Source organism: Tamandua tetradactyla, chromosome 9, assembly GCF_023851605.1.
Source record: "Tamandua tetradactyla isolate mTamTet1 chromosome 9, mTamTet1.pri, whole genome shotgun sequence".
Taxonomy (NCBI): domain Eukaryota; kingdom Metazoa; phylum Chordata; class Mammalia; order Pilosa; family Myrmecophagidae; genus Tamandua; species Tamandua tetradactyla.
In genome coordinates, this window is record NC_135335.1 from 51,166,569 (window position 1) to 51,238,657 (window position 72,089).

The 72,089-nt window shown below is 40.5% G+C and overlaps 1 long non-coding RNA gene and 1 other non-coding gene across 2 annotated transcripts; both read left to right on the top strand.

The window, feature by feature from the left end:
* The first annotated feature begins 2,065 nt into the window (after positions 1-2,065).
* Positions 2,066-10,606, top strand: LOC143646098 (uncharacterized). Its single transcript, XR_013157277.1, has 3 exons — positions 2,066-2,443; positions 8,542-8,694; positions 10,482-10,606. It is a non-coding gene; the product is annotated as an uncharacterized LOC143646098 (long non-coding RNA).
* A 10,001-nt stretch (positions 10,607-20,607) lies between these two features.
* On the top strand, positions 20,608-20,714 carry LOC143647474 (U6 spliceosomal RNA). The gene has a single exon (XR_013158101.1). It is a non-coding gene; the product is annotated as a U6 spliceosomal RNA (small nuclear RNA).
* Positions 20,715-72,089: the final 51,375 nt, after the last annotated feature.

Here is a 72,089-nt window from a genome sequence, read left to right on the forward strand (position 1 = left end):
TTCTTTTAGTCCCCAGTGTCTTGGAGCAGATAGAAGGAAAAACCTAAACTTGTGTTACTGTACCCCATACCAAATTCTGAAATCTGTTCTATAACTAATTCTTGCAGTGTGCTTTGAAATTTATTGCTTTTTTGTATATATGTTGTTTTTCACAAGCAAAAAAAAGAAAAAAGAGAAAAAAAGAAAAAAATGCTAGAACAGATTTATAAGTGGATGAGGAGAAGATTTATAAGTGGATGAGGAGGAAGAATTGTGAGGAGCTTAACAGAAAAGGCCCAGATTGCTTTTCTAAAAAAATTATTTCTATTGGTAAAACAACATGCAAACACTAACATTCTTAATGTATGAACATTCCATCCATGGTGTACAGCAATGGCTCACAACATCATCACATAGTGTGTATCATCACCATGATCATTTTTAGAACATTTGCATCACTCCAGGAAAAGAAATAAAAAGAAAAAAGAGAAAAATTCACACTTACTGTACCCTTTACCCCTCCCTCTCATTGACCACTAGCATTTTCATCTACCCAATATATTTTAACCTTTGTTCCACCTATTATTTTTTTATTATTTTATCCATATTTTTCTCATCTGTCCATACCCTAGATAAAAGGAGCACCAGACTGTTTTTAATAGAATATTGGTAGAAATATGGACACTAAAGTTTCTTGCAATGAAGTTTTAAATAGAAGAGATGAATATGTCATTGACAACTGTGAGAAAGGTGACCCTTGTTTTAAAGTGGCAGAGAACTTAGTAAAATCGATTCCAAGCCTTGGATGGAAGGTAGAATTTGAAAGTGATGAGCTTGGATATCCAGCTAAGGAAATTTCCAAACCTAATATGGAAAATGTAGCCTGGATTCTCCTTGCAGCTTATAATTAAATGTGAAAGGAGAGCAATAACATGAGAATAGAACTCATGAGTACAGAGAAAACAGAAATTGATGATTTGGAAAACTATGAGTTTCCAGAAAACGACACCCCAGATAAGAGAGCCCCATGTAAGTATTTAATGAATCAGCCATTTCAGTGTGAGTCAGGCTTGGAGATGGAGTTATCCAGAAATGATTTATGGAAAGTACTATTGTCTGCTGGTTGGGAACCCTGTGTGATGCATATGAAACTGACAAGTTTGTTGCTGGATCTGTATAAACAGAACCACTCCCAGTCTGGACTAAAACAGACAGACTGTAGGAAAAATGACTTCAAAAGTAGAATCATGGAAGGTGAGGTCTGGAACCATGAAACCTTGTGTCAGGAGAGCGGACACACCAAAGCATGAGGAATGGATGAGTTTGTCCTAGAGTTTGCAGAGCATGGGCCTTTCTCCCCACTGTTCAGGTAGAGCACTGCTGACCCAGGACTCTCAGATACCTGAGAAACTGAGAGAAGCTTGGCTGCCCCATTGTTTAGGAAGAGTGCTACTGCCCCAGGCCTCAGAGAGAGTAGAACACATTCCCTGGTGATTTGGGAAAGCTTGGCCATGACCTTACTATCTGGAGAGGGGTTGAGTCTATGCCTTGGAGATGGCAGAGAGTCTGGGTGCTGCTCTAATGCTTGAAGAGGGAGAACATGGCCATCTCCCCAATGGTTGGAGATTTGGGGGTCCTCGCCCAATGACTGGAGAGAACAGTGCTGCCACATAAGCCCATGGAGAGGGTGGGACTGCCACTCTCTAAAGTTCTGAGGATAAAACATCTTTCTAGAAATGACTTTCAGACCTGGAAATCTAATGAACTATGCCCTGCAGGTTTTCAAAACTGTTTGAGCCTGGTGACCCATGTTTTCCTTCCAATTCCTCCCAGTGGAAATCCTATCCTATGACTATCCTCTTTTGTATATTGGAAGCAGTACTTATTCTAAGTTTTGCAGCTTCATAGTCAGAGGAGAACTTTGCCTTAAGACAGATCATGCCTGTAACTGGTTTTGATGAGACTTTGTACCTAACATTGCTACTGAAAAGTTATAAGGCTTTTGTGATGGAATAAATGTATTTTGCATATGGAAAAAACATGATTTTTTTGAGGGTTCAGAGGGTGATGTGTGCTCATTTGAAGCTATTATGCACCCAAGAAAAGGCCATGTTCTCTTAATCTATTCATATGGGTGCAGATCTATTGGGGGTGGGACCTTTTGAGTAGGTTGTTTTCATGGAGATGTGACCCGCCCAATTCAAGGTGTGTCTTAATACTTTACTGGAGTTCTTTATCAGGATAAAAGAAAAATACCCAGGGAGCTCAGAGAAGGAAATACCCAGAGAAGTTTGGAAACGGCTCAGAGAAAAAGACCTGGGAGAAGAAAGTAAGTCTACAGAAACTGAGAGGGCTAGAATCTGGAAGCAGTGAAACCCAGGAAAGAAGGATCAGTAGATTCCAGCCACATGCTTTCCCATGTGTCAGAAGAACCCCAGATGCCAGTGGCTTTTCTCCAGAGAAGGTATTGTTCTATTGATGCATTAATGGGATGTTTTCATGGCCTTACCAACTATAAATTTGTAAACTAATAAATCCCATTGTAAAAGCCAGCCCATTTCTGGTATACTGCATTTGGTAGCTTTAGCAAACCTAAACAGGCATTTAACAAATTGTGTTATACTGAATATCAGAACCCATGAGATATTCAGGGACACAAAGTCAGCATGGTCAAAGAAGTCTGGGAAAGGCAAAACATCTTATTTCTCTTTTAGAGATTCATAGTTCTGGCTGATACTGGAGTTGAGAATCCCTGTAGTAAATAAGCCCATTTAATATTGTTTGGCTTTCCATTTCTTAAACTCATTTGACAATGGAACACTTTCTAGTGTAAGATATTAGAACAAAGTGCTGTGTTTTTAGAGCATACTTTTGGTAATATGTGTTATTTTAAATGCACTGAATGGCTGGGACTGTGTTCATCTCAGTCATTCATAGTTTGGCAAGTGTCTAATTATAGAAATTATTGCAAAAAATGATCTCTAAAATTGTAATTCCTCATGTGGAATTTCTTCAATATTAAATCTCTTACTGTCTCCATCAAATGATTCCTAAAGAGTAATATGCAATAGTTCCAATTCAGTTTTCATTAATAAGCATTTAAACTATATGACTATAAGCTTCCGTTATATTTGCACAAAAATTAATGGTCAAACATAGTATGAAAGAATTTACCCAGCCAAGTTTGAATTGGAACACAGCTTAGATTTAATCAAGACATGCCACTCTTTGGATCTCAGCCCATTTTGTGCAAATGAACATTTCATTAGTCTATGAGAAGAATGGCTGAAACTTGGACTCACCACAAAAGCAGAAGAAAAATTATAGATTGTGTTATATGAAGATCAATGATGGTTTGGATTCAACTCAGAAATGTTCAAAAATTTTATCATGATTTAAAAAATGAAATTTTATGTGATAGTATATGTGGGATGTCTAAAATTCATTCAGTAAACTTGGAATCTTAACATTGTCAACCTTCAATAGTATTCCAAGAAATTGCATTAAATTCACCAAAGGGAGTTTGTAAGTTTAGTTATATTTGTTTTTTAAAAATAGACGCTGTAAATTCCCTCTTTCTCTTGCTATGCTAGGTTGAACTCTATACCCCATGTGCTGGTTTGAAGGGAAGTATGCCCCCTAAGAAAAGCCATGTTTTGATATAAATCCCATTTCTTAAAGGTAGAATACTCCTTATTCAATACTGCATATTTGAAACTGTAATGAGATCATCTCCCTAGGTGATGTGATTTAGTCAAGAATGGTTGTTTAACTGAATTAGGGGATGACACGTCTCCACCCATTTGAGTGGGTCTTGATTGGTTTATTGGAGTCCTATAAAAGAGGAAACATTTTGGAGATTCAGAGAGACTCAGAGAGAGCAGAGAATGCTGCAGCACCACGAAGCAGAGAGTCCACCAGCCAGCAACCTTTGGAGATGAAGAAGGAAAACACCTCCCGGGGAGCTTCATGAAACAGGAAGCCAGGAGACAAAGCTAGCAGATGACACCGTATTCGCCATGTGCCCTTCCAGCAGAGAGAAAAACCCTGACTGTGTTCGCCATGTGCCTTCTCACTTGAGAGAGAAACCCTGAACTTCATCGGCCTTCTTGAACCAAGGTATCTTTCCCTAGATGCCTTTGATTGGACATTTCTTTAGACTTGTTTTAATTGGGACATTTTCTCGGCTTTAGAACTGTAAACTAGCAACTCATTAAATTCCCCTTTTTAAAAGCCATTCCGTTTTTGGTATATTGCATTCTGGCAGCTAGAAAACTAGAACACCCCACAAAAGGCATGTTCTTACTCTTAACCTGTGTTCCTTAAGTGTGAACTCATCCTGAAACAAGACATTTTGAAGGTGTTATTATGAGTTTAGGTATGACCAGCTGAATCAGGGTGGGTCCTAATCCCTATTACTGGAGGCCTTATAAAGAGAAGAAAACAGAAGCCAGGAGTCAGGGAAGCCATAGAAGGAGCTAGAGCCAAAGTCAGTGGAAACGGGAAGACCCCATGTTAAGGAGGCAGAGATCCCAGGTAAGGAACCACGAGGATTGTGGCAAACTAGTACCAGAAAGCTAAAAACTTCAGGGACAAAATACGGCCTTGCAGATGCCTTCGTTTTGGACTTTTTCTAGCCTCCAAAGTTGTGAATTAATAAATGTTTATTGTTTAGGTCAACACATTTCTGTGGCATTTTTCATTGCCACCTAGCACACAGACACTTTCTTTCTTTCTTTAAATAGTTATGGTGTTCTGTAACTTGAAACTATAGAAAGCGAAGAAAATTTTCAAGTGCAAGACTTTGGGGCCCGTGACAGTGACCAGCCCCAGAATTATATTATCAATCTTATCACCTACTTTCAATTCCCAGTTCTTCCATCTATCAAAGCAGTTTGAAAATGCAAGACCTGGATTTTCCCCTGCAATCACAGGTTACAGATTTCATCTTGTGTAGAAACATTCTCTTTCTCATCTCAAAAACAGGGGTAGAAATTGGTGTGGCAAGATGGGGAAATTTTATAAAACTCTGTGTAGGCTATCACGTGATTAGATAAATTAGATTAAATAAATTAGAACTAAGATGCAATAGTTGAGAACTGAGATGGTAGTCTAACTCTTAAAGTGTTATTGATCTCTTAAAGAAGAACATATAAATTCAAAGACAAAGTTTTGTTGCATTAAGTGTAGTAGAGCTGTGGGCATAAGGCATCCTTCTCAAAGACCAGAAAAAACTTGCTCTGCATCCACCAAGTCAACCCATCTGAGGAAGAGCATCTGAAAAGAAGATGAAAATGCAGGTGGCCACTCTCAAAAGCTAAATATTTTGACTTTCTAACCACTTCCATTATCAAGTTCATAGCTAGTACAGGAAATACCAAAGCTGCTTTTATACTGCCACATTCAGGTTCCAAGTTTTAAACCTCTTTCAACTCAATCAACATATTTTTACAGCAGATTTTTCTGAAACCTGCAGGTCACGCATTGATTGTCTTCTCAATCTAAATGGCTTTATGACTATAGCCTTGGAAAATTGCATTACTTCAGCTGGGTAGTCAAAATCAGTACCAAAATAACATGCTCATTCCTTTGGAAAAGCTTATAGGCAAACTGCTTTCTATACACACATGTCTCAAGGAAAGCTTCTTTAATTCTAATGTTTAAAATTAAGGGCTTATTGGGATTATTTTTCCTATTCCCTGAGACTTCCCTGATAAGTTGGCTGATCTTGACAATGCTTGTATTGAGTACATCCACTCCCTACATGCATGCTCGTGTGTCAAGCTCCTTTCTGGAGGGCTGAGCAAGACCAACGAGAGGTTTCTAGAAGTCATCAGGATGCCTAATGGTTGGGATCTGACATGCAAAAATAAGCTGTCCCTGCTAGTGGAAATCTTTGTGCTTCTGGAACACACTGAAATTCATGAGATGAAAGGCCCAGAGCATTTGGAAATTTTGAAGGCAAAATTGTTGAATGCAAAAAATCAAAATAAAATTGACCATTTTTTTTCTGATTTTAGTGCAAAAGCTAAAACACCAATTTGATGGCTGCTGTTGCTGCTTTGTGGATATACTGCCTTAGGGTTATAAGCCATCCATGTGGTTAAGAAAGCTGTTATTTTCCTGTTGGTTTAAAGCTGGAGTCCTTTGTGTCTGTTCTAAAACATCTTCTTTACAGTGAGCTTGTGTTGACAGCTCTTTGTGTGTTTGAGCTTTTCTATTCATTTGAAATCTGAGGTTAAAGTAGTCAAATGAAGCAAGACTCTAAGCGGAAACTTCTCAAGAGAAATATATTCTTTACTCCACAAAACAATAATACCTTTTCTTTCTATTTTGTTGAAACTTGATGTTTTGGGACATTTTCCATCTTTGAATCAATCAACTGAGGCTAAAACTGTCCTTATAACCCAGAGGAGTAGAAGCAACCACGTTGTTTTTAAAAATTAAGAAATAGCAGTTCTTGTTTAATATTATGTATTATGAATTCATGTCATTTGGCATTATCATAATGTAAACTCAGATCATCAAAGAGGCCCATAGCCCTGCCGGCAGGAGGACACCAGTGGTCCATCGTGATGCTTTCTGGCTGGTCCATCAGGGTCTGCAGAAATGACAACAGCATCTCAAGGGCCTTTGCAAACCCAGGGGTAGCCCTCAATGCGCTCTTCAGGCTGGACACATAGTATGTGCTTAATACACATTTACTTGATGTTTTGGTATAATCCCACTGTGCATTTAGTCTCTCATGATGCATATTAATCTCTAAGATGTTTTTGTCTAAGTATACTTGACAAAAATACACAAGGAAATCCATTGAGTTCTTCAATATTAAGTGAAAGTTTTCTTTTCACGACCAAAGTGTTTTGTTGGTGATCAATCAGACTGAAATATGTTGCCCCATCTCCTCTCTTTGGATGTTCTACTGGTGACCTTTCCAGGTGCCCACAAAGGCAGACCCCATCTTCCTCCCAGGGCACCCTGCTTTCTCTTTATTCTGTGCCCCATATGATTCCATGTGTCTGTCTAAATCCCCATTGGAGTTGACCCTGGCAGGATCCACGGTCTGCCAGAGGCATAGCTGTGCATCCGTGTGGGTGAACAGGAGCTCCCTGTCAGACACTGGAAGAGCTGGGAGCCCCTCCCTGCCCCCACCCGTCAACTGAGCATGTGAATCGGCGTCCAGCCCAGGCCCCACCCAGGCTGGAATCACGCTTGCCTCTCCTTTGAGAGGCTCTGGGGACTCTCCCACCCGTCCGTGTCCATCAGATGTGCTGATGGGCATGAATGGGGGGTAGGGGAGAGTCCTTTGCTTGCTTGCACCTGTCAGCTTAGCTGATGGGCAGGAAAAGGTGGGGGAGGCTCTTCTCCCGTGCTGTCAACCCAGCTGACAGACAAGTGTAAGTGGGCAAGGCCCCTGGCCTCTCCAACGCAGAAGGGGGAGTTGTTGCCTGATTGGGAAATGGATGGGGGGTTGCGCCTGCTTGCAGAGTGAGGAGCTGTAAGCGCTGGAGACAGAAGGTCTACGTTGACTACAGAGAAAGGCAAAGCCAGTGTGTGGTGTGTATGTGTGTGTGCATGTCTGTGCATGCATATGTGCAAACCTTCCCTTTTTAATGTGAAAACATGACCCCGTACGTGTAGATGGTGTACTCATTGTGCCCTAATGGTCATGTTCTAGAGATTGGGGCCACAGCGAGCTTTTGTCCAAAGGAGTGTGCGAGGAATGAGACTCTCGATAAATATTCTTTTAGAAATGAAGATGGGAGGCAAAGCAATATGTGTTAATTTTGAGCTTTACATTTGTAAGAAAGATATTCTGATATATTTTTCATATTTGCATTCAGTAGTGGTAAGCTTGTCACTTACAGAAAAAGAAAACGTGTGCGTGATGAGAAATGTTATGTAATATTCACTTAGGCTCTTTTACAATTTTGATATGTTGACATCTCCAAGTGGCTTAAGCTATGGACACATTTTCATGGAAGCTATGCCCCAGGAAGGCTCTTCCAGAAACAAGTCTCCCAGAAAAGGTTGGAGGTAGAGCCAAGTCACCAAGGGAGATGGAAAATGGTCATGTGGAATTGCATAGACCTTTTCATGACTTATTATCTGGCCATGTCTACACATCTTACAAAAATCATACAAAATGTTTTAGTGATTCATTAGGTAAATGAAACACTATTTTTCATAGAAACTGAATAAAATCTGCCATTTGGAAGAATGTTGGAATTTATTCCAATCCAACTTTATGTCTATGAAATAAAGAATGCAATGCTTATTTTCACATTTCTGAGCAATCATGTGTCTACAAATCAAGAACAACTTGTCAAAAAAGTATTGCTTAAGATGAGATGTTATTGTTCTGAAATAAATTTAAATGAAAGATTAATTGTTTAAAGAGGTGTGATAACTCTAACAGTTTCCTTGTCATGTTTGGTAAAGTAAAGGCAATCAAAAAGATCATAAATTCTCACAAATTTATGTGGAACAATCTAACAAGTAGCCAATTAGTTGAAGACAAAATCAATCTATAACTCAACATTACCACTCTTTTCATCAAAGAATGACGCTGAAAATATCGGAAGACTCAAGCATGGATGAATAATAGAGGCATCCTGTTTATCATGGAATATACTGCTGTTCCTCAATTCACACCTCCTGGTACCATCATATTCACTCATTCATGAATATGGCATCTAACTAGACTTTTGGAAGGTAAAGAATTTGTTATGCTTTGTAGCTTCTTATTTTCCATTTTGATGCATTCAGTTGCTTTTTGTTTGTTTGTTTGCTTGTTTGCCTCATCAGCACAGATGCTATCTTTGTCTATAAATGTGCTACTGGCATAGGAACATCAATTGTTGTGCTTCATTATCAACTAGGGTAAAAGTCAGATAAAGAAAATCTCTCAGCTGACCCAGGAAGAGAGGTCTTTATTAATGTGTGGTTGTCTTTGCATTAAGGAAACGTAAAGCCAGTGTCCATTCCTGGGGGACGTGCTCATGTTGCAAGGCTGCCATTGTCCTTTCCTTCGGAGCTGCATTAATGCTTTCTCACATCTTTTACTTTTGCCTCAAGTATAGAACCCAGAAAAATGTAAGGAAGAGGCATTTTGTACATGCAAGTTCCTTGGTCATTTTCCTTCTATTTCTCTGTATTGGTCATTTTGTACATAGAGTAGGATATCTAGTTTGGCAAGCCAATTCAGAAAAAAATTGAAGAAGAGAATATCTAGGGGAAGAAATTACAAATGGCCATACTAAGGTCTGGTGTTAGGATCATATGAATAATAGTTGAAGGAAATAGAAGTAATGAAATGGAAGGCAGAATACTTAGATTTTGAATTTTTCCATATGAAAAAGAGAGGTTAGATTCTAGTAGAGGCCTGAAGGAGTGTTAACCAATAGGTCAAAGTTACAAGGAAGAAGTTGCAGGCTAAATTTAAACAACAGTCTCTTAACTAGAGCTCTTTAGCCACACAATATTCAAGAGTAGTGGAAGAAATATCTTTCAGGGATATTGGGGAAAAAATTGTTCCATTGAGCAGTGGGAGTTTGAAGTAAAGGAACCAGACTGTTTCCTGTAAGGTTGTATGATTCAATCACAAAGCTTTTCAGATACTGTGGGTCAGGATGGAGTCAGAATTTCCCTGTTCATTATAGATTGAGTTTTTTCAGGATGAACATCATGAAGGTTTGTTTTAAAACATAATAGAATAGATTTATCAAGTTTCCCCATATTAAGTCACAAGTTGATTACATATTCAGCTTTGGTGGCTATATATCATCGTGAAGTCAACCAGCTAATATGAAAGAAAAATGAAATGGGATTTAAAATGGTAAATTTTGACTGCCTGATAAAAACAATCCCCAAAGATTCAATAATTCATCTCTTTGAGTTATTTATCTCTCTCAAAAGGTTTCTGGAATCATTTTTTACTGTTTTGCTTGATTAAGCCTTTGATCTCTACCATGGAGAGCATTTCGTCCTCAGCCAGTGCACGCACTATGTTACTAAATGAATGGTGAGGTAATAAACGAGTTGAGGTTAAGCCGTTAAAACTGTAAAGCTTTGTGAGCAAGCTGGAAGCGGTGGGTTTTATACTGATCATGATTTTGAGATATTTATATATTCATAAAGCTCTTAAGTGGCTAATTTGTGCAAGCAAACTGGGCACTGGTGTAACACTGTTTTGCAAGGATCAAATCTGAATTATGTGTGTTAAGTACTTATTTGAATTTCTTCAGAGCTAGCAATTGCAGGTGCTCTTATTTGGAGATGAAAACAGCAGCAATGCTAAAGTTTTTCTACTATCTAGGAAAAACTCTGGGGACCACATATACTTCAAATAATTCGGGAAGTTCAGAACATTAATCTCCAACTATGAAGCAAGAATTTACATATATTTGCAAGGACTGAATTACATGCCAATAGTTTTGTTTTGTGAACAGTTTGTGGGAAATCTGAACTAAAGTTATAGCAGTTTCTTGTTTTGTTTCCAGCACTCTTCATGCATTCGGAATCCTCATCTAAAATGTCGTAAGGTGATGTGGGAAGACTTGTTAGAGAAGGGTGAATGCCTGTACAGAGATCCTTCTGAATAAGCTGGAATCTGAATTATAAACCAACCTCCTCAAAACCAGTGTTTTTTTTCTTAAATGTATACAATATGATGATGTGTCATTTCCAAGTAGAGGAAGTTTCCTTTAATGAAAAGATTGGAAAAGTACATGATTATATTTGACTATTTAAGTAGTAGGTCCCCTAATGTCTGAAGCGTCTGTGTGATTGTTCATTTCACCCTGCAAAACGTGACTAGAAGGTGGTCAGAGAACCTAAGAACAGAGGAGCAGTGAGGGGCAGCAGCTCCAGGCTGGACCTGAAGTCATAAAGTTCGGAAGTAGTACAATATGCATAAGCACTGGGGTTGCTATTTCTAGGGTTCACTTCCTCCCTCCTACACTCCTTTCTCCCATCCCTTCCTTCCTTTCACTGTATTCCTTTACAGCTCAAACAATTCCATATGAAATTTATATAGGGAACCCTCACATTTGTTTATAACAATAAACATTACAATACATTTTTGTAATGAATTATAATAAATTATTCTTGGAAAAAGAGGAGTTTGGGGTTGATTGTACCACCTTAGGGAATGGGGAAGGGAAGTTAAATTGGTTTCTCCGGTTCCTTCTAGAGCCTTCAGTGTGCTGAAATGCATCAGTGGCCTCCACAAGCGATGGTGGCATGCTGGGCTTCCTGAGCTCACTTATCTGTGAAATCCTTTCCTCACGGAATGCCTATTAATATCTCTGAATGCAGTGTGGAAAACTCTGGTTTACTTTATTAATTTGCTTACCAAACCCTTTCTCCATGGATAAGGCACCAACAAACACTTGGTCAGGTCTGTGTTTATAGAAAATTCAGAACCACTGAAGACAAATTGGAGACATTTCATCCATGCAATATTTTACTTCCTTGATTCTAAAATTGTCCCCAAGTGTTCTGTATTCTGTGAAATGTCTCTAGGAAAAAAGTCTTTAATGATCCAGTGAGGACTGCAAAATCCATTTGCTCTTCCCACCACCCACTTCATGACATAGAGATTACAAACACAAATAAATGAACAAAAAATTCTGAAAAGAATTACAGTAAAAAATAAATAGTTACACAACAAGAACAAAATCCAAACACAACAACAATCCTATATCAGTATCTTTAACTGAGATGCCCAGAAACTTACTTGACATTAAATTGTTTTTTGAGGTTAATAGAGAATGACATCCCCGTGAGCCTGTTTTCCGGAACATACTCTGGTAAGCTCTGCCCTATTTAAACTTTCTACTTAAAATCATTCTAGCTCTGGTCCTTCCAGTGCTTGGGAGAGCTTCGTGCAGGGGCGAGGGAGAGGAGTGCTAATTCGTGACACTCCTTGAACTCTTTATGAAAATAAAACAAAGCCTGAGATAACATTTACAACTGAGCTGCTTTGTGCTCTGCTCTAATCCTTTGTTTTTCTCCCCTTTCTCAGGGGCTTGGACCATGTTCAGACACAACCCGTTGCTAACTGAATTCAGTGCTCTCTGTTGCACACTTCACATTGTACACAGGAAGACATCTGATATGCATGTGGCTATTTCTAGGGTGAAGCTCTTCTCTTTTACAACATAAATAAATCCTATCATGGCATATTGCAACAAATTGACACTGTCAGATAAGTAACAGCATTGCCATGGATATGTCTGACTTTATTACATATTCATACATTAAAAAGTGGAGTAAAAGAGGAAAAATAATTTGTAGTTGCAAAGCATGTTAAAATGTCCTAGATACAGTCTCACAAATTATTTCACCGGAAACCAATGCACAATGACTCCTTGTTTTTGTATGTTTGTACAGAGTAGATAATAAACAAACTAGAGGATTTTCCTCAACAGGAGGCTTTTCTTTACAGCACTGTCTGGCAGAGTCCACATCTTTTTTCCAGCCCTGGGGTCAAGCCTCCGGCGCGTTTTAATAGGATGTTGCGATAATTCCAGATATTAGTGTACACTATTCATGGCTTGATTAAGTTCATTAGAGGTTGATAGTTTGTTATATCTGGTCAGATCATTAGAATTATCTTTTATGACATCAAAATTATTGTTCATATTATCATCATTATCAGTATTAATAAAAGTATGGTAATAGGGCAATCATTTAAAGTTTATTAATGTAAAACATTTTTAATTAATAACAATTAAAAATAGAAATAAGCAGCTTTCATTAATTTATTTTCAAAATCAAAGCAATATCCTCCATTCATTTAACTTGTGCTCCCAGAAAAGATTGATGATGATCAAAAAGCTTAACAAAAACAAAAGCAATTGTAGTGCAAGCTGAGCGCCTTCTAAGTGCTAGGAGGTTTGCATGTGTCATCCCTAACGCAGAGAAGTTCTACAGGATTTGACAGGTGAGGAAACTGAGGCTTAGAGAAGTGAGCAGCTCTGAGGGTGAAGCCGGTGTCCTGGTCACCACCAATATTTTCTGTTACACAGTACTGCCCCAAAGAGTGTCTCCCGAATGTCAATGTGCAATCGGCACCTGAGAGTCAAAACAAATTGTAAAAACTCGCATGATCACAGAACTAAAGAAACTGCAGCAAAATCATAATGGCTAAAAACTTAGAATTCAACTTACTTTATTTTATGTTTATTAAGTTACGTTAGAAATCCTCAGTTACTCCTATTTGAATTGTGCACAAACGTTTCGGAGGGATGTAGGTTCAATGTGACCACAATGACATTGATGGGTTTTGCTAAGAAATCTTAGGGTAAAAGCTCAATCGACAAAGACCAGCAGTTCAGAATTGCTTCCGGTGATCCTGTCGCATGTGCCCTGCCCGACAGGCAACGTGCCGCCTGCCCAGGGACAGTCTTCAGCACCAGCAGAAAGCCCGTGCGTGCAGCTGTTCTGAAAGCACCTGCCTGAAAGCGTTTCTTCTGCTCCAACTCTGGCGACGTGTGCTGCCAGGGCCCCTGGCCATGCATGGGTCAAAGCCGGGTTGGGTGACCTCCCACAGGGGATGTGAAGAGGCCTGACCAAAGGGTATATCCATTGTCCCTGCTGTTCCAGCCCTTCAAAACCTACTGGACTCGCATTTCCATGATGCTTTTTCTTGTTGGGTTATATTTATTAATTTAAAAAGTTGGTAAATGCCCACAATTACTAAACAGTGCAGAATGGTCACTTTTAAAAGGTGAGAGTGTTTCCTCATTCTCTGCCCGTCACTCTGCTTCAGCAGTTACTCACATCACAGGCTCATGGTGGCCACCCTGGCCTTGGGGTGCCGGGAGGTCATATGAAGCCCACTGCGGGCAGAGAGAGGGTTGTGCTGGTGGCACCTGCTTTTTACAGAAATAAGGTCATACCAGATGCATTGTCTGCAGTTCGCGTCTCACTCGCTGCGTCGTGGACATTTCTCACATCAAAAGCTACGCAACTCGTCCTTATGAGTAGCTGTATGGATGGATGCAATTTATTCACGAATTATCCTATTAAAGATGTTGCCATTATTTCCCATTTAATTTTGCCTCCACACACTACACGATATCCTTTTTTGTATATTTCTAAGCACCGCCATGCCACTGGTTATTTCACTTTATAGGTCTTACCTATGAAGATGGGGTTGAAATATGATGTCACTGATGGATTAGCTTGCATTGCTCCAGCAGTGGGGTTCAATATCCTCATATGTTGACTGTCCATTTGGATTTTCCTGTCTATGAATTGACTCTCCTTTAAATCTGACTTGTTTATTCTTCTTATCAATTTATAGGCTATTGGTGATATTGTTTGTATGTGTAGCAGATATTTTTCTAGTACATTGATTGTCTTTCGCTTTGTTTTATTTTTTGCCATTCTTTTTTAAGGTAGGCAAATAGGTCCCTCTTTTCACTTATGGCTCTTGGTTTTTGCAAAACACAAATATCTCCCATGAATTCTCAAATTTCTGTGTCACTGTTTTGTATTTTAATCTAGCTTATGTTCTTTATGTGTGATAAGTAGGAGTTTAGCTTTGCTTTCTTCCAGAAGGATATTAATTTTGCCAACACCATTTCTTAAGTACCCATACCCTCTTCTGAATTAAAATATCCCTCTGTCATACATTGATTCTCTGTACACTTAATTTCTATGTAGACTTCTTTTATATTCTCATGTCAACACCATGCTTTTTCATGTTAGTGGCCTCATATGCATTTCAAAATATGTTAAGGCAAGTGCCTGCTCACTCTTCTGATGTTTAAAATTCTATTGTCTATTCTAAAATGTTTACTTTCCATACTGTATCAGTCAGGGTAGCTGAGGCTAAAAGGTAACAGTTAATCTTAAAGTTTTAAAGCTTAACTCAACACAGGTGTGTCTTTTGCCCTTGCAAACTCTCAAGACTGGGTGGGCTAGAGCAGAGGTTAATACAAGTGGGGCTTAAAGGGCAGCTTCAGAGTTTGTCTTTGTAGAAAGAATGGGCCCTAAGGTGCAGTCCATCGGTCAGGAAAAGCCATGTGGCTCCAACCTAAGACTAGCACAGGCTGGGGAATGTATGTGAGAACATAGAATTTTGATGAGCAGTACTAAATTTGCCTCATGCGTGGCCTTTTGAGCCATTTTACATACTTCAAAATCAAGCTTACTGCTTATTAAAATTCCATCATATGTGTTCATTGTTTAAGAAGGTTTAGTGTTTTTATGATTTTAAGTTTCCCACCCAGGAGAGTATTTGAATCTGAACAAATATCAGACTTGTTTTTGGTCCTTCGATCATGATTTATATTATAGAATTTTATCTTCCTTTTCAAGGTGTTCCCCAAGTACTTTTTTTTTTTTTTAGCAATTATAGGTTTAAGGAAAAATAATGCAGATATATAGAGAGTACATACACCTCTCCCTCCCTCCCCACACCATTGTCTCCATTATTAATATTTTACATTAGTTTGGTGTCTTTGTTACAATTGATGAAACAGTATTTTTATAATTATACTATTGACTGTAGTCCATAGTTTACATTAAGGTTTACTCATTGAGTTGTATAGTTCTATGCTTGTTTGTTTTTTATTCTGTTTACATATATGCAACCTAAAATTTTCCATTGTATCCACTTTCAATTTCACATTTCTATAGTGCTAATTACATTCACAATGTTGTGTCACCATCACCCCCTATGTACTGGATAATCTCTTGCATTTGGAAAAGAAATCATTTGCTTTCACTTCCATTTCTAACTAACTATCGAAAGCATAGAGAAAAATCCTTGTTTTGTATATTTAGCTTATATCCAGCCACCTTAACAAATTTTAGTATAAATTCTAGTAATTGTTATTACTTTCTGGTGTTTTTTTCTAGGTGAACAACAGTATATATATATACAGAATTAATGTGTTTCTTATTCTTTAAAGTTTAAGCTAATCATTTGATGTTTCTCTTGTTATCTAGATTTTCTAAAACAATTTTGTGTAATAGTGGTGGTCCTTACCTTTTAAAGACATCTCACAGGCACCCAGAGAAGAAAACCTCAGCCTCATCTCTTTCTTGCATTCTCCTTTAAACCTTATATGTTTTTTATCATAAAGTTTTGGTCATTCTATATCCTTGTTATTTCCCCAACCCTTCTTCTGTTCTTTATTTTCACTGCCATAGCCTTAGATCGTGGTTTCCACGTTTTATCCAGATTATTACAGTACTTTTCTCATTGGCATCTCTGACTCTAATTTAGTGTGACTTGAGAGTCATTTTTCCCTATAGAAATTTGATAATGACCATCCCCTTATTAAAACATTTAATGGTTCCCCAATTCCTACAGGGTGAATACCACGTTTCCAGCATTCATCTTCACTCACTGCCCTTCATAATCCAATATGTGTCTACTTTTCTGGCCTGTCTACACTCTGAGCTTTATCAGCATTCCCTTCCCTATTTATGGACATACTTCCTCTCACAACCTACTTATTTTTCCTGTGAAAAAATAGAAAGAAGAACAGAGTTTTCTCCTCATGTCATTACTGTTTTTCTCCATTCGGATCATTGGAATGACTTGGGAGTGTATAGAATGTCAACACATTTGACAACCACTGGGGGATGCTTTTATGAAATACTGAATTACTTGGCATATAGAGTGATGGTTCTACAAGTATGGAAACTTTGAAGCAACTGCTGATCTGAAAGGGGTCAAGGATATGGTATATTCTGGCATAAGAATATTGTGGAGTTTGTGACAGAATAGTAATTTAATCTTTGCAAACTATTTTTTAGAGGAGATGATACATCCTTTGTATTGATAGCAAATTCAATCCTGGGCAAACCCAGGATGAAACATCAAATTAATTTCCAAAATAAGCAATAAACTTCGAAGTATATTTTTCAAATGTAGTTGAAAAACAACAAAACAGTGATTTGTTTTTTAAAAGATATGAAGATTTGGTTACTCAAGGATAATGAAAATATACGAGAAACAGGTGTTAGCTGCACCCAGATGTGGAGGTCACATTTCCTGTTTTTTTCTTTTCTATAAATCAGAGCAAAGTGGCTTAAATGCATGAAGAACAAAACATAAGTGCATTTCTCTTTGTGCAATGAATTGTAATGCAGTTTTAAATTATATTTTAAGTTTACTCTAATCCTGAAATTATAAATATAGTTTAGATTCTGCACATTTTAGGAAAAAATGCATTTTAAACAATTTTCTTAACCATGTTTTTGTCTTTCAGCTATTAGATAATGGCTTTTTTTGTGCTGGCAGAAATCTTAGAAAGCATCAGGTACCAACCTTTAATTTTATAGATAAGTAAAGTAATAATAAAAAGAAGAAAGCAAGGAGATTTCTGGTGTCGACTGTAACATACAAAGAGCTTGTAAGTCATAACTCCCATTCTCACAGTAAGAAAAAAAATTCCAATTTCAAAAATTAAAAAGCACTGCAATTTCGAAGATACAGCAAAGAATTGAGGACAGAGGGAAAACGACCACCCTAAAATCTGGAGACAGGAGAATCCCAAGAGCACAGACAAACTCTATCAACCGGGGCAGTAGTCACTTGAGCCAGTACCTGGTAGGAGCACTTCAGTGATAGTTCTGATGAATTCTGGAGTCTGCATGCAGAATAGCGTTAGAGTTGAGAAACTGGGGGCCTTCTCTCAGGGGAACACCTACACTTGCAAGACTTTAACTCCAGCAGTGCCACCACTTCCCACAGTGAATGCTCAATAAAATTCCCCTCATGCTTCAAGAATGAGGAAAGAAAAATGACCACTTGGAGTACACCCCAAGAGTGTCGTCCATGACACAGGCCTGTGCTCCAGTGGAAACACTTCCAAGGAGCCTTATCTGACCTAGGACTAGGGCAGGTAGGTAACTTCAGCCTCCTGGGGACCTAACAAAATATAGGGGAGGAAAGCATGTCTAAGAAAGCATATCTACAGAAAACAGCAGAAACTGAAGCCTACTAAGAAGGTGAGATGTGATGGTATTGTTATACAAAATTTCCCCTGCCCAAAACTTTACCATCATTTCAACAGGGCTCTAGTAGAGTAACAGTGAATTACAACTGAAAGACTCTGTTTATGAAAGAACTCTTAGGGAAACTCAAAAAACAAGAAAGAGGAAAAGCGAAACAAGATAACTAGAAAAAACTATAGCCTTACATCCGGAGGAAAAATTAAACTAAGCTCAATGCCTAGACAGATTAACGCAAAACCTCTCACTAATTGCGTGATTATTTTAGTTCTTATTGTCACATGCATCATGACTGCTGTAGATAAAATACAACAAGGCAAGACAAATCTCAGTCTTGACAAGACAAGCAGCAGAATCACACTCTCTGATATGATGCAAATTTTGAGACCATTAGGTAGGGAATTTAAAATAACAATAATTCATATGGTAAGGGCTGTAACGAAAAAAGTATACAACACATAAGAACAAGTGGGTAATGTAATTATGGAAAATCTAATAAAATAAATGGAATTGCTAGAAATCAGCAACATTGTAACAGAATTGAAGCATGCCACCCTGCTAGGCATGCCAAGGAAAGAATCAATGGGCTTGAAGCTACGTCAATGGGATTTTCCCAAACTAAAATGTTAAGGGGAAAAGTAACGAATAAAATAGAGCTCAATATCCAAGAACTGTGGAGAAATTACAAAATATGCACACATGTACAATGGCAATATCAGGAGGAGAAGAAATAAAGAATCTTAACAAATATTTTAATTAATAACAGCTGAGATTCTGCCGAAATTAATGACAGAAATCAAAACATAGATCCAGGGACCTCAAAAAACACCAAGTGGAATAAATACCCCAACCCCAGGTATTTCACATTCAAATCAGAGGAAACCAAAAATAAAGAGGAAACCTTGAAAGAAGTCAGAGGAAAAGATGCCAACAGAGGAACGAAGATAATGGTTGCATTAGATTCTCATCAGATCACGCAAACTTGAAGGTGTGTAGTGAAATATTTAAAAAATTGAAAGAAAGGGCCTCTGCCAACCTGGAACTCTGTATCCAGAGAAATTATCCTTCACAATTGAAGGAGAAATAAAGTTTATCTTGGACATACAACATCTGACCAAATTTGTTGCCTGTAGATCTGCTTTGTAAGAAACATGAAAAGAATTTTTTCAGAGAGAAGGACATTGCTATAAGTCAGGAGCTCAGATCAACATAAAGAAAGGAAAGGCCTCATGGAAGGAATGAATGTAGGCAAAATAAAATGTTTTCTTTTTCTTTTTTTTAACTTGGTACACTTTAAACATAAAATTTAAAAGCATGGTAAATAATTAAATTTGTGAATTTATCAAAATACTGAACATATGTTCTACAGAATTGTCAGCAAAATAAAAACAAAACATGAAGAAGAAACAATCATAAAAATGACAGTGAAATCTTTAAACTTTTTAAAAGACAGTGTAGTCGCAGAAAACAAAATGGGTCAATGGGGTTATTATTGAGAATGAGAGTCAAATCTGGTAGCTTCTGGCTAGCAAGAGCATTCTAATCTTCACAGTGGGGAAAGAATGGTGGGGATGTGGTTATGACCCAAGTCCGTCTACCCTCTCTGCGCTTTCTCTTTGCAAGATGCCTCTGGCCTCATTGGTTGGCTCTGAGGGAACATTGCAGACACCTTCTTGATTTCTGGAAGTCACTGGCGGTGCTGCTGTAGAGGAAGGACCATGCCACCGTCCACTCCTTCATGGACAGGGGCTTCTGAGCAGAGGCGCTGGGTCACCTTCAGGGCAGGATCATATTCCACTTCTGCAGAACATCTTGGAACCAAAACTTTTAAAAATTAATTTTGCAGTTTCATTACCCCAACTTAAATGGTGACAAGTTTCAAGTCTATAGAAGAGTTGAAAGAATAATAGAATGAAAACCCACACATATCTATGTACTCACTCCTTTGCTCCACCATGCTGTGTGCACACAATGATTCCAGAATTCCAGTTCTCAACCTGTTCTGTACAGGGTATCTGGGGAGTTCTTTTTGGCCTGAGGATATCTCTTACCAAGGATGTAAGTCTTATGGGTATGAATTATTTTTGCAATAGAAATTTTTTGGTTGAGTGTTATTTTTTTCTTCCTCTTAAGGATTATGGAGATAAATAGAATGCTTTCTGAAAGAGTGGACCTGTGTCCCATTCAAAATTTCAATGCATTTAATGGGTATTTCCCAAGCTAAGTGATTCAGATTTCAGTTTTTTTTAAAAGTAACAGTAATTCACCAACAAAAATACTGGTATTTCAGTTTTCAAAATATTTTTCTTATTCTTAATTGGGCTAAAAGATGGCTGTTTGTTCAAAGTAATAACAGGCACAATGTATTGGGTGACTATACAATATAAATAAATGAAAACATGACAGCTATATTAAAAGGGATGAAAAGGATGAATTGGAAGTATTCTCTTATAACGTATCTGCACTACTGTGAAGTGTTATTTCCATATAGTGTTAGGCATAGTACATAGCAACCATTTAAAAAATTAAAAGAAAAAGTATAACTTAAATGTTGAGAGGAGGAATTGCAATTAGGAAACTAGAGAAAGAAGAATAACGTAAGCCTAAAGTAAGAAGGATAATTAATAATAATAAAATTAGAGCATAGTGCTCGCTTCAGCAGCACATATATGAAAATTGGAATGAAAAAGAAAAGATTAGCATGGCCTCTGTACAAGGATAACACACAAATTCACAAAGCACTCTGGATTAGTTAGGGTTCTGTAGAGAAATAGAATCAACAGGAAATATTTGTAAATATAAAATTTATAAAAGTGTCTCACATAACCATGGGAGTGTAGAGTCCAAAATCTGCAGGGCAGGCTGTGAAGCTGATGATTTTGATGGAGGGTCTGGACGAACTCCACAGGAGAGGCTTGCCGGCCAAAGCAGGAAGAGAGCCTGTCTCTTCTGAATCCTCCTTAAAAGCCTTCCGGTGATTAGATTAAGCATCGCTCATTAAAGAAGACATTTCCCTTGGCTGATTACAAATGGAATCATCTGTGGATGCAGTTGACGTGATCATGATATAATTCTATGAAATCTCTTCATAGCAACAGACAGGCCAGTGCTTGCCCAACCAAACAGATGCCACCACCTGGTCAAGTTGACATATGAACCTGACCATGACACATTCCATATTTTTTAAAATAAAAAAAGAAAAAAAATTAGAGCATAAATCAATGAAATTGAAAACAGGAAGCTGGTAGAGAAAATTGAGGAAATCAGAAGCTGATTCTTTGTAAATATCAATAAAATTGATAAATCTCTAGCCAGTCTAAGTTGAAAAAAGAGAGAAAGTAGATTCTACTAATGTCGGAAAGGAAAGTCATTGTCAGCACTAGTGATTGCATGGACAATAAAAGGATTTTGATAAGTTAATGCTCACAAATTTGAAAACTTGGGTGGAATGGACAATGATGGTTTGGAACTGTTTGTGCCTGTAGAAAATCATGTTCCTAAAGCTCATCTATTTCTGTGGGTATAAACCTATTTTAAATGGGACTTTTTTATTAAGTTACTTCAGTTACGGTGTTGTCAGAGGTGGGTCTTAATCTTCTTACTGGAGTCCTTCATAAGATAATTAAATTGAGGCAAAGAGAGAGAAAGCCACAGAAGCAAAAAGCTGAAAGCAATGAAACCAGGAAGAAAAGGGAGAGACCAATAGACACTGCCACGTGCCTTGCCATGTGGAGAGGAGCCCAGGATTCCTGGCAACCAGTCTTCAGGAAGAAAGCATTGTTTTGATGATGCCTAGATTTGGACATTTTCATGGCTTCAAAACTGTAAGCCTTTAAACTAATAAACCCCCATAGTTAAAGCCCACACATTTTATGGTATCTGCTTTCAGCAGCAAAGCAAACTAAAGCATGGACCAATTCCTTAAAAGATACAAACTATCAAAACTCACTCAAGGAGAAACAGATAATCTGATCTTTATTAAATAAATAATCTATCAAAACAGAAAGCATCAGGCCTACATTTTTTCAATGATGAATTCTGCCAAGGATCAGAAGAAGAAATGATACCAATTCTTTACAATGTCTTCTAAAAAATAGATGCAGAAGGAACACTGTTTAACTAATTTATAAGGATAGCATTGCTCTGATACCAAAATCAAATAAAGAAAAGACATCACAAGAAAGGAAAATTATGAACGAATATCTCTCAGAAACATTGATGTAAAAATCCTCAGTATATTATTGGCAGATTGTATATGCCATGCATAAAAAGAATTATGTGCTAAGATCAAGCAAGATTTATTCCAGTCATTCAAGGCATGTTCAACATTGAAATTCAATTAATAAAATCCATCACATTAATAGAAGAAAACAAATAGATGACTATCTGAAAAAATGGATAAAAAGTATTTGACAAAATCCAACACCCATTCATGATCAAACTCTCAGTACACCAGGAATAGAGAGGAATTTCTCCAACCTGGGAACAAATATCTACAAAAATCTTATAGCTAAATACATATTTAATGATAAGAAAGTAAATTCTTTGCCATTAAGACCAGGAACAAGGCAGGAATGCTCCCTCACTATTCCTATTCAACATCATACCAGAATTACTAGCTAATGCAATGAGACAATATAAGGAAATGAAATGTTTACAGATTCAGAAACAGGAAAGGAAAATATCTTCATTTGCAGGCAGCATGGCTGTTTTTGTAGAAAACAAATCAAAGAATCAACAACAACAGAACACTACTTGAAGTAATAAGTGATTATAGCAAGCTTGCAGGATTTAAGATTAATATAAGAGAGTAAATTCCTTTTCTGTATGTTAACAATGAACAGTTGGAGTTATAAATAGAAAACACAATGCTGTTTACCAGGAGAATAAAAAGAGATACTTAGACATACACTTAACAAAATATAGAAGGATCTATATGAGAAAATTACAAAACTCTGGTTATAGAAATCAATGAGGATCTAAATGAATTAGTATTCCCCAAATTTACAAACAGGAAGGTTCAATACTTTTAAGATGTGAATTCTTCCCAATGTGAGCTATGGATTCAATGCAATCTCCAGCAAGATATTTTGTGGACAAGGACAAACTGATTCTAAAGTGTACGGAAAGGCAAAAGAAACAGATTATCCAACATAATGTTAAGAAAGAACAAAGTCAGCAGACTGACACTATCCAATGCAAGACTTTTTGGATAAAGCTACAGTAATCAAGAAAGCATGGCACTAGCAAATAGAGAGACAATTAAATCAATGGAACAGAAGAGAGCTTAGAAATAGACTCATACACTTTCTCTATTTTCTGCTCAATTTTTTTTTGCATATCTAAACTGTTCCAAAATGAGATTCTATTAATAATATTTTTAAAAATAAGAGGACAGTTCTCACATACTAGATTTCCTTAAATCCCTTTGAATAATCCTCACACAGTGACTGACAGCCTAAGTCTCCTGTATTTTACGTGTTAATAGTGAAGGACTCTTTCAACTAGTTGACAAATGCATTAGGGATCTCCAGAGAACAAAAACAAGAGACATGCATATCTATGTCAATATCAATATCTATATATATATACAGTTGCATTTTAGTTTTCGAGGGCAGCTATAAAAATTATCACAAACTGGTTGGCTGAAACAACAGGAATTCATTGGCTCACAATTTGGGGCTGTGAAATCCAAAATCAAGGCCTCGGCAGGCCATATCATTTCCCAGGTCTGTAGACTTTTGGCATCCATGACCCAGACTCTGCCTCCGTCTCATGACACTTTGTCTTCTCTGTCTCCTTCTGTGGCTTGTGTTTTCACGTCCAAGTTTCCTTTGCTTGGAAGGACTCCAGCCACACCAGGTTAAGACCCACCCTGTTTCGTCTTGAAGATCCTATTTACAAATGACTTCACACGCACAGGACTGAAATTAGGAATTGAACGTGTCTCTGGGGGGACAGGACTCCATCTATCGCAATCTATGTTTGTGTGTATGTCTAGCCATAGTCATTTCTATATCCATATCTATGTCATTACTTGTATCTGTACCTGTATCCATAGCCATACCTGTACCCATCCCCATACTGGTACCTGAATCTGTACTTACTACTTTATATCTGTGTCTGCATCTGCATCTACATCTGTATCCATCCTTCTGTCTACTTATCCATCCATCCACCTATTTATCTATTATAAGGAATTGACACACATGTTTGTGAAGACAAGTTGATTTCCATCTGGAAGGCTGGAGGCTGGTAAAAGCGATGCATAAGTTTTGAGTCTGAATATCTCAGGGGGAGTAGGCAGGGTGTAAACTCATGGGGGGAGAGAAAGGTGAAATCTTTAGGCAAATTCCTTCCTCTTTCTGGAACCATCTGTTCTTTCCTTCAACTAACTGGATGAGGCCTGCCCATGTCAGGAAGTGTCATCTCTTTACGCAAAGTCAACTGACTGCAGGTGCTGACCCCATTTATGAAATCCCGCTAGAGATATCTTGGCAGGCCTTTTGCCAAACAACTGGATGCCATGGCTTAGTAAAGTTGATGCATAAAATTAGTTATCATAGTAGTATGGAGCTAACAAATACAGTTCCTCCCCAGTCATGATTCACCCTATCCAAAGTAAGAAGTCCTGTGGTTCTTACTCTTCTCCATGCACAGATGTAATGTGTGCCTCCAAGGTGGGTGGCAGGTGGTTTTTATCTTCCACTAGCTTACATTACATCAAAACTTTCCCAATCAATAAAAGATTTCATGACATTCTGGGAAAAAATGAGGATTCAATTATGCTTCATTTATTTCCTTTTAGCCCACTGAAGTATTACCTAGTACACTATTGTAATACATTCCTAAATGAAAAACTGAGCAGACCTGGCTCATTATTGATCATTTAAACTTGGTTTCTGCTTGCACAGTCTAACCACAGAGATTAAAAAATTAGTGAACTGTAAACAGAGAAATTCATTTTACAAGGTCAGCTGTCCTAAAACCTAACTTTTCTATTACTGAATTTCTCCTCTCCCTATTTTTTTGTGAGATGATGAATGTTGATTAATACATTTCAATATTCTAATTTTAAACAGACTTTTCTCCCCACTGAGATAAATATGTATGTGTATCATGTACCTATGATAACATTTTTTAACTACAAATTTTATTGTGATATATTCACATACCATATAATCCATCCAAAGTATACGAAGTCTCACAGTATCAACATATTTAATGTATATTTTATAGAGATCTTTTAATAGGAAGTGTTTTTTATCCAAATTTTCTAAACAAAAGTTTAGAAAATTCAACCCCAAACGTTTTGGAAATGAAATTAATGTATGATTGTTCAGCCTGGTAAGCAGTACGAAAGCAAACTTTGTCCCTTTCATTTTCTACAGAACCTTAGATCCGTCCCTGGCACTTCTTAGCTGCTCAACAAACATTTAGAAATGAATGGATGCTGCCCAAATTTCTTATCCTTATTCTCCTACAGGAAAGTTTTAATTATTTATAAATTAGTATAGTCTGTCAATATAGTGTCATTTTAGATGCTGTCTTTCAAGGATTTAACAATGAAGCCTATTTTTAACTTTGCGTTTAATCAGCTTGGTGTCAAAGAAGAGCAGTGAAATTGTAATTAATGTAAGGAGTTGTTGTTTAAAACAATTGCTGCAATTAGATTTTTATGTATACATTGAATTTTAGCTTTTCCTTGAGTTTATATTCTTAGTGTATCTCACAGATTGTAATAATTCTTTTATCTTTGAAGCCTTTTGGAGTTCTGGAAGACTATTTTGAGGACGTTGGTGGTAGGAGACAACAGAAAGAAATGGATGTGAGTTGTTTTTCTCATTGTCTCTGGCCCTTGGGTGTGGATTTATCATCCCTTGGTTTCTGCTCTGCACTCCCAGGACTCACTGCTCACCTCGGCCTCCTTCTCCTAGGCCGTGTCCAGGGCACGGAGGGGCAGCGTGTGGCTTACACCAGCCAGCTCTCTCCGCTGTTGGGGTCCCAAGCTAGCTTTTACAGGGTACCAATCAAATGACCCCTTCCCAATGCAGTACAAGTTTCTGACCAAGCAGCCGGGCTGGCCCCCTGGACACAGGCACGTGGCTCAGTACCAACCCTGAGTCAACCCAAGCACGGAGGGAGCCGACTGCCTGCGGGTCCCCAAGCCCATCAGCACACAGGCTTCATTTCAGCTTTGCGCACTGCACTCAAACTTAAGGGGTGGCAACAACTCAGTAATCAAGATTAATAACATTTTAATGCAATATTTTTAAAAGGCACACTTTTCAAACAGAATTCATGATAAGCAAAATATCAGGATGAACAAAATATTTACATAAAGACCAGATCCACAGAAAAATCATGCCTCTGGTGGCCATCTAGCAATGAAGTGCCATATACATTTACTGGAAATGCTAAATGTATTGACCAAGGTCAGCGTGAGGGGCAGGTCTCCCGGCTAAGTGTGATGCCCCCTTCAGAGAAGGGTGAGAGGCAGAGGGTCACACCCATGCTGGCAGGTCTTCTGGGGAGCTCAGCCTTGCAGATCCAAATCGGGCAATCAGGCGACGTGAAGAAGGCATTCCTGTCATCTCCTAGGAAGGGCCAGAGGTGGAAAGCCAGATGGAGGAGTAGCCAGAGGTTCTCTTCAGGGAACACCTTTCACCCAGATGCATATGGCTTTTTTCCTAAGCATGTTTGTCATCACATCCCTGCCCTGTTCATCAGTTTCTCCGCAGGTTCCTGGGACCTGTACATGTCCCCTAAATTCACAGACTTCATGGATTCTTTTCCCTGTGACTTTGATAAATCCCTCTTCCAGTAGAGTAGTTTACTCTCTGATAAAAATTTTCCCTTCTATTACCTCTCATCTTGGGTGTAATGTACTTAAAGTAATGCAGATATTATTTTTGTGCCAATGGTCACACTTCATTGTGGTGGTTTGTGTGTCTCTACCAGGATGTTAAGCTTGAGGGCAAGACAGCATGCATTTTTGTTTGTTTTCTATTTTTATTTTAATTTTATGTTTTTGTTTGATTTTCTTCCCCATGTGTTCTATTTCCGCAGCATCTCCTAGCATACTGTCCAGGCAGAGCAAGTCCTCAATATTTGTTAGCAGAACATATGGATTAGTTTAGCTATTTCAGCTACAATTTGAGGCAAGAAAGTAGGACTCAAGTTAGTTCTCTTTTTTGTTCTTTTTTCTACAATCTTCTGGCCTTCTTTCCCAGAACTTATAGCAGATTAAAACAAATATACAGAAGAACTGGTTGAATGAACCAGGTTAGAATGCACCAAATAGACCTCAGTACCCAAAATATGGAGCCAATAAGTAAGTGTGGGCCTTGAGCTCCCACAGCTCCTGATTCACTAGGAAGTGTGCAAATACATTAAAACCACAAAAGATGATAGCAAACTATTGAGGACGGCTGAGGCTTGAGCCGCGTGGCCTGGAGAGTGTATGTGCTGCTCTTAGTAAAACGGAGCTTAGCCTTTGCTGCTTTGGGTGACATCTTTAAAAGCTGCCAAGTTAGCCCCTACAACACTCTGCTTTCGGCATTGCATCCACTGCATTCGAGTGCAGGAGAAACTTTCTGCCCTTTGAAGTGAGCAATGGCCCGTCTTGTGCTCGTGGAAGGCAGGGCATTATTTGGAATGAAAGTCACTTTTGTAACCAGAATCAGAGGTGCAAACCCTCCCTGCACTGCCTGGCCGCAGTGAGCCCGGTGACCTCTTCTCCCAGGGACTGGCCCAGGGACACCGTTGGGAAGGCTGGGTTTGAAATCACCTGGGCTTTTTGGGGACTGGGGGAAGTTACTGCATTTTCCTGAGTGTCAGTTTCCTCCTTTGTGGAATGGGGACATGATGGGACAGTTTCTGTGGGTCGAGAACTAGGGGTGGCTTGGCTGGGAAATTCAGACCTGGGTCTTGCTAGAGGCTGTCCTCTGGATGTGCACGGCGGCCCTGCCCATCGAAGGCTTGGCTTGGGCAGCAGGATCTGCTGCCATCACAGCTAATGGCAGGACGTCTCAGTTCCTTGCCACGTGGACCTCTCCAGGGAGTTGCTTGGGCTTCCTCACGACATGGACGCTGCTTTCCACCAGCAAATGATCCTTATACCCAAGGGCTGAAGAGAGTGAGTCGGACAAGGTGAGGTGAGGATATTCGTGAACTGGAGGTGGGTAAAGTGATGGATGCTCGCTGCTGTGCACTGGGAGGTCAAGTGGGTTGTGGTGGGATGTGGCTAAAGGTGGTCTGTGTCTTCTCCCAAGCTGGTTACCCCTAAATACTCCATTTTGTGCCACAAAACAGTCTAGGATTTTTACTTATTCATTGCTTGTCTTCCCCCACTGCAAATAAGCTCCAAGGAGGGTGAGGGGATGCAGGGCTGGGGACACTGTCTCTAAAGCTGTTCGGATACCAGGACCTAGGAGGTCGAGGAGGGGGTCAAGTGGGTGTGAGGAATGTAGGACTAGCTACTGTCCATGGCCACATCCAGGTCAGTGCAACATCCCAGGTGAGTATGGAGCCCTGGGGAGACCCGGGGAGCATTTTCCAGATCTCTGCAACCATGGAGCACAGCAATCTCCACCCACTGATGCTCAGATAAGAAAGCAAAGGACAGAGGTGTCCAGGCACAGGTGTCTTACCTTGCTCTTTAGGACAAGGTACCCCCAAATAGTGTCGCTTCCTGGGGGTCTCTTATGAAAGCTGCACAAAAATCTATGCCTTTAGCACAATTTGTAGTTGTTTCTCTCCCTGCCTTTATTCTCCTTGCTGAATGAGTGCTACATCTACTGTCTAGAGGAGAATTTACCTGAGTAATTTCACATATTCCTGACCCAGGATGCAAGGATGCTCCTTTCACTGGGAAATGTAGTAAACACTTTCATCTAATCCATAGAGAACTTACCTGCTTTTCTCATTCCTCCTTTTCTCCTCCTCTCCCTTCTCTTCCTCCCCTCCCTCCTTTCTTTTCTCCCTCCCTTCCTACATCCCTTTATCATCCCTTCCTTTACAGATATTTACTAAGTACCTACTGGGAGCCCAGCTTTGTGTGAATACTTTGCGCTGCTGTCATATTCCAATATTCACCTTCTTAAGTATTTTATGTCCTTCAGGAAGTGAGTTTGATTATTCCTTGACCAAATGTCCCTAAACACCATTGTGGTGGCTTGGAGGTGTTGTGTACCCCAGGGAAACATGTTCTTACAACGAATCCATTCCTGTGAGTACGAGCCTATTGTAAGCAGGATTTTTTGATGAGGTGACTTCAGTTAAGGTGTGGCCCACCTCAGTGGGGATGGATCCTAATCCTACTATGGGGTCCTTTATAAGCAGAGTGAAATTCAGGGAGAGAAAGAGAAAGCCACAGAGGAAGGAGCCAGAGATGTAATCATTGGAATGTGGAAGAAAAGACACTGACCAAGGAGAGGCTGCCATGTGCTTTGCCATGAGACAGAGAAGCCAAAACCAGAATCTCAGACAGCCAGTCCTAGAATATCAGTCTGCAAGAGAACGCGGTATCATCATCAGCGCCAAGAAACACTTTGATTTGAACTTTCTTTAACCTCAATGCCATGAGCAAATAAACTCCCGTGGTTTAACCAGACCCATTTCATGGTATTTGGGTGAGCAGTCCAGGAAACTGAAGCATTCAGTCACTTTTCATGTGGTCATAGACCACAGAGTCCAAATGGTACAAACTGTGGCCATAAAGGTGAAAGAAGGTAAACCTGTTAGCTTGGACAGTCACTTCCAACACATACTCCCACACCTATGGTCTACGATATGTGACAGCAGAAGCATTAGCACCCTAAAAGCCTGAGCAGGAGATGGGTGTCTTCTCCATATTCCAGGAGCCCTTGGGATGCCAGGAAAAATAGTCATTGCTACTGATTGACTGAACCCAATGGACCCATTTTTTGGTTGTTTATATTTTAAATCATTTGGAAAATAATTTAACAATCAAGGGATATTGTAAACAAGTTTATGAAAAATTTTAAGGAGAATTTTAAATAGCAAATCCCCAATTTTATTTCATGTTTTCCAGGCTTGTAAGTACATAATAATGAAATAGGTGATGTCCTCTGAATGCAACTGCCTGCTCTTAAAGAAGCTATGGAGACCCAGAATATAACATTCTTGGTAAAAACTGACTCCAAATTTCAAATATTTCTGATATTTTCTTGTATATCATTAGTCCTACTTCTTTTTTCACACACCCTCTCAAAGTGCAATACCTAAAGAAATTTTTGAAAATTTTGTCTGTTAATCATGTTCTTGAAGAAAGGGCAGCCATCTCCTTTATTCCACAAATGTAAAGTGTTTTCATTTTTAGTTTTATAATCACTAATTAAAAGAACAAATCCAATAATTTTGTTTATTTTCACATCATCTATTTCTTTACAATCACTTTATATGCACACCTACTTTCAGTATCTGTCCTTTTACAGACTATATTGAATAGATTTTTGGTACACAAACATCATCAAAGATGAAAGGATACTTTCAGGTGTTCACTTGGCAAGATGAGATGACCCAAGTTCTTGCCCAAATGAATTGTGTAATGGAATCTGTGGTAGATTGGATCATGTTCTCTCACCCAATGAAAAAAGACATAATATTGATTCGTGTCCTGTGGGTGTGAACCCATTTGTAAATAAGGCCCTTTGAAGATATATTCTCGGTTAAGGAATAGGCTCATTTGTGAAGATCTTCTAAGATCCTTCCTATACAGGTGTGGCCACCTGAATCAAGATGGGTTTTAGTCTATATTATTGGAAGCCTCATAAAAATTCAGAAATCAAAGGGAACCATGGGGTCACCAAGGACACCACCAGGTGACAGAGGCAGGCATGCAAGTCAGGGAACCCCGTTTCGGCAAGAAGAGCCAGACTACGACTTAGCAGGAAAGCATGGCGTTGCTGGCACCTTGGTGATGGACTTGTAACCTCTGAAACCATGAGCTAATAAATTCTTGTTACTTCAACCTGTTGCCTGGTATTCATCATCAGCTCTGGCAAACTGAGACAGAGTTCTCCCTGATAGATGCCTAACTGTATGAGAATGCCTTGGTTCTTTTTGGTCCTTAGAAATATGTTGCTCACTCAAGGATTCTTGAATGTGAAAATGCCCATCTAGGATATTGTCATTTACATATGCATCCTCCAAGGTTTCAACTTCTACCATCGCCATTAAATTCCATTAATCTTTTGATTTGTCTAGTGAGTGTGAAAGCTCCTCCTCTATCATTTTGTTCCTTCTTCGTCATTATGGGCAGAAAATTAAGAACTCTGAATTCTTGAGAATGTTCAATGAAAGTTAAAAGCAGACTAGGAAGAGGTCACAAATCACTTTCACATCCAATACTTTGGGCAACTCACAAAAGAAAACTGAAGGATGATAAAATAATTTATTTAATGATTTTTCAAACTTCTGGGTGATTAAATCATTTTATAATCACCTGGAAGATCCTACAATGAAACTTAGATTTTATAAAAGAGTCCAGTGCACCGAAGTGATAATTGTAAGACAGAAAGAATTTTATTTTAGTAAAAAATGTTAACTAATTATCTTATAATATTATTATAAAACAACCATCTTTTTTAAAGAAATATTTTTTGAGAAATCTTCACACACATACACAGTGTAAAATCAATTGCTCACAATATCATCACATAGTTGTGTATTTATCATGATAATTTTTAGAACATTTGCATCACTTCAGAAAAAGAAAAAAGAAAAACCTCATACATCCCATACACCTTATCCCTCCCTCTCATTGTCCACTAGTACTTCAATCTATCCACTTTTTAAATCCTTATGTTTCCCTATTATTTATTTATTTATCCTTATTTTTTTACTCATTTGTCCATACCCTGGTAAAAAGAACCTCAGACACAAGATTTTGACAATCACATGGTCACACTGTAAAAGCTATATCTTCATACAGTCATCTTCAAGAATCAAGGTTGCTGGAACACAGCTCAACAGTTTCAGGTACTTCCCTCCAGCCACTCCAATGCACCATAAACCAAAAAGGGACAGCTATATAATGCATAAGAATAACCCCCAGGATAACCTCTCAACTCTGTTAGAAATCTCTCAGCCACTGAAATTTTATTTTGTTTCATTTCTCTCTCCCTTCTTTTGATCAAGAAACCTTTCTCAATTCCATGATGCTGGGTCCCAGTGAATCCCAGGAGTTCTGTCCCACAAATTCCAGGGAGACTCACATCCCTGGGAGTCAGGTCCCACATAGGAGGAGGGGATGGCACTGAGTTCACCTGCTGAGTTGGCTTAAAGAGAAAGGCCACATCTAAGCAACAAAAGAGGTTCTCTGGGGGTGACACTTAGGCGCAATTATCAGTAGTCTTAACCTCTTCTTTGCAGGAATAATTCCCATAAGGGCAAACCCCAAAATCAAGGGCTTAGCCTATGGAATTTGTTGTCCCCACTGCTTGCAATAGTATGACAAATTTCCCAGATAAGGAAGTTTAATATTTCCTCCTGTCTTCCCAGTCCCCCAAGGGTACTTTTCAAACACATTTTTGTTTCCTGCCCACATTACTCTGGGATATATCAGGGCATCACACTAACCTATGCACACCAACAAGATCTCATGCCCAATAAGATTCCATGTACTTAAGGTATTCAAATAAACTAACCATACAAGTTAAATTAGATAATGTGCTATCTACAATATAAATTTTGCACCAAATAAAAGTCTATCCCTTTGGTCTCACACAGAAGTTGAAGGTTTAAAATATGGACCATATCATCCTTTACCCTGCATTCTGATTTACGTTTATTATACTGCACTAGTCTTTTAAAATAAGTATATTTTCCTCTGTGTTTTTTGGTAAATGCTTAAATTAAAAAAGTCATGAAATATCAATTCCTAAAAAAGTTGGAACTCAAGAAAACCTCAAAAAAAAAAATTGTGTCCACTGGCCCTTGATGGCACTTGGAGGTTAGAAGTCTCACTTCCTGACAGGTTGCTTTCATTAGCACAATTGAGAGGTGAATGTGAATTTTAACACATGAAAATTTGTGAAATTCTTACACAAGAAGACCAGCACTCTACCATAAACTACAAAGGAACACTCTGAATGAAAAGCACCTTCAGCATCCTTTGCTCATCATGAGTGCAGCATGAGAAGTGCCATCTTACAGGCCTCCATGGACCGAGGTTTTTCTGTGCCCAAGGGTTTTCCTGAACTATTATCTTGTTAATGGTTTTTTATCTCAAAAACCATTCTCTCCAGAAGTGGAGAGGCCAAACATCTAACCTCTTAGGAATAATTTGTTCTCATTTTCCACACTATTTAAACAAAAATAGATTTTTGGCTTAAAGTTATCATAGATCACTTGCTTTGTTGATTGTTGAAACAAAGGCTACAAATCTGAAAACAAAACTAGATTCTAGGACTTAAAGCATCCTTCATTCAAATTTCTAAATAAGTGAAGCAAGAAAAACAAAAGACATTTTGTTGATGAGAAATCCTGGCTTTGGTATACCATCGAGCCCCAGCAGGGATGTATAAGTGAAATTTAGCCTGGCAGCCAGAATGCTCTGGGGCATGGTGCCAGACAGCATGGCACCTGCCCTTACAGCACGGGGCGGTGGGGGGGCCCAGGCTGTGAAAAGAAAGGAAGTGAAGAGAAGATTCTTTCCAGCTGTAGCAAAATACTTATAGTCTTATAGGTCTAGTACCTGTACACCAGACTGCAGGTGCATACGCTTGATCTAGGATGGCAGAGGCTCACATCGCATTATAGAAAAATGGTTTAGGGCAAGAAAATGGAGAGTTTGACCTAAATGTGCCAAAGAGATATCTGGATGGTTCTCCCATTGCCTATCATTCAGCTTTAAATTCTACCTTACCCCTTGTGGAGGGGATGCCTCTGAGCTGCTACTGGAAGCAGAAGAGACAGTTAATTGTGCCAGAATTGTTTTTATGAAGCAAAGAGGGAAGAAAAACCATGAGCTACTATGATGCCTTTTTAACACAGTTAAAATGAGCTTCTTTCAAATATTCATGTTTGCCCACATAATTTCAGGCACTAAGATTTGTCTTGCCAAATGTAGCACCTTTGGAAATTAGTATTCCTGGAACAGATGACTTTAGTATCCATGAATCAGATTTTCTGGCAATGTAATGCTATTGAGCGATAAGTGTCATTATTCTTTAGGGCAAGATGCAAAGAAAAATGAGATCCCATCCATGGCTGCATTTCAAACACACTTGTGCTAATTATCCATGATGGGGGTCTCCTGTGCATGCAGATTACCCCAAACATCCCTGGATAAGATTTACACTAGAATAAACATCTGCTTTTTGTAAAATAAAATTGTGCTAACATTTCGGGCAATTAAAAGATGAAACATGTATGGCTTATTTAAATGACAAGGAGGACTTCTTTTTTTTTCTTTAGAGTTTTGAATATAAAAATATGTTCCTTCAAAATGCAGAAGGGAAAAATCTGTTTGGAATATCATTCTGAAATGGAGTTCTCATGTTGAAAATGACACCTGCGTCATAATGTCCTGGAACATCTTAGCAGCACGTGCGTGTCCCCACGATTGCCATGAATGAAAAGCTCCCTCCAAAAGGGGCAGCTTGGGACAATGTGCAGTGATTCAACTTCAAAATGGGAAAGAATGCAGATGTGGGTTTATGTATGTCATTTCTTCTGATAAGCATAGAACAATTTTATTTTGTTTTCATTAAAATGAAAAGGTCATTCATAAACACCTATCATTAATGCTCTTGATATCATAAACATTGTTTGAACAGTGAGGATGACGAATTTCAATTAAAACAGAAGGAATAGTGATTAGACCAACATGGTGATGGAAGGCATCCCCTAGAAATGTCTTCCTTCAGAATCAACAAATAAAGGGACACATCCCACTTTTTTGAAGGCTTAGAGGAGGACAGAGGCTGGAGAAGGATTCCACAAATGCTGACCTGAAAAAAAAAGAAAAAATAGTCTCCAAGATGAGGTAGGAGATTTCCGTCCTGGACTTGCCAGATGGACCCCTCAGTTTTACTGGGAGCCTCCCAGAGGCAGCATGGCCGGTCCCTCCTGCCGCAGATGCACACCACAGAGGCACGCCCACCCGTGAGTTAGGGCCCCACACAGCCAGTTATGGACACCCAAATCCACAGAGACCCAGGGCGGAACACAAGCTGCTGAAGACTGACATATATGAAGAGAGGCCCCTGGGAAACACACACACACACACACACACAAACACACACACACACACACACACACACAGAAGAGAGATCATGGAAGAGCTGCTGGCAAGGGGTGGGCACACTCAATCCAGTTTCTGCTCGCTGGACTCCCTAAATGCAATAAGCACCTTTCAGGATTGACCACATTTGCCTCCCCAGGGTTAGTATTTTTACAGGGAAGAAACCCGAGGCAGAAAAGACTCACGGAAAAAAAGTGGGGTTAAACTGATCTGCTCTGTAACGGGATGGGCCCCAGAACTGAATGTAAATAAAAGGGGGCCCTGAGAGAGGGAGAGAATTTAAACAAATGATAGGAGCTGGGGTGAAAATTCTGCACAAAAGCAGGGCTGCAGAGGCAGTGGAGATTTAAAGACGCAGTGCTTCCCCAGGGCTGCAGAGGATGGTTAGCTGACACTCTGCATCTGCAGGGAAAGCTCAGCTTTGGGGAACTGTGAGAGTAAATTCTGGGGTCCTTCCTGACTCCTCCATAGGGCACTTTGAAGCCCATGTGCACCTTCTTCAAGGGTCCCTGGCCCTGTTTTGACTTAGAAAGACTGAATTGGGGTGACACTTCTCCCGGAACCTGATCTCTAGGTAAAAGCAGCATTAACAATGGAAGGAGTATACAAAACTATAGACTCCGGCAGTCTTGGAAAAATCCTGCCAACTTCAGATACCTGGAAGAGGGAGGTTTGTCCCCTGAGGATATCAATAAACTCCTGTAAACAGGGGATCTCCAAAACACTTAAAAAAGCAAAAGCCCAGGACAAGACAGAGGGCCAGTAAGAAATAAACACAAAAAAACCCCTGAATTTCCTTTGGGCAGACCTTTCTGATAGGAGGGATGAAGCTCAAGAAAATCTGTCTTATCACTAGCTGATTACGAAACCAAAAAACAGTCATCCCAGGGGATACCATTCAGGGTCAACATTTAAAAAAAATACAATGTACATACAGTGTGCAACAAAAGAGTATGAGAAAAATGTAGAAACAGGAAATGATGGCCCATCAAAAAGGAGAGGATAAAAATCCAGAGAACACCAAGAAAGAAGATAAGAATATGGATATAAAGAACAAATTCTTCTTAAAAATGATCTTAAAAATGTTTCAGGAAAAGAAGAAAAGTACAGAGAAAGAACTATAGGATATCTAGAAAACAATGAATGAACACTGTGAGAGTATAAATACAGAGATAGAAATGTTTAAAGGAACCAAAGAGAACTACTGGAGTTGAAGACCACAATAACTGCAATAAAAAATGCCCAAGAGGGTTACAAGAACAAATTGGAGCTGGTAGAAGAAAGAATCAGTGAACTTGAAGACAAGACACTTGAAATGAGTCAGGCTGAGGAAGAAAAAGCAGAAAGAAATATTAAAATTAAAAAAAAAAAAAACTAAGACAGGGATACTGTGATGGTGAAGTTTTGGTGTCAACATGGCCACATGACTATGTCCAATTTTCTGGTCAGGCAAACACTGGCCTGACCATTGCTGCAAGGATATTGTGTGGCTGGTGTATGAAATCGTCAGTCAGTTGATCGCATCTGTGACCGAATATGTCTATGATACACTAAGACGTCTCCCCCAAAATGAAATAATCCAACCAGCTGAAGGGTTTTAAGGAGGAAGAGAGACTCTTTCACTGATTCTTCAGCCAGTGAGCCTCTCCGTTGAAGTTTGTCCAGACCATTTGCAGGAGCTCCCTGTTTCACAGCCTGCCGTATAGATTTTGGAATCCTCCATTCCCAAGGTTGCATGAGACTCCTTTATAAATCTCATATTTACAGATCTCTCCTGTTGGTTCTGTTTCTCTAGAGAACCCTGACTAACATAGCTTGGTACCAGGAGAGATTCTTGAGAAATGGAATCTTAAAAATGGACTTTTACAATTGGTTTTCTACTCTGAGTAGATTCAGATGCATGAATGACTCTGTTTCCAATAATCAAAGTGGTACTGACAGTCCATGAGGTGAGTTGGCAAAACAGATACTGAATATATTACCTGCCATTAGATTCTGCCAATTGTATGCTTTCACAAAGCAAGGCTTTGGGTGAGTCTGTTTTTAACACCTTTATGGAGTTTTGTGGAATTATGAGGTATAAAGATGTTGGCTGGTACTTGTTAGATACTCTGGATGCAGTGATGAAGGAAAGGGATGAGCTTAAGGCTTCAAATTTGTACTTCAAGTACTGTATTAATGACATAAAATTTTCCATGTGTGCTGCGAAAGAAAATCTTATTTCTTGTGGTCACAGACCCGAGATCTCTGAAAAACAGACACAAAGCTTCATTGTGTGAGTAGCAGATTTACAGCATAAACTAAAATCTTGACCTTGCAGGGTGTCTGCTGTTACAGTAAGGGCTTTGATTGGAAAGAAATGGGATCCTGAAACATGGGATGGTGATACATTGTGTGATAATGATGGTGATGAGGCGCTGGGATCACTATAACCTACTGAGGCTTTAGTAGACAGAACTGTAATAGATTACCCTGAAGAAAGAGCTACCTGACCTCCAGACTGTCTTGAGAAAACAGCTTCCCAGCCTCCAGTATCTCCAGAGGAATCTGCCATCCAACTTCCACCTCACGAGATTAACCCTTCAGTGCCTACTCAAACCCTGTAACCACCTCCCCTGGGGAACAGCCCTCACGCCTCTGTCTGGAGCAACTAATCCTGTTACACCACATGAAACTGCAGCAGCAAGCCCTGAGGTAATTGGCTTGAAAGACTTTTCTATTTCTTTTCAAGACCTATCCCCACCACTCCTCTTTCCTTCAAGACCTATAACTAGACAAAAATCCCAACAGGTCCCAAAAAGTGAGACGCAAAATGTGGCCCTTGAGGCGGTATGCTGTTCTCCAAAAGAACTGCATGAGTTTTCCAATCCATATAGACAGAAATCAGGAGCGTGTGTGTGGGAAAGGATATTGAGAGTGTGTAATGATGGTGGAAGGAACATAAAGTTGGATCAAGCTGAATTTATTCCTATGGGACCACTAAGCAGAGATTCTGCATTCGATGTTATAGCTCAAGGGGTTAGAAAGCATTAACATTTTGTTTGGATGGTTGGCTGAAACATGCATCAAAAGGAGGCCAACATTAACTGAGGTCAACATGTCAGAACCGCCCTGGTATAATGTAGATGAGGGGATCCAGTGGCTTATAAAGATGGGAATGTTAGAGTGGATTTATCATGAAAGGCCTGCTCATGCCACACAGGAATGTCCAGAGGACACACCTTTCACCAAAACCTTGAGAAATAAATTAGCAAGACTAGCTCCATGTTCCCTGAAGAGTACTGTATTAGCCCTTCTCTGTAGGATGGATTTTACCATGGGAACTGCTGTCACTGAGCTGGAATCCTTAAACTCATTGGGGATGATTGGATCCTGAGTTGGCAGAAGCCGTGTGATAACAGTTAATCACCACAGACTAGGTGGACATGGTCACACGAACGGGCAGCAGACTCAAAGTAGCAGTCAAAATAATCGGACTTGCAGAGACATGTGGCATTGGCTAGTAGATCATGGGGTACCTAGAAGTACAATAGATGTGCAGTCTAGTACATTCTTGATTGAGCTGCATAAGCAGAAGAATTCTAGTTTAAGTGAACAGAAGTCTAACTTGAATTACAAAAGCAGAGAGTCACAGCCCTTAATCAAGACTTGAGCCAGTTTACGGACTCAGAATCCCTTGAACGAGAGGGACACTGCCCCAAATTTACACTGTTAACCTTCCTCCCAGCTTTCCCCAAGGACACAGATGGCCTTTTACCAGCATGTACACTGGGATAAAGGAAATGTTCAGATATTTCAGGGATTATTGAACACTGGCTTAGAAGTGACATTAATTCCAGGAAACTCAAAATGTCCCTCTGGTCCACCAGTCAGAGTAGGGGCTTATGAAGTTCAGGAATTTCAGTTCAGGTCCATCTCACGGGGGATCCAGTGGGTCCCAGGACCCTTTCTGTGATCATTTCCCAGTTCTAGAATGCATAATAGGAACTGACATACTTAGCAACTGGTAGAATCCTTACATTGGTTCTCTGACTCGTGGAGTGAGTGCTATTATAGTAGGAAAGGCCAAGTGGAAGCCACTAAAACTGCCCCTACCTAGCAAAACAATGAATCAGAGGTAATATTGGATTCCTGGAGGGATTGCAGAGATTAGTGCCACTCTTAAGGACTTGAAGGATGCAGGGGTGGTGATTCCCACTACATCCCCATTCAACTCTCCTATTTGGCCTGTACAGAAAACAGATGGGTCTTGGAGGATGACAGTGGTCAATGTAAATTTAACGTGGTGGTCAGACTCCAACTGCAGCTGCTGTTCAAGATATGGTATCATTGTTTGAGTAAAATCAACACACACACACACATACATATATATATCAGGACGTGTTTAAAGGAGGGAATGTATATGTACTGAAATACATATATATATCAGTGATTTTAATTATGTTCACAATGTTCTATTCCCATCACCATGACCCATTACCAGAACATCTCCACAATTCCAAACAGGAGCCCTGTACGTTTTAAGTCTAACTTCCATTTCCTATCTCCACCCCATACTCTGGTAATCTATATGCTAGTTTCTGACTCTACTAGTTCATTTATTCTAATTTTTTCAAATCAGTGAGATCATACAATACTTATCCTTTTGTGTCTCCTTATTTCAGTCAACATGATGTCTTCAAGGTTCATCCATGTTGCCCCACATATCAAGAGTTCATTCCTTTTTGTTATTATTTTTAATATGCTGTTTTAGTTTTTAGGACTTTGTTACTTTTTGTGGCTGAATAATATTCCACTGTGCGTATATTCCACATTTTATTTATCCAGTTATTGGTTGATGTGCACTTGAGTTGTTTCCATCTTTTGGCAACTGTAAATAAGACTGCTATGCATGTCACTGTGCAAGTTTCTGTCCAAGACTCTGCTTTCAATTCTTTTGGGTATATATCTAGTAGCAGGATTGCTAAGTCATATGGTATCTCTGTACTTAGCCTTTTGAGGAAATGCAAAACTGTTTCCACAGCAATTGTGCCATTTTACATTGCCATCAGGAATAAATGAGTGTTCCTATTTCACTGCATCCTCTCCAACACTTGTAATATTATGTTTTTTTTTAAATAGGACCCATTTTAATGGGTGTGAAATGGGATCTTATTGTGGCTTTGATTTGCAATTCCCTGATGCTTAATTATGTTAATGATCTTTTCATGTGTTTTCTGACTATTTATATATCTTCTCTGAAGAAATGTCTGTTTAAATATTTTCCCATTTTTTAAATTGGGTTGTTTGTCTTTTTATTATTAGTTGCTTTTTGTATAAATATAAGAAGTCATTGCCTAACATAATGTTCTAAAGATGCTTATCTACATTTTCTTCTAGGGGTCTGAAAGTTCTAGGTATTATATTTGGACCTTTTATCCATTTTGAGATAATTTTTGTAATGGTGTGAGGTAGAGTTCCTCTTTTCTTTTTCTTTTTTCTTTTTTAATAGAAATCCAGTTTTCCCAGCACCACTATTTGAAAAGATTTTTCTTTCCCATTGGAGTGGTCTTTGCCACCTTGTCAAATATCAGTTGGTCATAACCGGAAAGGTTGATTTCTGAGTGCTCAATTCAATTTCGTTGGATTATATGTCTGTTCTTGTGCTGGGAACATGCAGTTTTGATTGTTGTGATTTTATAATAAGTTTTAATATTGAGAAGTGTGAAGCTTCCAGTTTCATTCTGTTTTTCAAGATGGATTTAGCAATTTTGGATGTCTTGCCCTTCCATATGAATTCAATGATTGGCTTTTCCAGTTCTGCAAAGAAAGTTGTTGGAATTTTTATTGGGATTGTATTGAATCTATAAACTTCCTTGAGAAGGATTGACATAGTAATGATACTTAGTTCTCTGATCCATGAATATGGAATATGCTTCCATTTATTTAGGTTTTCTTTAATTTTTTTAGCAAAATTTTGTAGTTTTCTGTTTATGGGTCCTTTATATCGTTGGTTGGACTTATTTCTAGTTCTTTGATTCTTTTAGTCGCTACTGTGAATGGATTTTTTTCTTGATTTCTTTTTGCGATTGTTTATTGCTTGTATATGAAAGCGCTACTGATTTTTGGATGTTGATCTAGAAACCCACCACTTCGCTGAGTTCATTTATTAGCTCCAGGAGCTGTGCTGTGGATTTTCTGTATTTAGAATTACTCAATCTGCAAATAGGAAGTTTTACTTCTTACTTCCCACTTTGGGTACCTTTATTTCTCTTTCTTGCCTGATTATTCTGACTAGAACATCCAATAAAATTCTGAATAACAGTAGTGATCATGGGAATCCTTTTCTTGTTCCTGATATTAGAGGAAATGCCTTCAGTTTCTCACCATTAAGTACAATGTTACCTGTGTTTTTTTCATTATATGCCTTTTATTACGTATGAAAAAGCTTACTTCTATTCCTAGTGTTTTAAATGTCTTTATCAAGAAAAAGTGCTATATTTTGTCAAAAGTCTTTTCTCTGTTGATTTTCTCTGTTGATTGATCATGTGATTTTTTTCCTTCATTATGTTAACGTGGTATATCACATTAATTGGTTTTCCTATGTTGAACCCGCCTTGCATACTAGGGATAAATTTCACTTGATCGTGGTATATAATTCTTAAATTATGCTACAGGATTTGGTTTGTCAGTATTTTTATTGAGGATTTTTTTTGTCTATATTCATAAGGGTTATTGGTCTATAAATTTTATTTTCTTGTTTTATCTTTTCCTGGCTTTGGTATGAAGGTGATGTTGGTCTTGAAGAATGAATTAGAGAAGGTTCTTTCCTCTTCAAGTTTTTGGAATTGTTGTTAAGTCTTCTTGGAATATCTGGTATAATTCCCCTGTGGAGCCTTGGCTTTTCTTTGTTGGGAGGTCTTTGATTACTGAGTCATTCTCTTTCCTAGCAATTGATTTGTTGCAATCTTCTATTTCTTCTTCAGTCAGTGTAAATAGCTTGTATTGCCAATAACTTTTCCATTTTACCAAGGATATCTAATTTACTGTCATACATTTGTTTGTAGTATATACTTATAGTCCTGTTTATTTCAGTGGGGTGGATAGTATTGCCCCCCTTTCACTTTCTGATTTCTGTTGTCTCTCCCTTTTTTTTTCCTTTGTCAGTTTACCTAAAGATTTGTCAATTTTGTTGATCTCTTCAAAGAACCAACTTTTAATTTTATTGATTCTTTCTATTGTTTTTCTTGTTTTGTTTGGTTTTTGTTTCATTTAGGTGCACTCAGATCTTTGTTATGTCCTTTTTGTTTGCTTTGGGTTTAGTTTGCTCTTCTTTTTCTAGTTTTTTCAGTTTTAAGGTTAGTTCTCTGATTTGAGTCTTTCTTATTTTTTTAACTTAAGTATTTAGAGCTAGAAATTTTCCTCTCAGCACTGCTTTTAATTCATCATATATGTTTTGGTACATGTAATTTTCATTTTCTTTCAAGATTCATCCTGATTTTGCTTTTAATCCATTGCTTGTTTCAAAGTATTTTGTTTAATTTCCACATACTTGTGGATTTTCCCTTTCTCTTTCTGTTATGGATTTCTAGCTTCATTCCTTTGTGTTCAGAATATATACATAGTATGGTTTCAGTATTTTTTTACTTATTGAGGCTTGATTTATGATCTAATGTATGGTCTATCATAGAAAATGATCCATATGCAACTTGTAAATAATGTGTATTCTGTTTTCCTTAGGTGCAGTGTGCTATATATGTCTTTTAGGTCTGGTTGGATTAGTTGTATCATTCAAGTCCTCTTACTTTCTTATTGATCTTCTGACAAAAATTCTATACATTATTGAGAGTATATGTTAAAGTCTTCTATTTATGTAGAACCATCAACTTCTATGTTCAAATCTATCACTATTTGTTCAGTACATTTTGGGGCTCTGCTGTTAGGCTCATATATATTTATAATTGTTACCTCTTCCTGCTGAATTGTCCCCTTTATCAGTATGTAATTATCATCATTGTTCCTTTGAATTATTTTTGATGTGAGTCTAATTTATCTGATATTAGTATAGACACTCCAGCTCTCTTTTGCTTACTATTTGCATAGTATATATCTGCTTCCATCTTTTCACTGTCAAGCTACATATATCTTCACCTTTAGGATGAGTCTCTTGCAGACAGTATAGTTAGGTCATGCTTTTTATCCATTTTTCCAACCTCTGCCTTTTGACTGGAGAGTTTAATCCATTTATATTTATAGTCGCCACTGATAATACTGGTCTCCTTTCTGTCATTTTGCTCTTTAGTCTTTGTAAATCTCATAGCTTCCTGAATATTTGCTTTTATATTTATTTGCTTACTTTTGTTGTACCATATTGAGTGCCTTCTCATCTTTATCTTGATATATTTTTCATCTATTTTCCTGCTTGTTACCACAGGACTAAAATTTAATATACTAAATACATAATAGTCATATTTGATTTTGTGCCAACTTAGCTTCAATAGCATGCACATATACTTTTTCAATACCCCTCTAACCCCTACCATTTTTTGTACCTGTTATCACATATATTTGAACATTGTATATAAAATAGATTTTATATACATTGTATATGAAAATTGACTTATTTTTACTTCTTATGCATTTGCCTTTTAGCACCTGTAGGAAGTTAAAAGCAGACTTATATGCTGTTTTGGTTTGCTAAAGCTGCTAGAATGCAATACAACAGAAATGGATTGGTTTTTATAAAGGGGATTTATTAAGTTACAAGTTACAATTCTAAGGCTGTGAAAATGTCCAAATTAAGGCACCAAGAAGAAGATACCTTCTCAGAGGAAACGTAGCCGGTATCTGGAACACCTCTGTCAGCTAGGAAGGCACCTGACTGGTGTCAGATGGTCTTTGCAACCAGTTCATTCCTTTCAGTTTCTGATTCCAGGGGCTTTCACTCTAAGCATCTGTGGGACCTCATTGAGCTTCTCCTAGGCAAACTCTGGATTTCGTCTCTTAGCTTAGCATCTCCACATGCTCGTGTCTTTGTTTCTTTTCTCTGTTCTCTGTATTGGCTCTGAGCTCTACATTCTGCCTATTAGTCTCTTCATATAGGGCTTCAGTAAAAGGATTAAAACCCATCTTGAATAGACAGGGTCACATTTCCATCTTATCAAAAACTCCCACCTACAATTGGGTGGGCCACTTAACCATGGTAACAACCTAATCAAAAGGTCTCACCAAAGCAATAGGTCTACCTCCACAAGATTGGATCAGGATTAAAAGAACTTATCTTTTCTGGTATACATAACAGTTCCAAACCACCACATATACCAAATAATAACATTGGTGATTACAATTACTTAAATGGTTACTTTTACTGAAAATTCTTATTTCTTTATGCTGCCTTGAACCACTAGTTCAAATGAAAGTGTCCTTTCATTTCAGTCTGAGGAACTCCCTTTAGCATTCCTTGTAGGGCATATCTAGTGGTGATGAGGTCCCTCAACTTTGTTTATCTGAGAATGTCTCAATCTATTCCTCATCTTTGGGACTCTAACTGGATATAAAACTCTTGGATGGCTGTTGTTGTTGTTTTTTACACTTTAAGTATTTAAACCCACTGTCTTCTTGCCTCCATGGTTTCTGAGGAGATACTGGTACTCAGTCTTATTGGGACTTCCTTCAACTGATTGGATTATCTCATTGTGGGAGATGTGCCTTAGTTGATTGCAGATGTAATCATTCCTTAAGTTTCTGGGCCATTGGTAGTCCAATATTCTAGGCACGATTGCTCTACAACCCCCCATTTTCTCTAATAAAGAGTGAAAGTTCACCAGAGGTATACAACAGCAGGCTTGAACAGACAGAAGAAGAATCAGCAAACCAGAAAACAGGACAATCAAAATCCTACATTCAGAAGAACAGGTAAAGAAAATAATATTAAAAATTGGGCAGGGTCTCAGGGATTTGAGTGACAGCATGAAGCATCCAAACAGACACATCATGGGTATCCCAGAAGTAGAAGAGAATGGGAAAAGGGCAGAAAGAATATTTGAGGAAATAATAGCCAAAAATTTCCTAACTCTTATGAAAGATATAAATATACATACCCAAGAAGATGGGGGAAAAAATGATACATGCAAATAGAGCTAGAGTAGTTCTACCAATATCAGACAAAACAGACTTTAAACCAAAGCTATTACCAAAAGACAAAGAATGACACTAAAATTTAATAAAAGGGTCAATCCACAAAGAAAAATTGAATCATAAATATTTAGGTATCTAACATCATACCCCAAAATACATGAGGCAAACGCTGAAAATACTGAAGGAAGAAATAGATATCTTTATAATAGTTGGAGACTTCAGTACAACACCTCATTAAATAGATAGAACGTCTAATTGGAGGATCTGTAAGGAAACAGAGAACTTAGATAATAAGATAAACGAACAAGACCTAGCAGACATATACAGAACATTGCACCACCAAACAGCAAGATATATATTCTTCTCAGGTACACGTGGGTCATTCCCCAGGATAGACCACATGCTAGGTTGCAAAACAAGACTCAAATTTAAAAAGATTGGAATTATACAAAGCATAATATGCTATGGAATGTTGCTTGCAAGTATAAATTATTGAAGATTTTTGCATTTATATTCATAAGAGAAATTGGTCTACTATTTTCTTTTCTTGTAGTATCTTTAGCTGGTTTTGGTATGAGGGTGATGTTGGCCTAGCAGAATGAGTTAGGTAGTGTTCCTTCCTGTTCAATTTGCTTGGAAAAGCTTAGCAAGATTGGTATTAATTCTCTTTGAAATGATTGGTTAAATTCACTTATGAAGCCATCTAGTCCTAGGCTTTTCTTTGTTAGGAGGTTTTTGATGACCGAGTCGATCTCTTTACTTGTAATTGGTCTGTTAAGATCTTCTGTTTCTTTAGGCATCAGGGTTGGTTGTTCATGTGTTTCTAGGAATTTTTCCATTTAATTTAGGCTGTCTAATTTGTTGACATACAGTTCATATTATCCTTCTGTGATCGCTTTTATTTCTGTGGGATCAGTAGTAATAACCATACCCCCTATGGTTTCTTTTTTTTTCTCTCTTTTTTTTCTTTTTTCTCTTTTCTTTCTTTTCTCTTTGTCAGTCTAGCCAAGGGCTTGTCAAATTTGTTTGCTTTTTCAAAGGATCTACTTCAGGTTTTGTTAGTGTTCTCTGACTTTTTTTAAAATTCTCAAATTCATTTATGTCTACTCTAATTTTTGTTAATTTTTCCGTCCTACCCAGTTTGGGTTTAGTTTGCTGTTGTAATTTTTCTAGTTCCTGTAAGTGTGCTTTTAGGTCTTTGATTTTAGCTCTTTATTCTTGTTTGTTTGGATGCATGGTCCTGGAATCGAACCCAGGTCTCCTGCATGGAAAGCAAGTATTCTACCAGTGAACCAACTGTGCACTCCCTCTTTAGTCTGTTTTGAGGGAGATGCAAGGTCCGGGAATCGAACCCAGATCCTCCGCATGGAAGGCGAGTGTTCTACTACTGAACTACCTGTGCATCTCCTCTTTAGTATTTTTAATGTGAGCATTTATGGTCACGCATTTTCCTCTTAGCATTGCCTTTGCAGCGCCCCGCAGTTGTTTTTTTTTCCCATGGGCAGGCACCAGGAAAAGAATCCAGGTCTCCACGTGGCAGGCACCGTGGCTTACCCCCCATGCGTTTTTCAGATGTTGTTTTCTTGGTTTCGTTAATCTCAAGATATTTATTGATTTCCCCTGTAATTTCTACTGTGATCCGCTGACTATTATTTAACTTCCATATATTTGTAGGTTTTCCAGTTATCTGTCTGTTATTGATTTCCAACTTCATTCCATTTTAATCAGAGAAGATACTTTTATGATATCACTGATATAGGATAATTATGATAAGCAAACACATAGAGTTGGAATCTGAAATATAGATTCCCAGGAGCTGCGCTGGGTGTAGGGAATGGGGACTGAATGCCTAATTTGTACATAATTTATATTTTGGCTGATTGTTAAGTTTTAGAAATGGCTGGTGATGATGGTAGCATGACATTGTGAGTACAATTAAGGCACTGAATTATACATGTGAATGAAGTCAAAAGGATAAATCTCAGATCATATATACATTACTAGAATAAATATTAAAAGGTAAAACATAGGATTGTATTACATTGAACACTATTGTACACATTGGATTATGGTTAATAGTACAGTTATAAAACCATTCTTTCATGAATTATAATAAATATACCATCTTAATGCAAGGTGTTAACAATAAGGTGGTATATGGGAAAATATACTCTAATGTAAACTATAGACAATAGTTAATAGTACAATTACAATATTATTTTATCAATTGTAACAAAGGTACTACACTAATGCAAAGTGTTAACGCTTTCAGTTCTTGCAAAGTGTTACTAATAGGGGCTGGGGTATGTGGAAATGCTGTATTTTTTACATGATTTTTTCTGTAAAACTTACAACTTATCTAATTAAAATTTTGTTTTAAAAATGTCCTATCAGAGGAATAAAAAGGACATTATTGGAACATATGGAATAATTGTAATAGAGACTATAAGCTTTGTATCAATGTTAAATTTCTTGAACTAGACAAGTGCAGGTAAGATGGTTACACAAATGAATATTGTTGGTCCTAGGAAATGTATGTACATGGGCAGTATTAAATGTTCAAGAGGCCTTGTATATACAACCTGCATGCAACAATAAAATGGATTGATAAATAGAGAGGTAGGCAGGCAGGCAGACAGGTGAATTGATGGATGGATAGATAAAATGATGTGGCAAATATGGCAAAATATTAATTTTAATAATTTTAATATTTTATAAAATAAAATATTAATGTCTGGACGGCATGCAGGTGTGTTGGAGTTCTCTGGATGAGGTTTGTGTTATTTTGTAACTATACTGTAAATTTGAAAATATTTCAATATATAAATTTTTTTAATGATAAAAAGATATACCCATTCAACGCTTTCAGTTCTTGCTATTTTTAATTGTTTGAGGTAGACCACATACACACAAAAAACCTTGATGAAAACAAACCTATATAAATAAGTAATTTGTAGATGGTGCAATGAAACAATAAGTAGGTATCAAATAGCTGTGCTAATGTTTCATATTTTCTTAAATTTGATGATTATGCTTAATTTCAGTAGAACAATAAACGAAAATTTTCAGATTCAAAATTATGCTCGTGTGTTTACTTTATAAAATAAAGTTTGTTTGTACATCTCTGTGTTTCTCTCTCCCATTCTGTATATAGTTATAAATATATCCAAAAACTTGTATCTGTATCATCTATGCCTATATTAACATCTATATCTGTATCAATAAATACATCTATAAAACCCGTATCTATACCATCTATTTATCATATCCATTTCCATATTTCCATATCTCCATCTTTATCTAAACATCTATATCGTTCCCTTTGACTAAGCTGATAAAATTTTCCAGTAGCTGGTCAGAAGTATTTAGTCACCAGAAGTTTGTGTCTTTTTGTCCATGGCAGTCAAAAAAATCAAAATACATGTGTGTGTGCCTTTTCCAAGGTTTCAGAAGAGTTGAAGCAGGTTCGTAATGGAAATCGCTGTTTGCTCAGATAAAGCAAATAACTTTGGGGCTTCTCAGCGCCTGGATGGGGCCTGGTGTGACTATCCACAGATGAAAGGAAACGGGAACTGCTAGCTGAATGTCTCAAGCCTGATGCTATGTAAATAAGTTATCAGTTTTCTAACAGGTCATGTATTATGTTTGATAACAACTCATGTATGATGACCTCCGCCTGCTTTGCGTTTAGGCGCCCTAGGAGCTGAGGCTCTCTGAAGCCTAGCGTGGTTGCTGGACAACGCACCGTAGTCGTGTAGTAGTTGTCGTTTTCTCGTTGTTGAACTTTCACCACCACCCACGCACTCAGAAAGCTCCTCCATTAAATCAACAAAGCACCCTGAGTCTTTGACCTCATTTATTTGCACGGGCTGTACCTGAGCAGCTCACCTACATAAGAATTATAGAATCAGCTTGTTGAGTTGATTGACCCAAAAGGGGCACAGGAGTGAGTGGGTCTGTGCCAGGGAGGTTCCTTTCCTGTGAAGTTTAACCTCATGATCGAACAGCCATAGCTTCTCAGAAGACTTATTTTGTTCAATACTATGTAGTATTAATTATCTATTTTTATACACCAAATTACCCCAAAACTTACCAGCTTAAAACAGCAAACACTTTTGTTTCCTTGCAGCTTCTGTGGCTCGGGACTGTGGGTATGACAGCTGGTCATTGGCCAGGGGTGTCCCAGGAGGATCCCAGAGAACAGTGGCCTCAGGACCTGACTGGGCCTGAGAAACTGGGGGTGGATGGCTGGAGGCTTCACGCCTCAGCACATGGGCCTCCCCAGACCATGCCTTCTTCCCTCCACGCTGCTGGGGTTATCTGGTCCACCTCAGAGGGTGGGTGCCCGTCCGGGGCCACGTGGAGGTATTGCCACAGTGGCTGCCCATTTCCAGGGGGTCTGGGTCTGCAGGGACGAGGAGTGGGGGGAAGACACAGGCATCCACTTTGTCCTGGCCTCACATCACAAAGGCCTCTGCTCCCCTACGTGCCTCTCCAAGTCCGCCCCTTTCGCCCTCCCCTGCTCAGCCTCCTGGACACCGACTGTCTCTGGGTGCAAACTCACCCTTGGGTCTTTTGTGTTGAGTCCATAGGGAAGCTAAATATGATACCTCAAGGTCAGTGCCTTCATCTCCAGCCCCTCTCCAATGTGTCCCTGGACCTAAGGTCATAGCTTCAGCCACATGGTCTATTGCCTACGCCTACCGTGCCTCCTCTCCATGCTTTGGCCCAGATACTGGCCAGTGTCCACCCCACCCTTCACCCCTATCCCATCAGCTCTCCCTGCCTTCCTCCATCCCTCCTTCAGCCTAGGGGGGCAGCCAGTGCCTCTCCCCACCCTTCACCTCACCCCACCGACTGTCACTGCCTCTAGCTGAGGGCACTGCATGCGCCCTTGGAGTTTTCCAGCCTGTTGCTTCTGACTTTATAAGTCACAGTATAACTGCACAATCCTCACACTACCCAGCATAAAAGTTCCCTGACCATTAGAAACTCATTGCTTTGAAATTAGACGATCATTGAAGTGTTAGGCATATGTGCATGAGTATAAGTAAGCTAGCCACACAAGTAAATTATGATCCAAACCAATCTACTTTTGAGAGAGATGGCAATGATGTCTGGATGAGCGGGATAAATGGACAACTTTTGACAAAGTGGAGTGAGGCTACTCTATCTGCAAGCATAGGTTTTTTTCTTTATTAGGGAAGTTGTGGGTTTAAAGAATATTCATGCATAAAATACAGGATTCCCATACACTACCCTACCACCAACTCCTTGCATTATATTGGAAGATCTGCTGCAGTTGATGGTAGTACATTTTTATAATTGTACTATCAATTCAAGTCTGTGGTTTAACTTAGGGTTCATGGTTTGTTTAGTGTAGCTTCACAGATTTTTTTAAAAAAATTATTCTGTTAGCATATATAAAATAAAATATTTCCGATTTTAATCACATCCAGATATATATGTCAGTGCTGCTCATTGTGTTGCAATGCTGTGTCATTGCCACCATCCATTACCAAAACTTCTCCATAATTACAAATAGGAACCTTGTACATTTTAACCCTTAGCTTCCCATTCCTTACCCTCACCTCATCCTCTATATTTCTGATTCTGACCCTATGTGTTCTTTTATTCTAATGGTTTCAAGTTTATGAGATCATAAACCATCTATCCTGTTGTGTCTCCCTCATGTCACTTAGTATGATATCTTCATGGTTCTCTGTATTGTTACATGTATCAGAACTTCATTCTTTTCACAGCTGAATGATGTTTCATAGCATGTATAGACCACATTTTATTTATCATTCACCCGTTAAGGGACACTTGGGTTACTTCCATCTTTTGGCAATTGTGAATAATGCCACTATGAGCATCACTGTGCTCATATCTGTTCGAGTTCTTTCCATTCTTTCACCCTCAACCTACTTGTATCTTTGACTTTAAATGAGTTTCTTGCAGAAGACATATCTGTGTCATGCTTTTGTATGCATTCTACTACTCTCTGCCCTTTGACCAGAGAGTTTAATCCATTTACATTTAAAGTCACTACAAATATTTTGGTTTGCCAAAGCTGCTAGAATGCAATATACTATAAATGAATTGGCTTTTACAAAGGGAGATTATTAGGTTACAAATGTACTGTTCTATTGCCATGAACATGTCCAAATGAAGGCATGAACAAAAGGGCAACTTCCCTAAAGAAAATTTAGGGAATTTTCTTTAAAATTCATGGGAAGGCACATGCTGACATCTGTTGGTCCTTCTCTCCTGCTTTCTGGTTCCAGACAGCTGCTAATCTTCTGTCATCTCCTGGGACATTTTGCTTCTGCATTTCCAAATGTTTGTGTGTCAGCTTTCTTCAAAATATCTCCCTCTTAAAGGACTCCAGTGAATGAATTAAGCCCCAGTATGAATAAGCTGGTTCACATCTCCATGAAAACAGCCTAATCTAAGGGTCCCACCCAACAATAAGTCTGCACCTACAAGATTGGATTAGAAGAACATGGCTTTTCTGGGGCACATGACAATTTCAAACCAGCACAACTTCCTTCTGGCATTTTGCTATTTAGCCTTTGTAAGTCTAATAACTTTTTTGTCCAGAATTTTTATTAATGCCTACTTTTCTATTTATTTGATTTTGTGTTGTATCATATTGAGTGCCTTCTCACTTTTGTATGGATATATTTTTTACTTCTTTTCCTTGGGGCTGCCATCCTAAATATATAACAATCATATTTGATTTCATACCAACTTAATTTTAATAAGATGCATTATACTTTTCTTATACCCTTTGTTCCCCCACCATTTTTGTACTTGTTACCACATATATCTTTGTAAATTTTGTGTCTAAACCCGTAGATTTATTATTATTTTTATGCATTTGCATTTTAGCACTTATAAGAAGAAAGAAGTGGAGTTACAAACCAAACAATTCATTAAATAATATCTGCACTTACAGTTATCCAAAGGTTACCTTTACCACAGGTCTTTAGTCCTATTGCCACTTTGAACCATTGGTATCGTTTCTTTGCAGTCTGAAGAACTCCCTTTAGCACTGATTGTAGGGCAGGTAGAGTGGTGATGAACTCTCTCAGCTTTGGCTTAACTGAGAATGTCTTAATCCCTCCCTCATCTCTGAAAGAGTCTTGCAGATATAAAACCCTGGCCTGTCATTTTTTTTTCCTTCAATACTTTAAATTTTTCAACCCACTACTGTCTTCTTGCCTCTATGGTTTCTAATGAAGAATGGGCACTCAATACAATTTGACTCCCGTGTACATAATGTTTTGCTTTTCTCTTGCAGCTTTCAGAGCTCTCTCCTTTTCTTTTGCATTAGATAGTATGATATATGTAGTGGGATGTATTTTTCTTCATGTTTATCACGTTTAGTGTTTTTTGAACTTCTTGAACGTGTATATTCACATCTTCTGCTAAGTTTGAGAAGTTCTCTTTCAATATTTCTTAAGACTATTCCTTCTACTCCTTTCTTCTCTTTCTGGAACTCCCATAATGTATGTATCAGTATGGATGATGTACCATAGTTTTTCAGGCTATTCTCACTTTTAACATTTACTTTTTCTTTCTACTCCTCACTCTGACTCATTTCAAGTTTCTTGTCTTCAAGTTCACTAATTGTTTCTTCATCCAGGTCCATTCTGCTCTTGAGACTTTCCTGGGAATTTTTCATTTGTTATTGTGGTCTTCAACTCTAGCAGCTCTGCTGTTTCCTTTTTATAATTTCTATTTCTATATTGCTCATTCTTTGTTTTCCTGATATCTTATAGTTCTTTACCTATATTTTCCTTCAAATCCTTGAGAATTTTTAATTTTTTAAATGTTTTGTTTGGTATATCCACATTCTCATCTCCTTCATTGTGATTTCTGGGTTTTTATCTTCTTTTCTTAGATGGGCCATGATTTCCTGTTTCTTTGTTTTCTACTCTTTTTTTGCACCTATACATTTTAATATTTTAAAATGTGAACCCTGGGATTTTTTCCTTATGATGTCTGTTTCTTGTTTTTGTAACAAGCTGGTGTTAAGACAGAGATTTTCTTGAGCTTCAATCCTCGTACTAGGAACATCTGCCCCAGGCAAATGCACTGTGCAGGGATTTTCCTGACTTTCTGGACCTCTGGACTTGGCCTGGGATTTTGCTTCTTTGTTGTTTTAGAGTTCACCTATTTAGAGGAATTTGTTTTCTTCTTGTTTTCCTAGGAAACTGACTTCCCGTCTCTTGAGTGTTTGATGCTGACAAACCTTTACCTTTGTCTATCTCTGTAGTTTCTTACACAACTCTTCTTGTCTCATGATGCTCTTGCCTGGAGGGCAAATTATGGGAGGAGAGGAATGCCAGTGAGGGCTTCCCTGTGTCAGCCTTTCCCAACCAAAACAGGGCCAGAGACCCACGAAAGGTATGCAGACTGGATCCAAAGTGCCCTGATTAGGGCACCAAGGACTCCTCCAATGGCTCTGCAGAGCTGAGCTTTCTTGGCCTGTGCAACAAATGTTGCCTTCAGGTGTCTGTCACCCACTCTCCTGAGGAAACACTGTGTCCTCAAGTCGCCAGAACCACTACTCCATTCCATGGTGGTTGAAGCAATGACTGCACCATTGTGTGTTGGGGGGGGTGGTCTGAAGCAATGACCACCCTCAGAGCTGGCCCCAGTGATCCAAACTCATGGAACAAAAGCCATGCTCGGTTATCCATCAGGTGGACCCCCGACAGAAGACAGACAGAAGGGAGACTGCGTGTTTGCCTCTTTGAAAGGTTCTATCACATTCACATCAACAGAAATGCAGTGTGATTTTGCTTGTCTTCTCAGCCATTCTGCTTCTACAGGAGCCAAGTGAGTAGGCCATTAAAACAGAACTGCACTGGTGAGGTTGGTCCTTCTACGTGGTTGGGAACAGGTGGCACCCAGCGAGCACATGGGGCTGTACTCGTGGGCCTGGAGGAGGCTCACCTCTCCCCAGGGATGGACATGTGGGGTGATGCTTTACCAGCTGGTCCTTGGGGGTGTTCACTTTCTTTCTGAAAGAGCACTGTCTTTCACCTGGCTTTATGTTTGTTAACTTTTGATTCTAAAGCTGAAAAAAGGGTTCACACATTCAGTGTCTTTTGTTCAATTGGTTTCAATTAACCCGTAAATTGCAGCTATTTCCCTTTCCTGTGGCAGAGCTTACCCTCAACACAAAAATACACCAAATACTTTTTGTATAAATCCTCACTTGTCGCTTTGATATCATGAATATTATAAAATATTATAAAAAGCAAATACGTAGCATTTTTGAAAGTACATTGTTCTCATGGGCTGTTACTGGGGTGTAAATGTGGAATCGTGGAGAGTGATGTATTTCACACAGTAAACAAAAGGTAATGATGCTACTCCACCATTTCAGATCGACCAGAAAGTGCAAGAGTTCATCTTCAAACTTCAGTTACAAAATGCACACTTTAAATAAAAGATTCACTTTTTTGAATTCTGGAAATACAAACAGGTAAAAATTGTTTATTTCAGGTCTAGAAAACCCTTAGCGACAAATGAATAAACTCATGCTCTTGCAGCAATTTTTGTTCAACCTTACAAACCTTGAATGGAAATAACCAATTTTGCTTTTGCTTAAAAAAAAAGAAGTGCACACCCATCTAGGTGTGGCCTTATGTGTTTGGGACTAAAGCTCTCACAAGCCTTTCAGGTCAATGCTTCCCAAAGCCATGAGGGAGCAGCACGGCCAGGGGCCGAGCTCACCTTCCACCTGTGGTGTGCCCAAAGGACAACCAGGGGCAGTGGTCCCTTTACTCACAGCATTTCACATTTTTTCACAGTCACTCCAGGCCTGGTGCTGATGGAATTTGCACCAAGTCTTAGTGATTGGTGCTGCATGTGGCAGTGGCACCCAGGAATGTGCACTGCTGTGGAGACCAGGCGGAGCAGCACCTCAGCAGGAGCTCCGGCCTGATGCTAGAGCAGGTCCATGCCCATTCTAGGGTGGGCACCTGGCCACTGCAGCAGATACTGGAGGGTTGTGTGGGAAGGGGATGGTTGAGGTCACGTTCCAGGGAGACTGAACACTGAGCATCTGGCTTCTTTAGTGGAGGGCTCTATGTTCCTGCCAAGCCTTGGAAGGCAGATCAAATTTAAAATTAAGAGGTCAAAGATTGAGATGTGTCCATGACAGCAGCTGTGATCACATCGAGGCCACTGTTCCCTCCCATCGTCTAGTGGCCATTGCATTCTTCCTGGGGAACATGTGCCTTACATATTTCCTTGGTCCTTGCAGCAAGATGTAGATGGTTTGGGGCCCCCATTCCACCTCCCAGATGGATGTTGGCTTCTCTGGAGGAAGGAGTTGGTTGGTTTGAAACCTCAGCAGAAAGAAAAAAGAAAACACCGCCACCAAACACACACACATATTTACACACACATGGATACACACATGCACACACATGGACACACATCATACTCACACACATACACATACATGCACACCCACAGGAAATCAAGACCTTGGGTGTTGAATTGAGCTACTGGTTGTCAAGCCCCGCCCACCAGGCTGCCTGTTCAGCATGGTGGTCCACAACCTGGCTGACTCAGAATCCCCTAGGGACGGACAGACAGAATCTTGGATGTGGGCGAAGGATTTTCCATCCCATAAAGCCTTGTAAGTGATCCTGGAATCCATCACCTTTTAGCACCTCTGATACAGTGGAATGTTTTTTTAAATAACCACAAGTTCAAGGAAAACCTAAAAATGTGTTAACTGAACTTAGCATGGTCACAGCAATAAAAATAAGCCTTTGCAATTTGTGCCAGAAATTAGAGATTGACAGTGAAATAAAGAACAATCTCATCAGTGTCCGTCATTTCTTTGGAAAGGACTTGGAATCTGAATGAGGAAGCAAATGGACATGGAACATCTTTACCAAATGCTGTGGGGCACAGCAGCTGGATCTCTTGGTTCTAAGATATGCCCACAGCAGTGGTACAGAGGAGACCTCTAAATGGGCCCTGCACCAGCTTCTTGGCACCCTCCTAGCCCCCTCCATAGTCACTGTGCTGATCTATTGCTAAATGCTGTGAGACCCCTGCAGCCTTCATACCCAATGGTGGGTTCCGCTGTGCAGGGACAGCTCACTGCAGCTGCCCCCAGCTCTGCATCGATAGGCCAGGCAATAGTGCAGACGATGATGGTTCCTCCTCTGCTCCCTCCACACTGCTCCCATCCCAGGCAAAGCGAGAGAGAGCAGAGTCCGGGATGAGGAGCTTCAGGATCTCCAGTGTCCTCAGAATGGACCTTCCCCTGTTGTGGAGCTAAGGACGCAGAGAACCCTGTGCTTTGTGGTGGCCAATGCGGCCTCGTCCAGAAGTCCCAGAGAGGAGCTGTAGGGGGGACAGAGGGCCCTTCCTTTGGGTCACCAGGGTGTTAACCACACACTTTATATCAAACTGGAGGCCTGCAAGAATGTAAGAGAAAGTGTAAGTGGAGCCTTGGGCCCTCCTTCCAAACTTACAGCCTGTGAATGCTCCTTGAGGACTCTGAGAATTCATCCACTTCCCTCTCTTTCATGGAGAAAGCCCTGAAACAGCAACTTGCAGGACTGACTGCCCAGTTGCTGTGTCCCTTTCCTTGGGTGTCATTGTTCAGGGGTGCTTGCCTGGGCAAGGTAAGAGGGGCCCTTGTCAGAGCATCAGCAGCACAACTTTCACTTCTGCCAAGTATCCCTGGCCTGTCTTGTTTTGTCTCAGGGGGTTTAAGAAAGAGAGGAGCTGAGCAGTTGAGTAGGACCCAAAATCATGGGTGCACCTCAGGCTGTTTTCTTAGCTACTGTGGCAGACAAGAGTGGACCTGAAGGAAACTTGACCCCCAAGAGCTCCTGCTCAACCACAGTCCTTCTCAGTATGGATGGGATGAGGATGGCCTTCATCCTGGTTTTCCCAGAACTGAAGAGTTTCCAAGCACACGGAACATGGAATTTCAGTGCTAGGACCATGACAATTTTGGACAAACCAGGGCAGTCAGTCATCCTAATTGAGACCCTTCTTACTCACATGTCATCACAGGCGAAGCCTGGGTCTCATCCTATTCTGTCCTTCTTCAGGGAGTTGTTACTCTCTCTGACTTGCTCCGTCCATGCCCGATTTTCTGATATTCTTCGCTAGTTGGTTGTAAGCACCCAATTCCTTTCTACAGAGATTTCTCAGCTGTTCCTGGGATTTCTTTGCCATTCTATTACGTACCATGATTTTGCTTTCTTCATGTTTCTTTCTTTTTTTGTATGCTCTATGCTCTATGGCAGGGTCACATTTCATTATTTTTCCATGTAAGTATCCCTTTATTGCAGCACCATTTGCTGGATTTTTGCTTATTTGTATGTTTTTTGTTTGTTCATTTTGCTTGTTTGTTTTGTTTTGGAGGAAGTGCATGGAACAAGAATCAAACCCAGGTCTCCCACATGGCAGGCAAGAATTCTACCACTGAACTACCCTTGCACTCCCTCTTCATGTTTCTTTATTTCCAAACAGGAAGGCATAGCTGTAAAGTTCATGAGTACATTGCATTTGAAGAGAAGATCTCTCGAGTTGTCCTCTTTTAAATTTGTTTTTAAACCTGTTTTTCCTCTACCTTCTTTAGAGAAAGCTAAGGAAATTCTCTATATTTGTTTCAAAGGGAGCACTCTATTTCTGCATCTCATGTTTAGTAATTCTAGCATGAAGAATGATCAACAGGAGAATGGCCAAGGCCTCCTTTGTCAACTCATGGTATTGGAACACAAGAAAGCTGATGAACCCTTGCTTTCTTAGAAGGCTATCTGAAGGCTCTATGTTTCTGATAGTATGATCTTTGCCACCATCAGAGTTCTCAGTGAAACCACCACTCTGTCTTCTTGGCCCACCGTGTGGCATATCGGGCTCTGCTTCAACACGTGATGATTGTCAAGACCCAGCTAGACTACAGCCGTGTGGCAGGTACCTTTTGGTTACATAGAACCATAGGGTTTGGTCAAAATAACAAATCCTGAGCTCCTTAATGGGATAGTCTTATGTTTTGAAGCTTAGTTAGCTGCAGTGCTCTGTGGTTCTTTGATGCCATGGGTCCTACCCAATGTTAAAGCAATACTTCCTGGGTCTGACCAGAATCTCTACAGCTGACCCCCTGCACATTGCAGTCACACTGAAATCTAGATGGGTATTGAGCAGAAGTACTAGTAAGGTGAGAACCAGCTCAAAATGGCTGTAGCTTGTTCAATAACAAGTCTTTTCAGCTCTAGGGAAATTAAGTAGGTAACAATTTACGGAATTTGAGTTCAAGGAGCCCACTGTTGATGGTGGCTCTACTGGGGTCTAGTGGATCCTTTTGTCCATGGCATGCCAGCAAACAAGAAATCCTGACACATAAGATGTTTCACTTGGAAGACCCTAACTCCCCCTCGCCCCACAAAGAGACGATGGTAAGGCAGGGCTGTTAGGGAAGAGAGTTACACGGAAGCTGCACGTCCTCTGGGGATGGGGGTGGGTAGAAATCCTGTGGGGCAGTAAAAGGAGAGAGGTTAACCCCCTGAGAACTCTAAGGTGCTGAGAGGGAACTCGCCTTCTTGGGAAAATCAAACCTTTCCGAGGTTAGAACCCTTCAAACTGCATTCTCCTGGTGCCCACAGACGCCTCAGGGAAGTCTCTAGAAGGTCAAGTTCGCTGCTTGGGGCTTTGATTCTTCTGAAATTTTCATTCTATTGCACCTTGAATATTTATACATTTTGCCTTTTAAAAATATGCAGTTAATAGAGAGGTTGTAGGTTATAGAAAAATCCCTTGGAAAGTACAGAGCTTCCATGTACCCCCGGGAGTGGTCTGAAGCTGTGTGTCACCCAGAAAAACCTGCTCTGAAACCCAATCCAGTCCTGGGGAGTGAACCATCATAAACAGGGCCTTTGGATTAGGTTCCTGCAGGTAAGGCGTGGCCCAGCCCACCAGGACGGGCCTCAGCCTATTACCGGAGTCCTTTAAAAGTCAAGTGAAATTCAGAGGGAGAGAGAAGAACCCACAGAGGGAGCGGCCAGAAGCTGAAATCAACAGAATCCGGAAAAGAGGGGAGAGGCCAAGAGACACGCCACGTGCCACGTCACAAGCTGGGTCCAGAGAGGCCGGCAGCAAGCCCCATGCCCCAGTCTTTGGGAATAAGCATCTCTTTGACTTTGGGCTTTTTCCCAGCCTCAAAACTGGGAACGAATAGAATGAACAGGTTCCCGCTATTTAACTCGGCTCGTTTCTTGCTTTTGTTTGGGCAGCCCAGGAAACTGATGCAGTGACCTGGGCAGTTTCCCTGTTAGGGTTAGGGTTTTTTTGTTATAGTGGATTAAACAATATTACTATATCATGCCATTTATTATAGTCCATAGCGTACGCTAGGTTCCACTGCTTGTGTTGTACAGTCCTGTTTTTAATTTTTATTCTGGTAACATATATATAACCTAAAGCTTCTGCTTTCAACCATGTCCAAATACTTGACTCGGTGCTGTGAGGGTGTGTTCCCACCCCACGCTGTTGGTCCTACCGGTGATCACACGGGGCCTGCAGAGTGCGGGTAGCCACGGCTGGCAGGTCACATGTGTGTCTACATGTCCGTGACTCCCCGTGGTCCATGGTGATGGTGAGTTGAGGAGGGAATTGGGTAGCTGGCGACTCCGAGAGGAGACACATTGGGTCTCTCCCCAGGAGAAGGGCAGTGAGAACCAGACCCAAACCCTCACTCAAGCTGTCACTCTTCGGGCCAGGATGGATGCAGCTGCCATTCCGGATACCCAGGGGCAGGGCTGGCACTGCATGAGCATTGGAAAAGCCTGGGCCCTGACCCTCAGCTCAGGTGCCAGCTGGCTATGCTGGGGGGTGGCAGCTCTGCCAAGCCCCCTGCCCGGTGGGGGCCCTGGTGAAGCCCCAACACTTCCTCCAGGCAGCCCCTGGGATGCAAGGCAGTTCACACTTCTAAAATGCAGCCCACGGCTTCGAACTTTGCCTGCAGGGTTCACCCAAGCATGGGGAAGGCCAGGCTCGAAGTGGTCCTGGACCAAATAAGCTCAGGAGGCGTAGTGTTGTCCCCTTGACCATGGGGTCCTGGTGCCTTCACTGCAATGAGCCTTCCAGCCTTCCAAGGGGGGCGGCCACACGACGCACTCCCAGGGTCTTTCTGGCCGGGAGCCTCGGCACCCAGTGCCTCCCCAAGACCAGGCTCTGAAAACGAGCTTTGGGAGAGGTGGTGCCCTGGGGTCCTGCAGACCTCAGCACGCGAGGTTCTCACTGTGACCTGGCTTTGAGAGGGTCAGACGGTGTGAATGTGCAGATGGGGACGAAGTGGCTGGGGGAAAGGAGGCATGCCCACCCACAGGTTTCCCAGGGCTGGCCGTGGTCTACCAGCAGGGCAGTGGGCTGGACATGGCCCCCAGCTGGCCTGACTGCTCCTGGGGGGTCTCCTCTCTCCAGGGGAGAGGCTCTGCATCCCTGGGTGGGTTGACCTGCCCCCAGGATGCTGTTTGTTCCTCAACCTGCTCTGTGCCTACTGTACCCCACGGTGCCCACCATATGGGAAGTAATTTCAGCCAGCAAGGTCCACAGGCCTTGCTTTCTGTTGTACTACTCACCATCATTTTGAACAAAACCTTTTTGGATGTGTTCCCTTCTCTTTTGTCCAGGCATGTGAATGTGCGTGTGAGTGTGTGAGTGTGTGAATGTGTGTGTGTGTGTGTGTTTGTGTGTGTAAGCTGAAGCCTAGCACAGTGACCCTGGGACCTCAAAGGAAAGGTGAGGAGATGGTGGACATGATAAGGAGACAGCAGAGCTCTTATTCTTTTCTCCCAGCCCCCTCACCACCCGCTCACGCACAAAAGGCGAGTGGTTGCTTCCTTCTGATCCCCTGGTCGGAGGTCAGGGAAGCCCCCCAGTTCAGAGCCCGGATGACCCCAACACCAACGAAATAGTTGGCAGAGTGTAGGCTTCGTACCCGCCTCTCTGCCATTTCTAAATTTAGGGCAGTCTTCAGAGGTTTAGATAAATAAAGATGGCTTTGACGTTTTTATCTTAATTGTCTCATTTCTACTAAGTTGTTTAAAAGATTACACTAAAACACTGAAGACAACAGTTGAAGGATTGGGTGAAATTGACAGTCATATAAATGAGTTTGTCCTTTCAGAGAAAGTCTAATTATTGTAGATTAAATACTCAGTTACTTGCTAAAAATCCCGAACTGGAATTCAAAGGGAAACTTCCCAGGATATTGTCACAGTAGCTGACAGCAAAGGGGAGCCCCCCTCCCCCTCTCCCTGCTCCCCTCAAGGTGTTCTCATTATACTCTCAATTCACAGGTAAGCAGGGTGCGGAAGCCGTCTCAACAACAGACATAACTCAGCGGGTCATAGGGGAAATAATATTCTACGGAGTTAAAAAAAATCAATAGATTTTAGCCAGGCTTATGCTAATGAACTACTCAGATTTCTTTATCAATCTCTTGGGGATTTGAGAAAATTATAACAGCAAACCTCAACCTGAAATCAGGGTCAGCATTTTGCTATTGGTTTTTTTTTAATGCTCCTTTTCAAATACATGCATCGGTTGGATAGAGCTGGGTGTTCAGTTATGCAGTATCGATTTAAAGACATATTTGTTCTCATCTGTTCAGAAAGAATACCAAATCCGAATTGTAGGATTCTCATAATTGGATTCAGCATGTTTGGTATTAACTAATTAGGAGTTTTCTATTTTTGTGCTTCTTCTTTTTGTCTGCTCAGCTATTTTAATCCTCTTTATTCTGTGATGCTAGAACGCAAGATTCATTATATTCTTTTTAAATATTTGACAATGCACTTTCAGCCAGATCAGGGTGGCTGGGGATATATTAAAAAAACACTGATCTAATTGCCCTCAATCCTTTTTAATACTCTTCCTGTAAACCTCCCTTCCCTGCCACTGTCTCCAACACACACACACTCACACAAACACACTCATGTACATACACATGGTTCCTGCTGAGTTCAGGGCACACTCGTGTGTGCAAGGCTCCGATCAGACCTTTAACCAATCATCTCATATTTTGTCAATATCATACCCTGGTTTGCAAAAGAGATCATTGGTGCCACTTGATTGCTGCAAGTCTTAAATTAAACATGATATTTGAGTAGCTTTATTTGAGTTAGCATTCCCAAAGCATTGATCTCAGTGAAGCAAACTTTCTAGCACTAAGAAAGCTTGTGTCTCTTTCTTCTTTGCCTTTGTCCCCACTGAGCTGAGCCAACTCCAGGAAGATGGGAGGGAGGGAAGGCTGCCCTCTGACCTAGTGTGGGACAGGAGGAGGACATCTGCACTCAAGTGGGGCTCCATGCACATGGCATGGTGGTGAGGTACACTGAGAAGTACGAATTTAGTGGTTAGACAGAGGCCATCTGATGGCAGATGAAGTAATTTTAAAGGCTCTGGACAGCTTGGGGGCAAATGGGACAGATTTTAAAAAGAGGACAGAGAGGCATGGCTCAGCCAGCAGGGCCGTCTATTGAATTTCACTTAGCATTTACTAGAACAATGTGGTGGAATATCCTTAAAATACATCCTTAAAATACTAAAAACATGAAAGCATTCATTCCAGTGCAGATCCCATTCCTGATGCATTCTTAAAACTACTGTCCTTCACACTCATTCTAGTCGAAACCAGATGAGACGGTTCAATGGAGCCCACGCTTAGACGTCGAAATCAGTGAATGGCGAACAGGCAGCTTCTTGGCGCCATAGAACTTTTCCCTCCAGCCTCGTCGGTGGCAGGTGGGGGGTGGTTCAAGCATGGCTCAAAAATAAGGCACATTTTGGAAACAGAACCGTGACCCTGCGATTGTTCTCTGCAGGCACCAGAGCACAGGGTGGATGCCTCCTGCCGCTCCTGGAGACGGGAGGTTTAAGAGAGCAGGAGGAGCGAGCCGTGGTGGGGCCCTGGCCCATGGACCCCAGCTGGGCACGTCAGCCAGAGGTGGGGAAACAAGGACTCCAGGATGGAGCAGGTGTGGCCGCAGCAGCCACAGAGCGCCTTGGATGCCTTCTTGTCGCCATGTCATTGGTTCCACCACCGCACATCCTTGGCTCCTCTGAAGCTTGTCAGAACACCTCTCTGCTGAGATAAAGCCTTGTTGTTTTTGGACCAACAGTACGTCCTGCACGGTTGGGGACGGTGCCTAGAGGGGAGTGAGGCTCATGGACCAGAAGCTGCCAGACAGGTCACCAGTTCCATTTAGCCAGAGTCTGCCTGGACCACACCCTTCCCAGGCTTTAAGGCATGTGTTTCATGCTTCCCCAAATCCATGACTTGAAAAGGTAGGCAGGTTGTCTGCTGGTTTGTTAAATGCGGTGAAAATTTCTTGGGGAGCCTGCTGACCGCATCCCTACACGGGTCTCGGCTACAAGGGTCTACAGATTTGTTCGTCCCCGGCAGGGTCAGAAATGTGTGCGTTCCCAGGCCTGGTGTGTCCGTGGGCCTCGCCCGCGGGGCGGTGGGGCTTGCGGGCTGCAGAGCAGCTTCCGTGCTAGCCCGACCCGTGGGCAGCCGCCTCAGCGCCTCTGTGTACCCGCGGACCTCGTTCGTGCATGACCAGGTAAGGGCTCTCCGTCATGGGCCCGTTTGCTCCAGCTCACCCACTTTCAGTCTAAGCCACATCCCCGCGGCCAGAGATTTCACGCCAGGCGGAGGATGGCAACAGCGTAAGACGGGCAGAAGTGCAAGGCTGTGCCCAGGAGGGCACGTGACGGACCCGCCACGCCGCCCCCAGGGGACCTGCGCTTAGACTTGCACACGTGCGTGCGTGTGTGGGCTTCATAATAACCAACATGAAACCTTGAGATATCCTTCAATCATCAGATCTTAACAGCCGAGAGCTGAGAACGGGCTGGCCTACCCCTCTGGGCTCTGGATACAGCCTCCAAAAGCCAGACTGGAAAACACAGATGCAGGAAATACAGCCTGGGCCCTGCTGTCCTCCAGCTCATTGAACACGGAGTGAGTTATGGAGCCTCTTTGTCCCTTGTCTTCCTTTATCTGTAGCGCAGGGAGGATAATAATAATAATGGTGTGATGATATCCAGGCTGTAGAGTGTAAGCAAAAGAATATATATAAAATGTTTAGTGTGGTTTCCCGCAATAACACACATTCAAATTTTGGCTACAATTATTTTATTAGAAACTACCCCCAACTCTGCTTTTTGTTTTACTGACTTTTACTTATTTATTTTTTTATGGTGGAAAGTTTATTATCTTGGCCTCACCTCTTTTCTTTTTTTTGGTGATGTTTCTCTCTTACCTGACTTTTCCATATTCTTTTCTGTCTACCTTTCAAAATGTATAACAAATGGTGCATGTGAAAAAGCTCCACCCATACCAAAAGTCTGAGTTTAAGCCGGTTTAACAAAATTACAGGGTCATCAGTTAGGATGAAAGGAAAAGCCCAGGCACGGAGGTGACACAGGTGCTTTAGGCAGAAGGGAGCAGGCTGTGCCCATCTCTGCTGTGCCAGGCAAGCTGCTGCTGGGTCCGGAAGACAGGTTGTCCTCACCCCTGCAGCTGTCCCCTGGGCACGTGGAGGGCAGAGGCAGAAGCAGGCTCTTCTTTTGTCTTAGGATGTGGCTGAAAGCACCAGAGGACCCCAACGACATCCCCAATGGGAAGTAAAGGGAAGGAGGCCCCGTCCGCCTGTGAACTGTGCTGCCTGCTCAGAAGAGAGACGTTTGCAAGTCCACTCCGACCCAAGCTGTCCTTGCCCCCAGAGCGGTGGACCTCCTCGTAGGAGTTGAGTCAGTGGGGACTGCCGCCTGGCTCCCTCCCTGCCCCCATGAACACTGGGGAAACCAACTCTGTGGCTGGCCCTCACAGCTTCCATTCCTGCCCCTGAGTGCAATACTTTCCAGGAAAGAACTCAGAGAGGGCACAGGGGGGTGCAGAAAGAAGGAGCTGGGGCTGTGACTTAAAGGAGGTTTTGGAGGTGGGACTTAAAAAGTGACTATTAGTTTTGCAGGATCAGTAGAAAACTGCTGCAGTAGCAATGCAAAGATACCAAGATATGCAAAATACCAAGAAAAGTAGCCACGTGACATTTACTTGTGATACAATCAATGAAATGTATGCATGTCATATATGCCAGAAAGGTGAAATATTTCAAACTGGCAAAGAAGTCTAGTGGAAAATACAATAAATGCCTGTATTTACAGGCTGCAACCTTTTTTTTCCAGAAAAGAAGTCTGATAACATGCTACCTGGTCGTGTGTGGAGAAAAGGAAATTCTATGTAGTGCTCCTAAGACTTGTCCAACCTCTAGAGAAACTCTGGGGCTTGGAAGAGTTGAAAGTACCTGCCCAGCATGCCCACTTCAACAGGTCCATTTTAGAGAATCTCTGGCAGGTGTCCAAAGGTCATGGAATAAGGTCACAGATTGTGTAAGGGGACAAATTCCAGATTAGGGCTGGGCAAGATATGTGGTCCTAGGCAGGTCGTGAAGGACATAGATCTCGATTCTCTAGCATGTGTGAAAGTCTCTGAAAGCTTTGAGGCAAATGAGTGGCATGGTCACATTTTGTTTTAGGAAAGTGTAGCAGTCAGGTTAGGCTAAGCTCATCTGCAGTGGCAAACATCCCCAAATCTTAGAGCAGGACAGTATGGGCATGAGTGTTAGATCATGCAACAGTTCTTCCAGAGGACAGACAGAACTAGCTTTATTTTTTTCTCACACTCTCAAACTTTGTGTAGTTTTTCTTTATCCCTTTATTATTTGTTCATTCTAAATTCTCACTTACTAGGAAATTTCCAGAATCCCAGGGAAGTGTAGGACAGAAGATGGCCAGGATGCTGGGGGTAGGGGCTGGGGAGTTCTTCAAACCTTCCTTAAACTAGAACATCTTTATAAGTGAGAGTCAAGATTCAGTTTGAGGTTTGGATAACAACGCCCACTTGTTTTTTTTTTTTTTGATCAAGAAGCAGTTTCACTGTGCTTTACACCCAGCAAATATTTTCGTGATGATGTCTCCATACAGTCCAGCTCCTCTCTGGAGGCTCTTTCAAAGTACAATAGCGATGTGTTTATGATGCAGCTGACATTGGCATGGCAGCCTCAGGCCCGGTCCTGGGGGGCTGTGTTCTGAAACCAGGAAGAGATGCCTCTGCACTTATCTGGGCAAATCTGAGGAGACCTTGCTTTGGTGAGAAAATTAATTAATGCTAATAGTACATTGAAACAACATCAGAAAATAAAACAAAAGCATTAATGCAGAAACAGAACTAGCCTCTCAACACCTCAGAAAGTAAGTTCATTTTAAGATATCGAAGTTTTTGTTTTTTGATGTGATAAAAGCAATGTGTCCAAAAAGTGTGTTTTGCTGCAATACCTATTTCATTATCTGTAATCCAGGAATTGATTTTCTCAGTTATCTGGCTTCTGCTCATTTACTTCTCGCACTTTATGTTGCAAGATTCCATTCTTCACCCCGCATGAGTGCCAGAAGCTTCATCCAATGAGTTATTGCACCACGTTTGTCACTTTCACAGAGGAGAAGGAGCCCGCACTGGGGGTGGCTCGGCTGCATTCCTGGAGGGCCAGGTGCATGGAGGAGATGGCTAAGCTAGGCTGATGGGCAGGTGGCATTACCAAGGGAAGCACTGAACAGGTGTTTTGGCTGAAGTGGAGCCAAGATACTTATGCAAATTATAAAGTGGTATGAGATGCTTATCATTTATAAGCCACCAAGTGAATTATTGAAATAAAAGCTCTTCCCCACATCAAAAAGCAGACATGACTCAAATGACAGCAGACATTGAGGAAACGTAGCTGGTTTCCTCGAAGTCAGTCAACCCGAAGGAGAAAAATGCCTGTATTCTTTGATTCAGTGTCAGGCACAGGTTGTGACTTCTGATGCTTCTGCTCAGAACTTCCCACTTGATGGTTGGTTGGAGGACTCGGGATCCTAAGAAATAGTGATTTCTCACATCCCATCAAACATGGTGACCAAATACAATGAACATACGTTAGGGAAGTTAAAGGGAGCCACATATAAATCTACTGATTGCATTTCCGAGTTGGCACTGGCTTACACAAGGTAAAAGTCAGTATCACACATTCACCCTCATAAGTCTGAATTGGAGAAAATTTGATGAAGAATTTTTTTCTGTTGTTCATAAAAGAAAGTGTCTCCTGTGGAATTAGCTTTAATAAATAGGTAAGAATTTGTTAAGAATGAACAAATGAGGTTCAGTAAGTTTATATTGCTAATTTAAGCTACTTTAAAGTGTTCATTGTATTAATTGCTATGTAAACACCCTTTGATCTCAATATGCTTCATTAATGTGCTGAGCAGATTCTCTAGTGGTCTTCCCTTCAGGCCATGCCCACTGTCTTCCGCCAGGCCCCTTGGTGGGCCCACGTGAGAGCGTGGGTGATCCCAGCACCAGGCCTGGTGAGAAGTACCTGACACTCCTGGAATCCAGGGCCCGGCCTTCGTCTCAGGGGCTGGCTTTTGGGGCTCTCGGAGCCTTCTCAGGAGAGGCTGGCTTCAGCCAGCAGCTCCCGGAGCAGTGCTGGGGTGATGGGACTTCATTAGGGTCTACCACAAAGTCAGAGGCTCCAGAAACATGGTTCTAGGTTTCTGAAAAAATTAGTTCCTACCTCAACCTGCCACTTAGCTCCATCAAAGAAATGGGTGTCTACTAAACTGAAGGCAGACCTCAGTTCTGGGCAGGGTTTCCTTCCTTTGCTCCTTCTCCCAGGACAGGACCTGGGAACTATGTGGCATCAACAAGGCACCCAGGCCATGGTCATCGGGGCTATGTCTAGCTCCCAGCATTCCTTAGCGTCCACCCCACCTGATTCCCACCTGACCTCCAGCTAACAGCCCCCCTGCAATCTGCATGGCCCCTCCCAGACCACCAGGTTCTTCACACCAACCAGATCTTCATTCCATTTCGCACACTCCCAGAGGACACAGGGAATGTTTGCCATCTCTCCTGAGCCACACTAAGGCTGCAAGAAAACCAGGGGCTAACTCAGATGCCCGCTGCCCAGCAGAGGATGCTGCTGTTCCCCAGGCTGCCTGGTCCTGTGGCCACAGGGAGGACTCTCAACACCCAAGCTCCTCACTGACCACCATGTTCCCAGACCCACCCGGGGACCTTCCTTCAACCTCCACCACTCAACAGGGAGAAACGCGCAGAGCCCTCGACCAGCACCTCTGTGTCCACCCAAGGACATGCTCACCGGCTGTCCGTCCTCGTCCTCACATCTGCTGGCTGGGATAGAAACCCCAAGCTCTCACTCCCCACAGCTCTTTGAGATTTAGGCGAATAAAATGACCATGAAGCCTAAGCTCCAGCAAGTCAATAAGCTTTGTTGTTTACAACCATTATCACTGTCGTGAATCTCAAAAGCTTACTCTGAAACTGAGAACTCAAAAGTCAAGACTTTTCCCATTAAGCAGAAAGCTTGAAATGCCTCAACTTCCACGACTATTTCCAAATGAGAAAAATGATCAAAAAGTAAAATAAAATAAAGGATGAGAAACACTTTGATTAATGCCCCTCACTTAACACATTTATTTTATTCCTGAAAACCCTGCCATTAAGTGGAAAGATGTTTCCATTAATTTTTTCCCTTTTTTTTTTTTAGCATGGGCAGGTGCCAGGAATCAAGCCTGGGTCTCTGGCATGGCAGGCAGAACTGTGCCACTGAGCCGCCGTGGCCCACAGTCCATTAATTTTAATGAGATAAATTATGATGTGTTCCATAGCAACCCAAGAAACCCAAACAATTTTCTCAAAGATGAAAAAAATGTATTAACTGAACAATAAAGGAAGCTGGCATAAATGATAAATGATAAACACAACTCCAAAGTAAATGCATACAGTTTGCACATAAAATATAATATAATAAAGGGCAATTACACTGTATTTTTTCCTTCTTTCTGCCTCATATTCTTCACCAATTTTTAAAAATATTTTGGGATTATCTTGCATAAAACTGTAGCACAAGTTATAGCACGCGCAGCACATTTGGGGCAAAATAAAGGCGAAACTCAAGAGTCTTCCAGCACCTGTGTAGCAGGTGAAGTAAATGGCCCCCACACCAAAGGCTCTTCCAGGAGGTTCTTCTTCACTCTCTTGGGGGACCTCCATCCACCAAGCAACAGTCTACGAGGTGAGACTGCGAACACCCCCTTATATCATTAAGCAGTTGCAGCCACAGGTTCGCTTCTGTCACAATTCACTTGCTTCTTCTCTCAGAACCTCACTCGCTTGCATTGCACCATGCCATGAGCCACCATCCAATGCTGTCACTCACCCACTTTGGACATTCTGCCCGAGAACACCCACACTCAACCCATAAGCGATAAAACCTCAGCAGTCACTTCCTCTAACAAGACACTGTTTTGGTTTTTTGGGTTGTGTTTTCCTTTGTTGCAGTTAGTCAATAAAACTCATTCTAAGATACAATAATAGCTTTTTTTTAATTTCAGGAGTGCTTTCCACAGTGCTGTAAGATAGTCTCTGATTTTTCCTTGTGTGTCCCCACATCTGGTGAGACTGTTTTAGCTTGCAAACAGAATGAGAAACGTCATTTCTTAGAGTATGTTTGATCTTTGTGTTCTCTGTTAAACAGCTCATTCTGCAAAGGTCATTACCCAGAGTGCCTATTGTGAAATGTTAATACCTGAACCCTCCTTATGCCAGGTAAGTGTACATCCAGGTGGTCTCCAGATCTATAAGCCAAGCCATACCTATGCAACCCACCTTTTTTGTTCCAAAACGTATCATTTCCATTCTACTTAAATAAGGTAAAAACCTAGTCCATTCATCTTACCCATTTATACAGTGATAAAAGAACAATTAAAAAATTGTATTAAGGTACAAGTGAAGATGCCGCAAATAAATTTTAAACGGAAGTTAGAAAAACAAAACAAAACTACTGGGTGTTCCACAATATGGAAACCCATACCTTGTGAAATCAATCTCCAGGCAACATCTTCATGTGCCTTCACTTTTGAAGTACCAATGATGCTGATGGTGCCGTGTACAGAGAGAGGATGTGTCAATATTGTGCTATGCACACACTCACAACAAGTTCTCTCATTACGTGTGTGGGTTTTCTTTCTCCAGTTCTTATTTTCTCAATGGGAATAACTCCTGGAATGAGAGACAACGTTTTGTGCTCATGTGAGCACATCATCATGTATAATTCTAGGCCTCCTGTAGGCACTCCTTGGTCCTTAACTGGTTTATTAAAACACATGCATCTTAGCTATAGAAATATCCATTCATATGGGACAAAATCCAGTTCGCAATGACAGCTATAAAAATTATAAAATCCCAGGATTGGACTGACCCATTCACTGTGTGATTTCCCATTAAGTGTGCTCATGACCTGTCATTTCCCTCCTGTGACATCATGAGGTGGTTCAAACCAATTTGAATAGGTCTGGATATTTGAATTTACGATAAAGGAAAGCATCCAGTCTCTTGTCTTTTCCTTATCTTGTTACTGTCTCATCCCAAGGACCATGAAGTATAAGTCTGAGGGCAACCAGCATCAACCTTCTCATGCTATCACCTGCAGGCAAAATGCAAGGCACTGCCTCCTGCTGTAATGTGGATGGGGGTTTCATCACCTACTTCTCCAAAGTGCTCTGAATTGCCAAACTCATTTCTAAAGCACCGTTCCCAGATCCCTCCCTGTGCCTTAGCATGGTTTGGAGACTGCAGAGTGGGGCAGACCATAAACTTCTTCGCCCAGGTAATAGTGGAGGTGGAACCCATCTCATTCGCGGATACAGACATATGTAGAGATGGTGAGCAATCCATGAGTGTGAGCAAGACTTACATTAATAATTCTACTGATTAAAGTCCCAAGAGTTAAGTCTTTCCTCTTCAGATTAGAACATGGCAGATGGCAAGCCACCTACCCTGACAGTGAGTGGGAGACCAGAGCCTGTAGACTCATATCTGAGTTGAGGTTGAGATATCTCTGATCCTCGGTTTGACTTACCATCCCAGACACATGATAACACTGCACTTCCACAGCAGCAATGATGGGATAAATTCACTTGTGGGATAAATTCACTTGTGGGATACAAGCTATTCTTAGAACAAAGATCTGCCAACACAAATAAGAGCTTGGGCATTTTCAAGAAGCCAGATTAACTCATCATAATACAAAGCTCAGTATTTATGGAATGACTACTCCAAGAATGTTAGAACAACCCATGGACATGCACATCATCTTATTCAGCACATCTTATTCATGCTGAAGGGGTGTGGGGTGGCATCCTCACCTCCTTTACGTGAAGGAGCAATAATAAGATGAATCTTAGTTGTAAGCACTGCATATTGAATGAATCAAATGTGCTATTTGAACAAAATACTTACCCTTTAACTTATTTTATGTATACCACCTTGTCACTAAAAAGAAATACTATTTTAAACAATAATTGCATTGTTATTAGCAAATGATAATTGTATTGTTATTAGCAAATTGTTTTGGAAATGTGATCAGTAATAACTGCCTGCTCAGTTTCAGGAGACACACGTTACTTCATAAGGGCCACATGAAGCAAAACCTTATATGAGGCTAAAGTTGAATTGCCGTAATTCCAATGCTCAGAGACAAGATGGCATCATAGAGTGAGGTCTGAAAAGAGCTGATTGGCTTATAGGTGCTATTCCATAAAAAAGTTCTGTATTACA